The sequence below is a fragment of the Bos indicus x Bos taurus genome, chromosome 4 (genome assembly GCF_003369695.1).
Source record: "Bos indicus x Bos taurus breed Angus x Brahman F1 hybrid chromosome 4, Bos_hybrid_MaternalHap_v2.0, whole genome shotgun sequence".
Lineage (NCBI taxonomy): Eukaryota > Metazoa > Chordata > Mammalia > Artiodactyla > Bovidae > Bos > Bos indicus x Bos taurus.
This window is the reverse complement of record NC_040079.1, coordinates 25654073-25726161: the sequence shown is the minus strand read 5'-3', so window position 1 is coordinate 25726161 and position 72089 is coordinate 25654073. Positions and strand designations below refer to the sequence as shown.

The following is a 72089-nucleotide window of genomic DNA, read 5'->3' as shown; positions in this document are numbered from 1 at the left end:
CGGTGCTCAGCTTTCTTCACAGTCCAACTCTCACATCCATACATGACCACTGGGAAAACCATAGCCTTGACAAACCCAGGGATTTAGAATGTGTGCAGATAAAGAATTCGTCACATGAAGGACAGATGAAAATTTCCTTGTGTCAGTTGACACTTGCTAGGCTAATATAATGTATATGAATGGCTAAAATATAATAAAATATGATTCCTAAAAATAGAAAGGTGTATTTTCTCTGTTTGCAATGAAGAACAAAGTCAGATTTATGTAGATGTATGTTTATAGACAAGGAAAGATAACCTTTGTTTAAAAATCAGAATATATAGGACTTCCTGGTGGTCCAGTGATTAAGAATCTGCCTTGCAATGCAAGGGACATGGGTTCAATCCCTGGTTGGGGAACTAAGATCTTACATGCCCTGGAACAACTAAGCACACTACCACCACAACTAGAAAGTCCTTGCCCTGCAATGAAAGATCCTGCACGCCACAATGCAACTAAGACTCAACACAGTCAAAAAGAAAAAAAAAATCAGAATACTTGTGATGGTCTACTCTTTGTTAGAAAAAGCTCTAAAACATGGAAAGAAGTTTGGAGAGATACACACCAAATAGTTTTCTTTTGGTGGAGGAATTTTTGTTGTTCAGTCGCTAAGTCTGTGACCCCTAAGTCTTTGTGACCCCATGGACTGCAGCCTACCAGACTTCTCCGTCCATGGGATTTTCCAGGCAAGAGTACTGGAGTAGGGTGCCATTGCCTTCTCTGCCAACTCCCAGAGTTTACTCAAACTCATGCCCATTGAGTCAGTGATGCCATCCAACCATCTTATCCTCTGTCGTTCCTTTCTTCTCTTGCCCTCAATCTTTCCCAGCATCAGGGTCTTTTCCAACGAGTCGGCTGAGTCAGGTGGCCAAAGTATTAGAGTTTCAGATTCAGCAAAGTAGGAAGTCAAGGTGGAGGAATTACTGGTGATTAAATAAAACACTTTCTTTTAATCCAAACTTTTTATAACAAGCAATTTCATTGTCATAATTAGAAAGACATTTTCATTTTAGGAAAAAGCACAGAAACAGGGACATCAATTTGGTACAAATGCAGATGGATCACTTTAGAAACAGTTCAGAATTGAATATTAAATGGCCTTCTGTTTTGTTTTAATATAGAGTGAGGACTGGAATGGGCCATATCTACAGGGAGATTCAGCAGATGTGGACTAAGTGATTGCAGTGTTTCAGGGTAAACATTATAAAAATAAACAAATGAGCCAATTAATGGAATGTGATAGAAGGGATGCCTGAATAATTACTATAAATGCTGTGCCCTTTTTTTTTTTTTTGTCAGAGACCCAGAAAGGACTTGAGCCTCTAGGTCTATTAATCTGGCTTCTATTACTGGTCATAGTTAGTGGCACTTTATTTTCTAAATCATGAACGTGTGATTTGTCCTTGATATGCTCTAGTAATTTTGTTTTCTTTCCCTCAAAGATTGTTATCTCATTGTAGGAATGTAAAATGTATGGATTGGTGATATCACACGGGTGGGTGACTGCAACCTTGAGAATCTGATCTGCAGGTAGGAATTTTACCATTTGGGAACTTTACTTGAGTTCTTAGACTGCCAACAGATCAGCCTTAGCTGTGGTCTCTATAAATAAAGTTCAGGAGTAACACTTAATTTTGGATTCTTGGAAGATCTTTGACTATGAGATCGATCCTGTTTTCTGGTGCCCTTTTAGGGCATATCTACTGTTGAGAAACATCTGTAGGGTAAGTTATGCTTTCTGGTGCCTATTTGAATTTTGTTTACCTGATTGACAGAGTATCACGTTAAACTGTTGTAGAATAATGAATGTAAGTGTTCAGCATTTTTAGAGTTCTTTTAGATTTGGAGAGGGAGTAATGGAAATAATAAGAATGAATGATTAAAAAGAAAGAGATAAATGAATTTAAAGGAAAAAAAAGTGAAAACAGAACACAGGTACCCTATTTCTGTTTGTTCTTAATCATTTTCCCCTCTGATGATTGTAATGTGGTGATGACAGACATCAGTGAAAAAAAGCTGTTTGGTCGTTTATCTCAGTGTCATCTCAGTAAATGATTGGGTTACTCTTGTCCTCCTTTCTACCTCTCTGAATTTTATCTTTCAAGTCAGCTCAAGTCTGCCTCATCTTCAGATTTAGTTTCTAGGCAGTGGGAGCTCATGAAGTGGGAGGACCAGGGCTTCAAACTTCAGTCCAAATCCAACTCTCATGGCTTTGTATCCATTTTTGCTCCAAATTACGTCACTTTCAAGATTCAAATGAAGAGCTTTAGGCAGCATTTCTTGAAGAGTGTTTCAGAGAATGAATGAAATAGCCAAATAAATTTGGCCCCAAAACACAGGTGGTCAAGTAAATTTGGGAATCAGAGGCTTAAACAAATTATAGAATTTTTAGGAACTTTAACTAAATTAGTGTGCATTGTAAATCTATAAGAGGGGATCTAGGTTGCTGCAGCTATCCATTTCTCTTTGATCATCAAACTTTTCCCCACCTTTATTGTTATTTTTTATGTTGAACAACTCAAAGGGCTATTATTCCTTAGGACATGCACCAGGAAATACTGGCCCAGCATATTATTTTCCCAGTGCCTTTTCATTTTAAAGGACACCCGGGAGTCTACAGATTAGCTAGAAGGAATGAGACTCAAATGGAAGAATTTTCAGACCATCTGTGGCCAGGAGGCAGGAGAGCTTTGAAGGGCTCACATTCTGTCACTTAAGTATTCCTCTGGAGTTCATTGGAAATTGGGTGGTATTTGGTTTTAGAGAGTCTAGGTTCTAGTACCTTATTATGGCTCTTTGTACCTATCCCTTCCCCTCTGCACAAATGGGCAGGGCAGTAACTACAGAAAGAGTAGGGAAGTCAGCCTACTCAGAGAAAGGAAACACCTGTCACCAAGGAAGGGCTATAAGAATCTAGCTCTACTACTGAACTTTTTTTAGAGGGTATGTATTTGCTTGTTTTGCAACTTCTCTTTCCTGCCAGGATGTCCTTGATATCCTTCATTCCTCATTGTGTGTGTGTGTGTAGAAAGAGAGAGAAAGAGACACACATACCATGTTTTATCCAGGTCTCAACTGTCCCTAGCAATACCCCAAGTTTGGGCTGCATGAATGGGGTTTGGAGATGGAATACTGATACATTTCAGTTAACAACAAAAACACCTTAGGTCTACTCAAATGTAAATTTGATTCCTTTTTTGAGCACTTATAAGCAGCAAATTAATCATTCTACCTTTTGGAAGCTAATTTCTGAAAAACAGGAACAGACGAGATGTACAAACCAATGCTTTATGAGCAGCAGGTGTTATTTGGTAAATAATCATTAGCTAAAGAAAGGATAATTTTATTGGCAAAACTTCCTGCTAGGCATGGGTATAGCTCTTAATTATCATTTAAATAATATTTCCTTAGGGGAAGTAAAAGCCATTCTATCAACTCATTCTGAGGTTGTGGGTCAATATACTATTTATTAGTTTCTTGATTGTCAAAGAGATTATTGACTACTGCATTAACCTTTTATATGTAGAGACTTATAGGCGAAGAAAGCAACAGAAAACAGTGTCCAGGTTTTGTTTTTAAGGTCGTGTCTGTGGTTAATATTTTTTAGAGACCAAGTTCTTGAGATCATAAAAAGAATGAAAAGAAAATAAAAAATCTGGTGGAACTGGAGAATGAAGAACATTTTCAGGTCTCTGTCCTGAGGGGACTTCTGCTTTCCAGAAGTGAATAGTTCACAATTAGATGTGATGATAGAGATCTCTTATTTTGAATTTGTATATTGTTTTCTCTAATGAGAATTGTGGAGTGCTAACCCATGAAGCTGGGACCCAGAACAGCTGGGCTCTTGTCCCAACTATATGACACTGAGTCATCTACCTTCTCTGCATTTTCCCATTCAGTATGTAGTGGTGGTTTAGTTGCCAAGTGGTGTCCAACTCTTGTGACCCCATGGACTGTAGCCCCCCAGGCTTCTCTGTCCCTAGGATTTTCTAGGCAAGAATACTGGACTGGGTTGTCATTTCCTTCTCCTGGGGATCTTCCTGACCTTGGGATTGAACCTGGGTGTCCTGCACTGCAGGCAGATTCTTTACCAACTGAGCTACAGACCCTGTGTTACAGATCCCATTTGATATAATGAGGATAAATACACCATTCTTGTATCTCACAGGTGTTTTATAAGAATGAAAAGAGAGATCAAATCTGAAAGTTATTTTGAAAAATTATTGCCACCTTCAATGCATTATTTCTTCCCTAAATAATTTATAATGTTAATATTCTGTTATGAAATTAATTGGATCACTTGAATGTCAACTGTGAAAAAAAACTGCCATAGTTTAAAATAATCTCTACCTTCTGCCAGTTTTAATATCTAACCATATGGGGGGAAGAATATAATATATATGCTGATGCTTGGATATTTAAAAACCCTTATTGCAACCTCACAGTGATTTCACAATGATTCTGGTCTTGGAGGCTTGAGTTAAGATAGATATGAACTAATTTCCTGAAATCTATCCATGCTGAAATGTCCACTTCCCTAGAATGACCCAGTCATTGCCTTGACCTTTTAGCCATTTCAGCTTGTTTTCTGGAAATCATCCACCATCTTAGGAAAGACAATTCAGTTCAGTTCAGTCACTCAGTCGTGTCCGACTCTTTGCAACCCCATGAACTGCAGCACGCCAGACCTCCCTGTCAATCACCATCTCCTGGAGTTCAAACCCATGTCCATCAAGTCGGTGATGCCATCCAGCCATCTCATCCTCTGTCGTCCCCTTTTCCTCCTGCCCCCAGCCCCTCCCAGCATCAGAGTCTTTTCCAATGAGTCAACTCTTTGCATGAGGTGGCCAAAGTACTGGAGTTTCAGCTTTAGCATCATTCCTTCCAAAGAAATCCCAGGGCTGATCTCCTTCAGAATGGACTGGTTGGATCTCCTTGCAGTCCAAGGGACACTCAAGAGTCTTCTCCAACACCACAGTTCAAAAGCATCACTTCTTCGGCGCTCAGCCTTCTTCACAGTCCAACTCTCACATCCATACATGACCACTGGAAAAACCATAGCCTTGACTAGACGGACCTTTGTTGGCAAAGTAATGTCTCTGCTTTTCAATATGCTATCTAGGTTGGTCATAACTTTTCTTCCAAGGAGTAAGTGTCTTTTAATTTCATGGCTGCAGTCACCATCTGCAGTGATTTTGGAGCCCCCAAAAATAAAGTCTGACACCGTTTCCACTGTTTCCCCATCTATTTCCCATGAAGTGATGGGACCAGATGCCATGATCTTTGTTTTCTGAATGTTGAGCTTTAAGCCCACTTTTTCACTCTCCACTTTCACTTTCATCAAGAGGCTTTTGAGTTCCTCTTCACTTTTTGCCATAAGGGTGGTGTCATCTGCAAATCTGAGGTTATTGATATTTCTCCCAGCAATCTTGCTTCCAGCTTGTGCTTCTTTCAGCCCAGAGTTTCTCATGATGTACTCTGCATATAAGTTAAATAAGCAGGGTGACAATATACAGCCTTGACGAACTCCTTTTCCTATTTGGAACCAGTCTGTTGTTCCATGTCCAGTTCTAACTGTTGCTTCCTGACCTGCATACAGGTTTCTCAAGAGCCAGGTCAGGTGGTCTGGTATTCCCATCTCTTTCAGAATTTTCCACAATTTATTGTGATCCACACAGTCAAAGGCTTTGGCATAGTCAATAAAGCAGAAATAGATGCTTTTCTGGAACTCTCTTGCTTTTTTGATGATCCCAGCGGATGTTGGCAATTTGGTCTCTGGTTCCTCTGCCTTTTCTAAAACTTGAACATCTGGAAGTTCACGGTTCACGTATTGCTGAAGCCTGGCTTGGAGAATTTTGAGCATTACTTTCCTAGCGTGTGAGATGAGTGCAATTGTGCAGCAGTTTGAGCATTCTTTGGCATTGCCTTTCTTTGGGATTGGAATGAAAACTGACCTTTTCCAGTCCCATGGCCACTGCTGAGTTTTCCAAATGTGCTGGCATATTGAGTGCAGCACTTTCACAGCATCATCTTTTAGGTTTGGAATAGCTCAACTGGAATTCCATCACCTCCACTAGCTTTGTTCGTAGTGATGCTTTCTAAGGCCCACTTGACTTCACATTCCAGGATGTCTGGCTCTAGGTGAGTGATCATACCATCATGATTATCTTGGTAGTGAAGATCTTTTTTGTACAATTCTTCTGTATATTCTTGCCACCTCTTCTTAATATCTTCTGCTTCAACTTATGTCCAAATTCCCTTTGTCAGCATCCAGGCAGTCAAAGTTATTTTAGAGTCCCAGGGAACTGCTTATTCCATCATGACTGAAGATGTTCAGGTAATTATCCCACAGCCCACTCTTCCAGAGGCTTTCTGATCCATATGAACTGAGGTCCATCCTCTTTAATCTCTGGGTATCTTCTTCCACAGAAGGGATGTGTGGGTGCCACTAGGGCCTTCTGAGCTCTGAACCACCCCTGCAAAGTGGTAGGAAGTTTCTATCCCTCTGTTTTTCACATTTGATACAAGTGGTGAAGAATCCACCTGCAGTGCCAGAGACCTGGGTTCGATCCCTGGGTTTGGAAGATCCCCTGGAGGGGGACATGGCAACCCACTCCAGTATTCCTGCCTGGAGAATCCTCATGGACAGAGGAGCCTGGTGGGCTATAGTCCACGTGGTCGCAGAGTCAGACGCGACTGAGCACCTAAGCATACTGTGCAAGTGGGATACGATAATAAAAAGTGTAATGAAAAGGGCAAAAAAGAGCCTGACATGAAAAACAAAGTGCAATCTGAAGAGGGTGACTCAAAGTAGGTAAAAGTAAGATGTTACTCATTTAGTTTTATTTATTTGTGGCTGTGCTGGGTCTTTTTTGTTGCATATGGGCTTTCTCTAGTTGTAGCAAGTGGGGGCTACTCTCTAGTTGTGATGTGCAGGCCTCTCATTGCAGTGGTTTCTCTAGTTGCAGAGCACTAGCTCTATGGCCCAGTACTCTTGCCTCGAAAATCCCGTGGACAGAGGAGCCTGATAGGCTGTAGTCCACGGGGTTGCAAAGAGTCGGACACGACTGAGCGACTTCACTTTTACTTTTCACTTTCATGCATTGGAGAAGGAAATGGCAACCCACTCCAGTGTTCTTGCCTGGAGAATCCCAGGGATGGGGGAGCCTGGTGGGCTGCCATCTATGGGGTTGTACAGAGTCGGACACGACTGAAGTGACTTAGCTGCAGCAGCAGCAGCAGCAGCTCTATGGCGAGTGGGTTTCAGTAATTGCGGCACACAGGGATCAAACCAGTGTCCTCTGCACTGGCAAGCAGATTCTTAACCAATGGACCATCAGGGAGGTCCTCATTTAGTTATTTTTAAAATAATTTGATTAATTTATTTTTGGCTGTGCTGGGTCTTCGTTGGTGCACACGGGCTTTCTCTAGTTATGAGCCGGGGAGAGGGGTTATTTCTAGTGTAGCATTCGGGCTTCTCATTGCTGTGGCTTCTCTTGTTGTAGAGCAGGAGCTCTAGGGCATTCGGGCTTCAGTAGTTGTGGCAGGTGGGCTCAGCAATTGTATCTCCCGGGCTCTAGAGCACAGGCTCAACAGTTGTGGCACACTGGGCTTAGCTGCTCCACAGGATATGAAATCTTCCCAGCTCAGGATTGGCACCTGTGTCTCTTGCATTGGCAGATGGATTCTTTACCGCTGAGCCACCAGGGAAGCCCCCGCATTTAGTTTTTGAGATTATCTCAGACTCTGGGTTCCTGGAAAGGGAGAATAAGCCAAAAGACAATCACAGGACTGTCATCCTATATTTACAGCATCTGTCTGGCCACAAGACCCATTAATGTCCCAGCCCATTTTAGGGTGCTGCCAGAATATGGGAAAGACATGACCCCAACACCTATAGGACAGAAAGAATGCTTGGGACTGGATGTCACCATTTCCTTCACAATTGTAGATTCAAATGCGTTGCTATAAACCACTCATATGTGTGACTGTGATCTTATCTTAGGTTCTATTTGACACGCAGAATGAAGAAATGTTACTTAGAGAAAAGAATGGAATGGTAACTTCAACTTTGAAACTTATCATACATTGGAAAAGGTAAGTGTTTCAACATGAACATCAGAAAAACGGGCCATGCTCTACTCTGATAACAAGGCCTGTGCTTCCACTTCGTGATTTACTGGAAATTGCACTCATATTATTTTCTGCCTTCTCCAAGCTTCCCTAAGATTTTACAGCCAGTATCAGTGTCACTGCCTTAGGTCAGGCCCTGAAGCCCACCTGCCCATCCCAGCAGTCACTGCCTTATTTAGAAGCATCCAGGAGCAGCTTAAGTTAGCACAAAACAGCCTCTCATGCTTATCCTCTCCCCTCAAGGTTCCCTTGCTGAACTCTGACCTTGCTACCCACAACCCATCCAAGAGCTGTGCTTAATGGCTGCCATTGATGATAGAATCCAGGGACACCTTGATACTCTGCCTTACAGCCACCGTGGAGTCTCCCAACATGCCAAATGCTCCTAGACTGATAGCAGCCAAGTCTTGTGCCATCTCTCCTGTTTTGTTGGTATGAAGAAAGCCCCCTTCATCTGGATCACCTGGACAGTGCTGCACTTGCCTCTGTGACACAGAACTTTTCTTGGGGGGAGGGGGCGGCACGGGATCTGCACTGATCTGCACTGATTTGCGAGGTAGGTTGGGGGAGGGGATGAGAAGATAGGGGGTTGAGGCTAAAGGGGAGTGCTGAGAGAGCAGGAAAGAGCCAGGGAGGAGATATGTGGAAAGAAATGATTCCCCAAATCTGCAATTCTAAAATACAAAGAATTCTGAAAACACTTTTTCCCCCCAAATTTATTTGGTGGCACACCCTGACCTGACCTAAACTCATTTAGGGGCAAAAACCTGACCTGAACTGACTTACCACTCATTTGTTTCACTGCCAGAAATATTAACGTGTTTGAGTATGAAGCACTGCCACATGTGTTAAATACACCTTCCTACTTTTCTAAAACTGCACCCCCGTCCTCAAATTGTTAATTTGAAACCTAAGGGTTTTCAGAGTAGGAACTGTGGACCAGTACAGAGACTGAGAGAGAAAAAGAACGGAGTGTTGGAAACACGATGTGCTCTCTTCTCGGCCCGTCCTCACAAACTGATGTCTGTGTCCTGCGGAGAGCAAATGTTGGCAACAGCTGCAGCGGCCGCTTCATGCTGATCCCTATTCAGACAGGCCCAGACATGTCTCAGTCCCAGCAATGCACACAGCTTGGGTGCCCCAGCTGCACAGACTTGCAATCAGCCCTGCAAACAGGAGCTGAAGTAGCTGGTGGCAGACGTGCCTCTGAGGCAGGCACCCCGCCGCCCTGGCTTGACCCAGCCTTGCTTCGTTTTGTAGCGGTGGTTTGGTTTAGTCGCTAAGTCGTGTGGGACTCTTGGGACCCCATGGACTGTAGCCCGCCGGGCTCCTCTGTCCATGGAATTCTCCAGGCAAGAATACTGCGGTGGGTTGCCAGCGCATACCTCTAAATCCACTCATTTTTTTTTTTGGTGGTGGTGTGTGTGGAGCGGGGGGAGGTGGGAGGAGAATGTGTGTGTACCATTTCCATTATGTGCTCTTCTGCTAGTGAGGGCAAAAGGCTTTGTGGCTGGCTAAGTTCACCTCGAGCTGGGCTGAGGCAAACCATAGGCCGAGCAGTACTATCTTGCTTGAAGCACGAAACTGGAAATAGCCGGCTCTGCTGCGGCAAAATGGCTTCCCCTTTCCCATCCACTGCGGATGCCCGGTGACTCATCGTCGCTTAGCTTCGATTCCAGCGTCCCCAGCCCCACAGCATCTGCCGTGCTGCCCTCTCCATTCCCGCAGGCAGGGACTGGAAATGGAGGAGAGAGAAAAGTCACTTTATGATTATTCATTTGCAAATATCTATTTCTGCATCTTAAAACATTTCGGGTTTCCCAAGAAGTGGATAACCTCGGTTGCTGAGCACCTTAGTCTAGGGAGCAAACTGAACACTGGCTATTCTTTAAAAAAACCGGCCCATGAACACGCTTCAAGGTACACAGGTGCAGCGCTGATTTTTTTTTCCTCTCGATGCTTCTAGAATCTTGTTCCTTCCAGGCGAGCTGTCAGTCCCAGCTTCGCCTGCAGAGCTGTTTTTCTCCTCCGCCGCCACCCCAACCCCCAACCGGTCCTTGCTGGTTTTGAGTATTCACCTCCTTACTACCCCCGCCCCCCTCGCTTTTCTTTCTCTTAACTGCGCAAGCTGACGCAGGTCTGCAGGAGTGAATTAATGCTCTCCTCTTGATAGATTTGCTCTCAGGGAAACAAGGGCGTATGCGCCAATAGGAACAGAGGAAGGGGGAGGTGGCGTGGGCCCCAGGGTGAGGAGAGCTGGGAAGGTGGTGTGGGTCCCCGTGTGAGCGGGGGATGCGTGAGGTAGTGCGGAGCCCCAGGGTTAGGGAGGATGGGGGAAGGAATTCTGTAATTAATCAAGGTAGCAGTTCTGTACCTTGGGGTGTTTTGTGTGTGTGTGTGTGTGTGTGTGTGTGTGTGTTTTGGTTCCTTTTTTTCCCCTTTCAACCAGGAGTTTAAGAAAGAAGAAAGAAAAGCTCCAAGTACTTGCCCGAGCCGCATTTAAAACCAAAAGAGTTCTTCCCGTGATGCGGGACGACGGGCAACTAAACGGCAAAGGCAACTGCCCCAAAACGGAGGCATTTTTTAGGTGCGAGCCAGAAAAGGTTATGGTTTTACTCCAACCTGTAAGCGCTGGCAAGTCTCAGTGCAGATAATTTTAAGCTTTTTCACCTTGCCTTTAAAAAGTGAAAATTATTTCCTAGAAAGAGTTCGTTAAGGAAAAAAAAAAAAAATAATGTCACAACTCCCTGCTAAATTTGGAAACGTTATGGCTGAGAACCAACGGACTCACTGGGACAGATGGATATCTCCAGAGCGGTTCTCAGAAAGCAGGCCTCGGAGGAGTGCTTTGCCTACTCTATGACACCGTGACACATTTGCTCATATTTACTACCTTCTTTTCTTTCTATTTCCTTTTCCCGGTTTCTCCTACAACGGGATCAGGAAACCGCAGATTCTCTTGCCCTCTTGAACTTTCCTGGCCTTTCTTTCTCCCGGATGGTTCCTTGGTTCATGCTTGAAAATATTATTTGTTTCCCGAAGTTTCCCTTTTTTTTTTGCATTTGAACCCTTTAGAGGAAAAAGCGCAAAACATTTCCAACTAAAACTCCCAAAGCGGGTGAAAAGTTATTTTTAGCAAGGATTTGCATTTCTCATTTACCTTATCTGTGATGTTTAGAACGCTGCACGAAGACAGAAGTTGATGGTGCAAAAATAATCTTTTCCTCCCCATTTACTGATCCAATTGGCAAAGCCACAGTTCCAAATAAAACTGAGGCACTTAGATCATAAAATTTAAACTCTGGAAAGCACCTCCGGAGCTTACCATCCTGGTTTTATGAAGGACTCGAAAGCATTTTTATTACAAAAATAATACAATCATTGCAAAAAATGTAGAATAGAGAAAAAATGAAAAACATCCCTATTTTACTAATTCTACAATTATGGGATTGTTAACCATTAACATTTTGTTGTATATCTATTTCTTCCTCTCTTTTCCAGACCCCCTTTTTCTCCTGTATTTGTATGTTGTATATATACATACACATGAGCTAGCCTTTTACAAATGGCACTTACTATTTGATAATCTATTTTTAAAAATTTAAAACATATGATAAACATATTTTCATGTCATCACGTTTCCCACAATGATTTTTTACAAACATCAAAGGAAGTTCCTCTTGTTAGCCAGAATTTAAGTTTACATTAAAGGAAGGGGACCCCCAAAAAAAAAACCCACGTTAAATGAAAAGTTAATCTACAGCACCACTGTCTACACCTCCTTCTTCTCAACCACATCAAGTACAGGAAGAGGAACAGACAAGGGTTCTGCGGCAGTGAAGCCATTCCCATTTCCACGCTCCTTTTGCAGCTCAGCACGGGAGGGAGGACATACACGGGATCCAAGCCTGGATCCAAGCCCGCCAGTGAGTTACACAAGCTACTGTGCTGTGGACTGCAAATAAGGTAATTTTGCCCCCTATCCCTCGATTATTATGTCTTTCTGGGGTCAGGGCCCGCCTAACGTCAAAGCAATATCTGTGGTCCTAACAGCTAACACTGTCATCCCAACCTCTTCTCTTGTCATAAGGCAGGAAATAGACCTATTCACACCTAATTTGATATTGCCCCACCCAGCACCCTAGCATGCACCCCAGTCTTCCTCTGGCCTGCTGGCCACCGTGTGCTCTGTGAAGAAGAGATTAAGGGGGTGGGTCAGATTTCAGCCTAAGAACAGACTAGAGAAAATTGCTTTGCTGCCTGGAGTTCAGAGGGCTGTGGCACAGTGTACTAGAAATGTATATAATCCACAAAAGGAGCTCAGATAGAAAATGTAAATAGGAGCTAGAAGAGTTTACTTTGACCTGCAGATCCGAAGTGGAACTTGTTAAGGGTTTTCGGGTTGTTCTGAAAATTTTCCAAATCTGATTTAAAGTTAGGGTGTAGTGATACCTCTCTTCCACATGTTCATTGATATTGGAGTCCGGACACCGTGCTGGGTGTGACCTACTCTGGTATTTCTTAAGTAATTCAAAAATGACATGCTATAAATCAGAATGTTAATTCATGAGCAAAGGAAATCAATCCACATCAGATCATTCAAGCATGTGCAACCACGTGCATACCGGCTGATACATTTTCCCCTTCAATTAAAATTCGGTTACCTTTAGGGTATTATGAAATGGATATTTAACAGTTGAATAATAATGCCTTAGGATGGCTGAGCACAGGAAATGAATAAATTTTAATCCAGCAGAAACTTCAACTCTACTGCAATTGATCACAAGTAGAAATGTAATTCCCCAAATGGAATTTAACCGGTTCTCTGGATCTTTAGAAAAGTCTGCATATTTTAGTAATCTGATGTTGGTTGTGAGTACTTTGGGAAAGCTATAGTCTGTGTGGTGATTAAGGAAACTAGGAAACTGAAAAAATTTCTTTGGTTCACAGATCCCTATAAGTTGCATACACCATTCCCCAGCATTGCAAAATGTCTCACCAAAATTAATTGGAAGAATTCTGCTTTTAAGAGAGAATGGATAAGTGATACCTGATTTTTATTTAATATAAGTAAATTATTCTGACTGGAAGGAGAAGTATCGACTTCGGCACATTAACTGGAGATGGGCTGTAGTCCTGGAAGACTCTAATTGACCTTTAGTGATAGTTCATGTTTGGAAAAAACACATTGCCTTAATAGTCTCTTCTCTGTTCCCTGGTGAAAGGGGAGTATGAGATTGACATATATGTTGTTGTCTCTGCTCAGATTGCCTCTGATTAGGGAAATGATCCATTCATCACTTTGATTGGGTATGATGGATATCTTCCTGTTTCGGGTCACCAACCCCAATGGCTATGTGTTCTCTCAAAGTAAGCTTGACTTTTTCTCTTCAACAAGAATCTAAGGAGATGTGTAGGAACTTCAAAACAAAATAAAAGTAATCTTTCTATTTCTGATTTACCCTAAACAGAATGCCTTATCTCTTAGATGTGGCCAGAATTGAGGCATATAGTGATATTTATAATCATTTCTTTTCCCAGCACATGATATCTTTCCGTATTGCCTGAATCAGAGCCCATTTCAGCTGTTAGGCTGGGCTATTAGAGTTCAGTGTTCACTGTGAGTCACCTAGGAGATTTGTTCCAATTGTCTCTGCTTTTTTGTGGTAAGATTGATAGAAAAGAGGAGGCGGATGTTACCTGCTGACAATTAGATTGCTGTAAGGATTTACGTAGGCAGTACAATGCATCTGGCATTTTACTTAAAACCTGTAGAAATCCTCTGTAATATCACAAAAAGGAGTTTTGTAGTTTTTCTTATAAAATCTCATTATAGAACACCATTATGGCAACTGTGACCCACGTATATTAAAAATGAATCAGAGCTTCAGGTTTATTTTTGGAGAGAGCCAACTATCATAGTGTTTTTCAATGCGTGTTCAAAAGGAACTTGTACAAATACTAGTACTCATCTCATGAGAATAAAGGCTCCCACAATCAAGTTTGAGAAGTACAGTCCCCAGTATCCCTCATTGGCACTTCATTAAAAACTTTAAAGCATTAAAAAAAAAACACCTTTAGGAGTTCTGAAGTAAATTAGCCAATTTAACCCTATATTTTCCCAAAATGTTCGACCACAAAACCCTTGTTCTCTCCCCACTTTTTTTTTTTTAAATTTTTGTTTTCTGTTGCTCTTGTTTTTTGTTACTGTATTGTTAACATTTGGCCGGACTATAGTTCTGCGGAACATGGTTAGAGGCAGGTATTCATTTGAGGAGATGGAGAGATTATTTACTTCTTGCATCGGTGAGACAGCCATGGCTGAGAAGCTCCAAGCAGAACCCTGTGTGAAGACTACTGGTCTCTCTGTGGGCAAGGGAGGGCATGAGTGCAGTTCCAAAGGGGCCTTCCAGGGAGGAAACGAGAGCAATAAACAGAATTCTAAAGGAACTTTCTCATCAGACTGAACAGTCATCTTTTTTTTTTTTTTTTCTGTATTGTCTTTCCATTGGATTTTAAAGAATTGTACGTAGGGGAAGACCCAGTCGAAGGTATCTGGAAACCTCAGTGTTGGTGCTGATTCAAACCAGAACTGAGACTCGGGTTTGGAGGTTGAGCAGAGCACAGGAGCTTGCCCCCGGGGATAGTCAGATGTTGTCTGGCCAGCTAGCTATTTGCATGGCTCTGCATTGCTGTCAGCTTGCTTAGCCCATTCAGGATTGCAGCTATTTAAAAATCTATCTGAAAAAAAAAAAAAAAAATCCACTTCACTAAGTTCCGTTCACAGGCTCACAGTGCTGTCACTGAGTTTGAGGAGCATTTAATATAGTTTTGTCTCACATCTTGGTTTTCACATAAGCTGTATCCCAGCTCAGCTTCTGAGCTTCTAGAGCAAAGACTTTGTATGCTGGCAGGAAGGCTCAGGCAGCCCTGAACCAACCACTAGAGGGGGTTGGGATCTAAAAGAGGAGACGCACTACATCATCTATGGATGCTTCGAGAAGGAAAACTAAAATGAAGTACAAATCAAAATAGATTCAAAGAGAAAATACTCACTTCCTGCTCTGCCTTTGTTGACTTGTAGCTCTGATTTTTGAGAGTTTAATGCCGAAAGGCTGGTTGAAGGGGGGCTTCTTTTTGCTTTCAGGCACCAGTTAAAACCCCTTATGTTTCTCTAATCAGTTAAGCTGAGCTTGGTTTTTCCTCATTAGATGTAATAGTGCAGTTAGAAATAGTGTTCCTAACACCTGACACAGTGTCTGGCACATAGAAAGCAATCAATAAATACTTGTAAGACACATTGAATTAATGAGAATCATTGAACCAAGAAAGGATACCCTAAGGAGCTGTGACAGGATATGGACGAGTGGCAACTTCATTCATTACTTTTACCAATTTTTTCTTTTCTTTTCTTTTTTTTTTTAGTGTCGGAAAGAAAAATATCAAAGCATCAGATCCAAAATGTTGAACAATGTCTAGCAATTCAAAGTCAGACTTTTTCCTGGGATGTTGTTCTTATTAAATATTCTCAAAATGAGATGATAGGTTGCATATATACTTTGTCCATATTGTTTAGAGACCCTGGGGAGTCCCAGCCTCTACCTGTCCCCTCAGAGTTTCTCTAGCCTTGGCCAGGCCACAGTGGGCCCACTTCAGTGGTCATAAGTAACTCCCATAGCTGAGGAAATGAGGCCGAAGGTAGCCTTGTTGTCGATGGTGGCTGTGATTTCCTTACCACAGAAAGGGTTTCAGAGGTTCTTTGCATGTGTGGGTTTGTGACTTAGAAGTACAGATGCATAGAATCTTCTACTCTTGGGCTCTAAGAATTGGAAGAAATCCCAGAAAATGAGCTTGCTCAACCCCCACCCGATGCAGGAATTCCATCTATAATGTTAAATCTAGCTTTTCTTCCAACAACTCCCACAGAGGGGAGATGATTTAACTTGCTCTTTCTGCCATATAGAGGAACCATGTTTTTAAAGAGGAGAGATGTGTCCAGACTCTCCTAAGTTAGGTTTTCTGACTATGCCTTTAGGTAGTATCTCAATTTAATACCATGACAATCTTGCTCTGATTTCCAGAGGAGGAACTGAGTGATACATGGTAACTGCCTCCATACACTGTCCTCTTAAAGCTCACTGTTCTCACTTGGCTTCTTCCACATCCTGTGAGAACCTGGAGCCAGCAACAATTCTTGGCTCCGACTCATACCATGGACCCAGTGCCAACTCTGAAGTTGAAGTGAAATCCATAGTGGACTTCATCAAGAGTCATGGGAAAGTCAAGGGCTTCATTACCTTCCACAGCTATTCACAGCTGCTGATGTTCCCCTTTGAATATTTATGTGCCAAGTCACATAACTTCGATGAGCTGTTAAGTTTCTGAAACTTCATTTCAGCTTGGAAACAAACATCCATGGTGTGGACAGGTTAAGTTTCAGTCATAAAGATAGGTATTGAGATCTGGGTGGACTAGTGACAGGTTACAAAGGTGAATGAGACATAATATGTCCAACCTTGGAGAAGACTGACTCAGGCAAAGATTTAAAACGCTGGTTACGGACTTCCTGAATTAAGTTTCCTTGAGAAACAGGATTCATGAAATTATTATTGCCTTAATGTAGATGAGCAGGAACCTGATTTGACTATAAATTCCCAGGATGCATTTTCTGTTGCTTAGGAAATAACCACTTGGGTTTGGACCTGAGAGTCTTGGATCTATAGTCAGTTTCCCTATGCTCCCAACTTTGCCTCATACCTTGCTGGTGTCTTAGGCTCTGTCACCCATCATCATGCTGTACTGGTGTATGTTGGGCATAAAACACTTCTCTAAGGTATCACTTGATACCCTCCAACATCTTTCCCATTTCAGAAATGAGCAAACTGGTGGCAGCCTTAAGTCAGATGGTGATGTTTCAGGGGGCTGTTTATAATTGAGAAAGTGCTATCCCTAGCGGAAGAGAAGGTGCAAATATTTCCTATTTGGCTTTTAAGATTGGTTTTTGAAGCCCATATATTAGAGAGAAGCTCTGAGATGGGACCTTTTGGTCCGTTTCAGGTAGACTGTTGTCAGCAGCTAGCAGAAATGGAATGCTGCTGCTGCTGCTGCTAAGTCACTTCAGTCATGTCCGACTCTGTGCGACCCCATAGACAACAGCCCACCAGGCTCCCCCATCCCTGGGATTCTCCAGGCAAGAACACTGGAGTGGGTTGCCATTTCCTTCTCCAATGCATGAAAGTGAAAAGTGAAAGTGAAGTCGCTCAGTCGTGTCCGACTCTTAGTGACACCATGGACTGCAGCCCACAAGGCTCCTCAGTCCATGGGATTTTCCAGGCAAGAATACTGGAGTGGGTTGCCATTGCCTTCTGCGAGAAATGGAATAGATTATTCCAATTCAGGTGTATCTTTTATCTCATAGTTGTATTTCAGTTCTGTTATGCAATTTTCAGGGTTTGATGGTGAATGTTACCACTTAACATTGAATCAGGGCAAAAAGAATGTCAGGGTTGAAAGTCAAAGGTACTTTTAGTAGCTCTGTGCATGTGCTAAGTCACTTCAGTCATGTCCATCTCTTTGTGACCCTATGGACTGTAACGAGCCAGGCTCCTCTGTCCATGGGATTCTCCAGGCAAGAATACTGGAGTGGGTTGCCATGCCCTCCTTCAAGGGATCTTCCTGACTCAACTCAGGGATAGAACCCGAGTTTTTTATGTCTCCTGCCTTGGCAGGTGGATTCTTTACAACTAGAGTCACGTGGGAAGCCCTTTAGTAACTCTGCTTAGTCCCTTCAGTAGTGTCCAACTCTGTGCAACCCCATAGACGGCAGCCCACCAGGCTCCGCTGTCCCTGGGATTCTCCAGGCAAGAACACTGGAGTGGGTTGCCATTTCCTTCTCCAATGCATGAAAGTGAAAAGTAAAAGTGAAGTCGCTCAGTCGTGTCCGACTCTTAGCGACCCAATGGACTGCAGCCTACCAGGCTCCTCGGTCCATGGGATTTGCCAGGCGAGAGTACTGGAGTGGGCTGCCATTGCCTTCTCCTTAGTAACTCTAGATAACCTTAAATTATCCAAATCTGGTGTTTTCATCTCTACAAAATAGTCCTCCAGCCTATAATTGGATCACTCCCTGTCTCTAAGGCAGCCTATTCCATGTTGGGAAGATTAGATTGTTTGAATTCTGTCTCATAGTGAGCTCAAACCCTCTGCTTATGTTTTTCATGTACCAGCCTTGGTTTACCGTCTTGCTCCAGAGAGCAAGCTTATTTCCCGCTGAGAGACAAATTCATTAATTACTTAAAGATTAATAAACTGCTTCTGCTAGGTTTTTCCTTATCCTAACTAAGTACCCCGGTCCCTTCAAGCTCTCAGAATATGGTTCTAACTCCCCTCACCCTTCTGGTTGCTATCTCACGAATGTGCTTTGCTTTGTATTCTTCAAGGGCAGCTCCCAGAAGTGAATGTAGAACTTGTGTATGTTAACAAGCACAGAGCAGAGCATGACCATAAGTGCCCTCATCCAGCTTATGCAGTTGAGGGTCATATTCATTTTTTGGCAGTAGTGTCATACCATTGACTCATGCTGGGCTCATTGACAGCTGAAACCCCCAGGCTCTCTGAGGATTCCACCAAGCCAGGTTTCCCCCATCTGGTAATTGTACAGTTGTTTTCCTGAATCCAAGTTCAAGACCTTGAATTATCCCTAGAAGGGACAGTAAAGCCTCCATCGGCCAAAATTGGAACCCTCAAATAATGGAAAATACTTTGTTGAGCTTTACTTCTTGGAAAAAGAGACAATCATAGGGAAATAATCCAATGTGAGGATCACCAATTTAATGGACATAAACTTGGGCAAACTCTGAGATGGTGAGGGACAGGGAAGCCTGGCATGCTGCAGTTCATGGGTTTGCAGAGAGTCAGACAAGACTTGGCAACTGAACACCAACAACAGGGATTGAGTTAAAAAGAAAAAAAAACTCCCAACTTCCAGGGTACATCCTTGGGTCAGTACACATTCTCTTTAGTCCCTTACTCCCACTCTGTTTCCTCCCATACTCCTGAATGAGGAAAGCTGGTGGCAAAATAATGACCCTGGTGTATTTATTGCAAACACCTGGATGATCAAATAAACAATGAGGTCTATTGCATTTTCAGAGCCAAAAGAAGTGAACTTGTGCTCACTTCCCAGTGAAAAAGATTGAAACAAAAACAATGTTATGCTTAATTAACCAGAGTCCAGTTCATCAGACTGTCCCTTTTACATTCTGCTATTGGGCTTCTGTTTTTCCAAGAAACAAGCACTATTCATCCACCTTTTTCCTGGTTCCCTCACTCTAGAATGATGTGCCCCAATAGAGAGATGTGCCCCAAAGGCAGCGCAAACTATGGCAAGCCTGCACAGCTCCAAATACAAAGTGGGACCTATGTCCTCAGTCAAATGTAGATATCTAATGTGTCTTTGCCTACTAAGCCAGCAGGCACCATGTAATTTAGGGTAAAAGCCTTTAAATGCACTGATATGAAAGACCTTAAAAGTACATGAAACCCAGCCTTACCCAGTATTCTTCATTGAGGCTAGATCTCTTCCAGGAGATAGTTACTGTGTATTTAGAGCAAAGTTATGTGTTTCCTGCTAGTTACCCTGTATTTAGAGCAAAGTTCTGTGTTTCCTGCTGGTTACCCTGATCAATGCAAAGAAATAGAGGAAAACAATAGAATGCGAAAGACTAGAGATATCTTCAAGAAAATTAGAGATACCAAGGGAACATGTTATACAAAGATGGGCTCAATAAAGGACAGAAATGATATGGACCTAACAGAAGCAGAAGATATTAAGAAGAAGTGGCAAGAATACACAGAAGAACTGTACAAAAAAGATCTTCATGACCCAGATAATCACGATGGTGTGATCACTCACTTAGAGCCAGACATCCTAGAATGTGAAGTCAAGTGGGCCTTAGAAAGCATCACTACGAACAAAGCTAGTGGAGGTGATGAAATTCCAGTTGAGCTATTTCAAATCCTAAAAGATGATGCTGTGAAAGTGCTGCACTCAATATGCCAGCAAATTTGAAAAACTCAGCAGTGGCCACAGGACTGGAAAAGGTCAGTTTTCATTCCAATCCCAAAGAAAGGCAATGCCAAAGAATGCTCAAACTGCTGCACAATTGCACTCATCTCACACGCTAGGAAAGTAATGCTCAAAATTCTCCAAGCCAGGCTTCAGCAATACATGAACCGTGAACTTCCTGATGTTCAAGCTGGTTTTAGAAAAGGCAGAGGAACCAGAGATCAAATTGCCAACATCTGCTGGATCATCGAAAAAGCAAGAGAGTTCCAGAAAAACATCTATTTCTGCTTTATTGACTATGCCAAAGCCTTTGACTGTGTGGATCACAATAAACTGTGGAAAATTCTGAAAGAGATGGGAATACCAGACCACCTGACCTGGCTCTTGAGAAACCTGTATGCAGGTCAGGAAGCAACAGTTAGAACTGGACATGGAACAACAGACTGGTTCCAAATAGGAAAAGGAGTACAGTAAGGCTGTATATTGTCACCTTGCTTATTTAACTTATATTCAGAGTACATCATGAGAAACTCTGGGCTGGAAGAAGCACAAGCTGGAATCAAGATTACCAGGAGAAATATCAATAACCTCAGATATGCAGATGACACCACCCTTATGGCAGAAAGTGAAGAACTAAGGAGCCTCATGATGAAAGTGAAAGTGGAGAGTGAAAAAGTTGGTTTAAAGCTCAACATTCAGAAAACTAAGATCATGGCATCTGGTCCCATCACTTCATGGCAAATAGATGGGGAAACAGTGGAAACAGTGGCTGACTTTATTTTTCTGGGCTCCAAAATCACTGTAGATGGTGATTGAAGCCATGAAATTAAAAGACGCTTACTCCTTGGAAGGAAGTTATGACCATCTTAGCATATTGAAAAGCAGAGACATTAATTTGCCAACAGAAGTCCGTCTAGTTAAGACTATGGGTTTTTCCAGTGGTCATGTGTGGATGTGAGATTTGGACTATAAAGAAAGCTGAGCACAGAAGAATTGATGCTTTTGAACTGTGGTGTTGGAGAAGACTCTTGAGAGTCCCTTGGACTGCAAGGAGATCCAACCAGTCCATCCTAAAGGAGATCAGTCCTGGGTGTTAATCGAAAGGATTGATGTTGAAGCTGAAACTCCAATACTTTGGCCACCTGATGCAAAGGGCAGACTCATTTGAAAAGAGCCTGATGCTGGGAAAGATTGAGGGCAGGAGGAGAAGGGATGAGAGGATGAGATGGTTGGATGGCATCACTGACTCAATGGACATGGGTTTGGGTGGACTCCGGGAGTTGGTGATGGACGGGGAGGCCTGGCGTGCTGCGGTTCATGGGGTCACAAAGAGTCAGACGTGACTGAGCGACTGAACTAAACTGAACTGACCCTGTATTTAGAGCAAAGTTCTGGGTTTCCTGCTAGTTACCTGAATTTAGAACAAAGTTCTGGGTTTCCTGCTAGTTACTCTGTATTTAGAGAAAAGTTCTGTGTTTCCTGCTGTGTTTGTCATGATTCTTATGGCTCACTCTCATTATTTGGGATCTTCTTGCCTGAAAATGGGCATTTATCAAAACTTGGTCCTAAATGATTACTTTTTATTAATTACACATGTCTTGGCTAAAAGAGGCTCACACCCTAAATAAACCCATGGACTGTGTAGGGACGGAATGCATGCAGCTCTTTAAGAGCACATAGAGGTTTCAGTGGAAAAACTCTGTTGCAGCCATTTGTCCATGAAGAGTTAGGGGAAACAGAGGAGGACAAGTCAGGAATAATAGCAGTGGCAGGAACAGAGCTTGGGAGCTTGCTGTTAGACTTTCTGAGGCCAGTGAGGATGGAAGGGAAACATTTAGAGGGTAAAATCAAAAGGCTTTTTTCATTTATTAGGAGTGGAGAGTTTCCCACTGATGGTCACTGAATGGTGCCATTAACTGAGGGAGATAGCCAGGAAGGTGAAGGAGGGATGGATTATTGAGATTGAGATAATGGTGGTGTTTTTCAGGTGGTGATGTCCTGTAAGTGTTGGGCTATGTGGCTCTGGGATTCTGCAGAGAGACTTAGAGGTAGTTGACATAGATAGGGTAGTTGGAACAGGAAAATAAGGAGACCATTTGAAGTAGGAAAAGCCCTGGGCGGAGGATGGGAAGGAGATGTTAGGCAGTGGAAGGGGTTTGCAATGAAGAGGGCAACAGGGGGCTTCCCTGATAGCTCGGTAGGTAAAGAATCTGCCTGCGATGCAGGAGACATGGGTTTGATCCCTGGGTTCGGAAGATACCCTGGAGAAGGAAATGGCAACCCAGTCCAGAACTGAAAAAGCTGGCGTAAAACTCAGCATTCAGAAAACTAAGATCATGGCATCCGGTCCCATCAGTTCAGTTCAGTCGCTCAGTCGTGTCTGACTCTTTGTGACCCCATGAATCACAGGATGCCAGGCCTCCCTGTCCATCACCAACTCCCAGAGTTCACTCAAACTCACGTCCATCGAGTCAGTGATGCCATCCAGCCATCTCATCCTCTGTCGTCTCCTTCTCCTCCTGCCCCCAATCCCTCCCAGCATCAAAGTCTTTTCCAGTGAGTCCACTCTTCACATGAGGTGGCCAAAGTACTGGAGTTTCAGCTTTAGCATCATTCCCTCCAAAGAACACCCAGGGCTGATCTCCTTTAGAATGGACTGGTTGGATCTCCTTGCAGTCCAAGGGACTCTCAGGAGTCTTCTCCAACACCACAGTTCAAAAGCATCAATTCTTCGGTGCTCAGCTTTCTGCACAGTCCAACTCACATCCATACATGACCACTGGAAAAACCATAGCCTTGACTAGACAGAGTTCTGTTGGCAAAGTAATGTCTCTGCTTTTCAATATGCTATCTAGGTTGGTCATAACTTTTCTTCCAAGGAGTAAGCATCTTTTAATTTCATGGCTGCAGTCACCACCTGGTCCCATCACTTCATGTCAAATAGATAGGGAAACAATGGAAACAATGACAGACTTTATTTTCTTGGGCCCCAAAATCACTGCAGATGGTGACTGCAGCCATGAAATTAAAAGTTGTTTGCTCCTTAGAAGAAAGGAGTTCCCTGGTGGCTCAGACGGTAAAGCGTCTGTCTACAATGCCGGAGACTTGGGTTCAGTCCCTGGGTTGGGAAGATCCCCTGGAGAAGGAAATGGCAATCCACTCCAGTACTATTGCCTGGAAAATCCCATGGACAGAGGAGCCTGGTAGGCTACAGTCCACGGGGTCACAAAGAGTCAGACACGACTGAGCGACTTCACTTTCACTTTCACTTTCCTTAGAAGAAAAGCTATGACCAACCTAGAGAGCATATTAAAAAGCAGAGACGCTACTTTGCCAACAAAAGTTCATCTAGTCTAAGCTATGGTTTTTCCTGTAGTCATGTATGGATGTGAGAGTTGGACCATAAAGAAAGCTGAGCACCGAAGAATTGATGCTTTTTTTAAAAAATATAAATTTATTTATTTTAATTGGAGGTTAATTACTTTACAATATTGTATTGGTTTTGTCATACATCAACATGAATCTGCCACAGGTTTACATGTGTTCCCCATCCTGAACCCCCCTCTCTCCACCCTCCCCGTACCATCCCTCTGGGTTGTCCCAGTGCACCAGCCCCAAGCATCCAGTATCATGCATTGAACCTGGACTGGCGATTCGTTTCATATATGATGTTATACATGTTTCAATGCCATTCTCCCAAATCATCCCACCCTCTCCCTCCCCAACAGAGTCCAAAAGACTGTTCTATACATCTGTGTCTCTTTTGCTGTCTCGCATACAGGGTTACTGTTACCAGCTTTCTAAATTCCATATATATGTGTTAGTATATTGTATTGGTGTTTTTCTTTCTGGCTTACTTCACTCCGTATAATAGGCTCCAGTTTCATCCACCTCATTAGAACTGATTCAAATGTATTCTTTTTAATGGCTGACTAATACTCCATTGTGTATATGTACCACAACTTTCTTATCCATTCATCTGCTGATGGACATCTAGGTTGCTTCCATGTCCTGGCTATTATAAACAGTGCTGCGATGAACATTGGGGTACATGTGTCTCTTTCAATTCTGGTTTCCTTGGTGTGTATGCCCAGCAGTGGGATAGAATTGATGCTTTTGAACCGTGGTGTTGGAGAAGACTCTTGAGAGTCCCTTGGACTGCAAGGAGATCAAACCAGTCAATCCTAAAGGAAATCAATCCTGAATATTCATTGGAAGGACTGATGCTGAGCCTGAAACTCCAAAACTTTGGCCACCTGATGTGAAGAACTGACTCATTGGAAAAGACCCTGATGCTGGGAAAGGTTGAGGGCAGGAGGAGAAGGGGACAGCAGAGGATGAAATGGTTGGATGACATCACCAACTTGATGGACATGAGTTTGAGCAATCTCTGGAAGTTGGTGATGGACAGGGAAGCCTGGTGTGCTACATTCCATGGGGTTGCAAAGAGTCAGACATGACTGAGTGAATTGAAGTGAATTAGCTTCCTGATGGAGCTAATCCAGATACCTCTGATCCGTAATATGGTCCCTTGGTGGAATCTTGGTCATTTGTTGATGATTATAATCACAACTGATATTTATTGAATGCCTATTCTATGTACATGATCTCAGCTCCTTTACTTAATCTTTCTGAGATTTCCTCAGAGGAAATCAGTTTTCCTCATCTGTAAAATGGGGATAATACTAATGTCTACCTTGTGACATGGTAAGGATTAAACAAACCAATTTAGCATAATGTTTAACACATTTAATAAGCACTCAACAAGTGGTAGACTCATAACCATTATATTATCCTATTTAATTCTCACTGCCCTGCGAAATAAGTTGTATTACTATACTTTTTTGACAGAAGAAGCATTTGGAACTCAGATTGAGTGATTGCCTTAGATCACTTACGATAATCAGCTGATGACGCAGAATCAGGATTGAATCTGAAGCCAGGGTTTGGTGCACTGTGGAGCTCTTAGTGGGATTATCTGTGTCATGTGGCCACATGAAAGGGGTAAGTAATTTTGGTACCCAGGAAGATAGGTCAAATAAGCAACTATTTGGTAATTGTTAATAACCAGGTGCTACTACACCTTCTGTGGGTGAAGGCAAAGACTCAAGAAATAAGAGTTCATAGTGTTAATTCCCAGTATTAACCACTAGTTCTACTTTCCCCTGGTATAACCTGTCTGGTCTTCACCTTTGCCCAGCCTCATTCTTAGGGACTAGGTGACTTCCTCCATCTCTTCCCCAGCCATCTCCTGTTTGACCTCTACCAGCCCTCCATGGAAGGGGCCTCAGCATTGGCCCATTGCTCAGCCTTTCTGAGTCACGATTGCCAGAAGTCTTTGTAGGCTATTGCTTCCTTCCTTTATCATATGTCACATACCAGTGTCCACATATTACACAGGTGCACATTCTTGATTTTACCCACGCATATAGGTGCTGGGCACGTTATTTTATATCAGAACAAAGCCTGTTCAGTCCTTATACCGAAAGTCCCCTAAGGGTAGGGGCTAAATGTCTTCCTCTATTTTATTTTAATGTTTTATTTTGTTTTTGGTAATACCATGCAGCTTATGGAATTTTAGTTTCCTGACCAGGGATTGAACCTGCACTCTAGGCAGTGAAAACATAGTCCTGACCAGTGAACTCCCAGGGAATTCCGTCTCTTCCTTTGTGATTCCTCCTTTCCCACCAGAGGAAAAAATATTCGTACCTAGAACCCAACTAAAGAAGGAAGTAGCACAGCCTCCCTAAGATGTAGAAGATACCAATGAGGAGAGCAGGCAGGATTTCAAATGGGTGGGTAAAGCCAGAAGCTCCTAAGAACACCAAAGGAAGGCTAAGTATAGTCTCTATTTGAATAACACCTTTTTTTCTTTTCAAATTAATCTTGTTTTTTTTTCATAAGCATGGCCCTCTATAAGTTATCCCTGTTCTCAAGGTTCATGCACATAGGGGCTGGACTTATTTTTGATAATGAAGGAATTTCATATAAAGGTTGCATAGCTGTGAGAGGCCAGTGGGAATAGTATAACCAGAATTTATTCTCATTTACTCTTCAGACCAAGCCAGTGGAGAAAGTACTGACTGGTCCTATGACTCTGGCATCAAATACTCATTTGCCTTTGAACTGAAAGACAGGCAGGTTGATATGGCTTCCTCTTGCCAGCCAATCAGATCTTTAGTTCAGTTAGTCAATTCAGTCACTCAGTCGTGTTCAAATCTTTGCAACCCATGGACTGCAGCATCCCAGGCTTCCCTGTCCATCACAAACTCCTGGAGCTTGCTCAAACTCATGTCCATCGAGTCAGTGATGCCATCCAACCATATCATCGTTTGTCATCCCCTTCTCCTCCTGCCGTCAATCTTTCCCAGCTTCAGGGTCTTTTCCAGTGAGTCAGTTCTTCACATCAGGTGGTCAAAGTATGGCTCCTCTGTCCGTGGGATTCTCTAGGCAAGAATACTGGAGTGGATTGCCATGCTGTTCTCCAGGGATCTTCTCTTATCTCCTGCAATGGCAGGCAGGTTCTTTACCACTGTTCCACCTGGGAAGCCCAATCAGATCTTAGCCACAAGCAAAAGAGACCTGGCTTGGCTTGAAGACAATCATGGAGCCTGTGTGAGACTGCCCTCATTAGGACTCTGGGGACTAAATACCATTAAAACCTCTCTGATTGGAAGTAAAATTGGGTTATGATTATTCCTTTTTCTAATCCTGATATAGGAACATTATATCATTGATTTATGTTGCCCTGAAACACAGCAAACTGATATTTTAAAAACCTTTATCTTTTAAAATCCCATTTAAAGCAAATGCTACCAACATCCTTTAAAAATTAAAAGAATTTGTGGTGAAATATACATATCATAAAATGATTTTAACCATTTTGAGTGTGCAGCTCATGTGCATTCACAGTGTTGTACAATAATCACCATCATAGATCTCCAGAAATTTTCCATCATCCCAAACTGAAACTCTGTACCCATTAAGCAACAACTTCCTGTTTTTTTTTTCTCCAGCCTGTGGTAATTCTATTCTATTTCTGTCTTTATGAATTTACCTATTCTAGGTACCACATATAAATGGAATCATATGGTACTTGTCCTCTCATGACTGGCTTATTTCACTTAGCATAATGTTTTTGAGATTCACCAATGTTGTGGTATATGTCAGCTCCTTCATCTTAATAGAGTAACATTTCAGAGCTAGAAAGAGACTTCTGAGTTTATTAATTCAATAAATACTAGTTAAGCAACTAGACTGTGCCGAGTATCCTGCTAGGTGCTGCATACTCTGGGTCCATTGTTGACTTTCGCATTTCTGTTTCTGATACACTGCATGATAAAAGCTAGTGATGGCAAACCAATGACATTCCTCCCTCCAGGCTGCTCCATCAACCTGAGTCTCCGATTCCATATCATTTCTCTTTAGACATTGACTTCCTTTAGAGATTTGGATTTTCTTCATGTTAATGGCTTTCCTTGGGAGATACAGGTGGGAAGTGAATTTCACCTTGCCTGGAATTCTGAGTGCTTGATTACTTAGTTCAGATTTCTTACAGATTAAGGTCTCAGCTTCTCAGGCTGAACTCTATCTTGGTGAAGTAGAGCCCAGCTTTTTTGACAGATCAAGGTGGGCCTAGGCGTTCATTTTCAGTGTTGGAAGGACAAAAGAACCTCAATAGAGGCTCCCCAGCTCCACAACTCCTGACCAACTCTTCTTGACCAGACCATAGACAGACTTCCCTGAGCTCTCTTTTCTACTAGCTTTATCATTGGACCCTAAGTCAGTCTTAGCAAAGAATACTGATAAGTCATCCCTCAGTCCTTGATATCTGATTAGGTTCCTTATTCTCTACCATTGATGTCTAAATCTGTAGCCTGCCTTTTGCACAAATCCTGTTAGGCCAGTTAAGCAAAAATTCTCCCTATACTTTATGTCTCCTCTTAGCAATTTTCCATCCACTGACCTCCTTGCTCTGCTATATTTAATAGATTTGAAGTTGAACACAGTTAATCTGTCCTGTTGCATGACCTCTATTGCAATAACCATTTTTTTTTTTTTTCCTTTTTAGCCACACTGCACAACACGTGGGATCTTAGTTCCCCAACCAGGGCTCTAACCTGTGCGCCTTGTGTTGGAAGCATGGAGTCTTAACCACTGGACCACCAGGGAAGTCTTGTTGCAATAATCTTGAATGAAGTCTCTCTTACAGTTGTAACACATGTCAGAATAACATTTCTTTAGCACTCCCAACCGTGACCCTTGGTTGAATCCACTCCCCTTGAGAAAATACAGAAAGAATGTGGATGGGGGACAGTAGAATGGGGGAGGCTTGTGCGATCTGGGGCACCTTGGGCGGATTGAAAGGCTCCAGAGTCCTTAAGAAGTGGTGGAGATCATGAGTGTCTTCCACTTATTCTTCTGTGACTTGGTAGAAAGGACACCAGACTCGGAACCTAGTAAATGTAAGAAAGTCTTATTAATAATGCTATTAAGCCTTATCTTTTTAGATTCCAAGGAAAACTGATAATTTATTAAGACTAACACATTTCTCCTATACCGTGTACCTCATATATTTTTGCCTTTTTAGTGGAGTCAGAAAAATTAAGTGTTAGATTCAAAACAGAAGCCACAAACTTTCCATCATGATCTACTCTCACCAGAGAAGGGCTTGTCAAGTGTGTGAAGTGTGTGATCTTGGAGTTGACTTGGGGTTTCTTTGACAGTCTTTATTTTTATTCTAGAGCTAACACAATTTCAGGTTTATAATCTGGCCTCTTCTGTCAGTGTAAGTTCTATCCAGCCCTGTGGGACTTCCCTATTTACTCAAAAAACAATCCTTAAAACCAAGTGTTAAGCAATACAGAACCCTTATCACAGACTTTTCCAGCCTGAGGAGCAGATTTCTGACTTTGTAGGTCAAGAGGCTTGGCCTTTATCACTCAAAAGGAATGCAAGAGGCATCAAAGACCCACCTGATGTACTGTCAAGAGTTGCAAGGGTGCTTAGGAATCATATTAACATTTTTGAGGACATGAGTCTGCCTCAGACTCCTTATAAATACAGCTTGACTCAACCACTTTATGACTGGCATCCTTGGAACATGAAGTGGATACTGTTCTTTGGGGCCCTTATTGGGTCTGGCATCTGTGACCGAGAAACATTTTCTGGGTAAGTCCCTTTTGGACTTATTACTTAGTTCAGAGATACAGGCACCAAATAGATTTGGACATGAATGGCTGATTGTACCTCAGGTGGTATGGTGCTGAGAGGGAAGACCTGGATTCCTGTCCCAGCTCTGCTCTTGTATCTTGGACCAATTACTTCTTTCTCAGGCTCAGTTTTAGCTGTCGTGTCAAAACTAGGTGGTCTTTGGTCCCTCCCCAGCCCCATAATTCCCGCCAGTTCTTTCTTCCAGGTTCTTATTCCTAAGGTCAGTTTTAGGCATCTCCTACTTTCTTACTCCTGTGTGAACTACTAGGACTTACCAGTTGTTTCTAATTTCTGCTATGTTTTGTTGTTGTTTATTCGCTGAGTTGTGTCTAACTTTTACAACCCTATGAACTGTAGCTCACCAGGCTCCTCTGTCTGTGGGATTTCCCAGGCAAGAGTACTGGAGTGGGTTGCTATTTCCTTCTCCAGGGATCTTTCTGACCTAGGGATTGAACACGAGGCTCCTACATTGGCAGGTGGATTCTTTACCGCTGAACCACCAGGGAAGCCCAGTTTATGCCATACTTAGAGGAAAACCTGGGTCACAGGCTTCTTGGCTTCACCTTCCTGTTAACAGTTAAGTTTGGCAGACCCTTCTTGGTAGCATCTAGCATATGGAGATTTGATGGGTCTTGCTTAGCCTTAGCTGTGAAAGGCAACAGTACACCTGTTCATTCTGTATGTGCGCGTGCACAGGCACATGTGCTCCACGTGGAATGCCTTTTGGTTTACAAAGGAGAGGACATTGGGAGGTAGGAGAGATGAAAGGATGCTGTGGTACCCTACTGGAAGATTGAATTCTAATAACTCATTACTGCATAATGCTTTGCCATTTGCAAAGAGCTGTCACGTACATTATCTTTTGGATCACACAATTCTGCCAGGCAGGGGTGTTATTTTCCTCAATTTAAACATGAAAAAAATTCAGCCTTAGAAAGATTAAGAAACCTGCCCAAGGCTACTCAGCTGGTAAGCAGGGGAGTTGGAACTCTGAATGCAAAACCCAAGTGCAGTCCATGGGGTCACAAAAAGTCAGACATGACTGAGCAACTGAACAACAATCTCCAGAAAGAATCCTATATCTAACTGATTTGTCTATATCTGTTAGTTAACTCTCCATTATACTATCTGGCTAAAGGGACTTTGAGATTGTTTATTGAAGTAATTACTCATGTGTGATTGAGTAATTTTTATGGTGATGACTTCCGTTCACACCTGGTCTCTACTGCCAAATAGCTCAGAGCGCTTAGGCATAACAGGTGGTAAGGGAAGGAGATTTCTCCACAGGCAGCTCAGCAGTAAGTGTGTAATAACTACATTTGCTGCTATGTGGGCTGACGCATAAAGCTCTCAGGCTCCTGCTGCATCTATTCACGTGGCTTAAAAAAAAACTTTTATTTCTCAAGATACAGATTTCTCATATAATGCAGTGGACACCTGGGTTGATACTGCTTGGCTGGGCTCTGGAGTGCTTACCATAGGAGCTTACACAGAAAGTGCTGTGTGCCTGAGCAAATTGCAGACAGTTTTAATCAATAGTGTCATCAGTTCAGTTCAGTTCAGTCGCTCAGTCGTGTCTGACTCTTTGCGACCCCATGAACCCCAGCACGCCAGTCCTCCCTGTCCATCACCAACTCCCAGAGTTCACTCAAACTCACATCCATCGAGTCAGTGATGCCATCTAGCCATCTCATCCTCTGTCATCCCCTTTTCCTCCTGCCCCTAATCCCTTCCAGTATCAGAGTCTTTTCCAGTGAGTCAACTCTTCACATGAGGTGGCCAAAGTACTGGAGTTTCAGCTTTAGCATCATTCCTTCCAAAGAAATCCCAGGGCTGATCTCCTTCAGAATGGACTGGTTGGATCTCCTTGCAGTCCAAGGGACTCTCAAGAGTCTTCTCCAACACCACAGTTCAAAAGCATCAATTCTTCGTTACTCAGCTTTCTTCACAGTCCAACTCTCACACCCATACATGAGCACTGGAAAAACCATAGCCTTAACTAGACGGACCTTTGTTGACAAAGTAATGTCTCTGTTTTTGAATATGCTATCTAGGTTGGTCGTAACTTTCCTTCCAAGGAGTAAGCGTCTTTTCATTTCATGGCTGCAGTCACCATCTGCAGTGATTTTGGAGCCCCCCAAAATAAAGTCTGACACCGTTTCCACTGTTTTCCCATCTATTTCCCACGAAGTGATGGGACCAGATGCCATGATCTTTGTTTTCTGAATGTTGAGCTTTAAGCCACCTTTTCCCTCTCCTCTTTCACTTTCATCAAGAGGCTTTTTAGTTCCTCTTCACTTTCTGCCATAAGGGTGGTATTATCTGCATATCTGAGGTTATCGATTTTCTCCCAGCAATCTTGATTCCAGATTGTGCTTCTTCCAGCCCAGTGTTTCTCATGATGTACTACTCTGCATATAAGTTAAACAAGCAGGGTGACAGTATACAGCCTTAACGTACTCCTTTTCCTGTTTGGAACCAGTCTGTTGTTCCATGTCCAGTTCTAACTGTCGCCTCCTGACCTGCATACAGGTTTCTCAAATCTTTCTCGCCTTATAGTAGGGAAACCAGCAAAGGTGGAGGAATTCTTCCTGAGGTCCATAAACATAGCCTAGACACCCAACTTGGTGAACATCTAGAGCCAGGGGAAGTTGATTTCTGAGCATTCGAGTGATTGGATAGCCGGGAAGCAGGTTGGGTTGTAGGGGCAACAGTGCCAATGGAGATGGAGGCGATGATTTCATCCCCCCACCAGCCCCAGTCTCTGCTCCTTCCACCTAACTCACCCACCTCCCCAGTCTCTCTCATTCTGCTGGTGTCTTCTCTCCTGGGCTCCACTCATCTTAAGGATAGGATGGTGGCCAGGATGCCTAAAGGTGTACAGCAGGCAGAGAACAGGAAATAGTTGCAGAACTTGTAGCATTGGCAGTAACTGGTAGGCATTTAAGAGTTCCATGAAATCATGTCAGATGTGGTGGCTTCTAAGACTGGCTGGGGATGCAAGTAAGAAAGGCGCAAAGAACGTGCTGCTTGGCCACCCACATGGTGAAAGGGGGAGGGATAGAAGCTCAGAACCAAGGTGACTACTGACTGTCCAGCACATGGGATGAGTGTGAAAATGCTGAGAGTGGATCACTGACCATTGTGTTGGCAGCAGCTGCCAGTCCGGGTATTGGAGAGCACCAGAGTTAAGAAGAGCTGTAGGAACACTTACCTGTGTGGAGTAGGAAGGGTAAACATGGCAACCTGCAAACCCCAGCATGTCCCCTTCCCCAGGCCAATTTTCCATCTTCAGAAAGAGCTTAAATCTTTGAAAAGATTTCCAGATGGTGGAGATAGGTTATGTTCCACCACCCACACTCTCAGGGTGCATTTTCCAAATAGAGACAAAGCTAGTGAGGGCAAGAGAAAGGCTGCCCTTCACCTGGCACCCACTTACGTTTTTTCTGCTTCTAGGTATGGATGAACTTACGTTCATGAGAATAATGTTAGATCCTCCCTGCCTCCTGCCAGTTTTTAGTGCCATCTGAAGATTGTCCTTAACATTGTCTTTTCTGGTTGAGGAAAACCTTATGGGTGATGAAGGTTGATCCTAAAGCCTGGGTGAGAGATTGGCTAGGCAGATAAAGAAAAGGGCTGGATATCCAGGCAGAGGAAACAACATGTGCAAAGGCATAGGAGGGCAAAACGTATGGTGAATTTGGGATTTGAGTGAAGCTGGAGCCAAGAATGTGTAGGAGGGAGAGACGGAGGAGAGACATGTGGGGAAAGACTCTATTCTGTACCAGCTTTTCCGCCCTGCCTGTCTGCATGTTACAGATGTGTCTTTATCCTTTGGAGCAAGGCTAATTAGGATGTAATGAAATGAGCTGTGAGTTTAATCATCATCAGGGCCAATTAGATTCCCTGTACTCCCTTGTGGACTGTGCCCAGGAGTATGAAAGTTCTGCTGTGAAGTTACCACTTTGGGAGAATTAAAGCACATGTTGTGGATGAATGTGTAACATGGTTTTAATATTCTTAAGAGCCCATCCTATTCCTTCTCCTTCCTTGTTCTCTTTGTGATACTCTAGTCAATGCTGTATTTTACCAATGCCTCATTTTGCTAACAGAGATGCCAGTGCACAGGCACTTTTCAGAACACCCATTTTAAAAATTTTATTTATTTTTGATCGGAGGATAACTGCTTTACAATATTGTATTGGTTTCTGTCATACATCAACATGAATCAGCCATAGATATAATATGTCCCCTCCCTCTGAACCTCCCTCCCATTCCACCCCGCCTCCTCCCCATCCCACCCCTCTAGGTTATCACACAGTCCCGGTTGAACTCCCTGTGTCAAACAACAAACTCCCACTGGCTGTCTGTTTTCCGTTTGGTAATGTATGTTTCCATGCTGCCCTCTCCATTCATCCTACCTCCCCTTCTCCCACTGTGTCCACAAGTCTGTTCTATGTCTGTGTCTCCACTGCTGCCCTGCAAATAGGCAGAACACCCATTTTTAAGATGCCCCTTTTTCTGGAGTATTGAGGACAGGTTGTGACAGAGCATGAGTTCTACAGATAGGTCCTGGTACTCAGCTAGGAGGAAGGGTTTCCCTTTTGTCTTAAACCTGTTACTTTTGCAAGGCTGCTTGCCTGTATCAGGGAAATGGTGGTTTGATTCCCCATCTTCCCAGGGCTGCAGTCCAATATGTAGCAAGTCTGTCAGGTTCGGGCTGATACCTGCCAGCCAGTGGCTTCTCCACTGTGGGCTCAGAGACTCCCATGGGATGCATTTGGCTGCCCACCTCCCAGGACCCTGTGGAGACCAGATGAGCAGGGGGAAAGTGAGGCTTCAGCAATGGCGTTCCCTTCAAATCTGCTGCCTGCAACGGAAGCAACTCTGCAGCGGACCTTACCTCCCTAGAGGCTAGACCAGACCCTTTGGAGACCCCCCAGAAGCTCCCAGAACAAAGTTAAGCTCTGAGAGTTCATCCGGATTAGACCGGTTTTCTGATGAGGAGATGCTGATCTGCCACGTGAGGCTGCACGTTTAGCTCCCTGTGACAGAACCATTTTCTCTGTCAACAGGTCCTTCAGCCCACAGCCGTCTCCAGCAGCTCTTCCCGCATTCATTTGTGTCAAAGGGATGACGCATGTGACAGTGTTGAGTGCCGATTCATTCGGGCCGTCACCTAGCAACGGCCTAATGGCTCCCCTGGCTCTCTGAGCCGGCTGAGAGCACAAAGGCAGCTTTTCAGGCTTGGCCTTCTCCCACCCACACACAGGACTTCGGGGGCCTCTACCCCTGCTGCTGCCGCGGGAGCTAAATGATGTATAGGAAACGAGTGCAGGACGAACAACAAAGGGGGGCTTGGGACTGGCCAGCTTCCTTCTGGGCCCTGTCAGAGCCCCATTGGGGGGATGAATCCCAAATTCAGCCCCAGCACCATGCATTGGTGTAGGATTCCGGAGCTGGAAGGGCCTGGAGAGCACCCAGCCTCTCCCCTCTTTGGTAAGAGGAAAAATAACTAACCCTCCCAGGATGGAAGGTCTGTTCTCTTTCCTTGCTCTTTCCAGCGTGGACATTCAGCCAGTTTCAGTCCTAGACCTTGACAGTGAAGAAGTGCCTCTTTATGTCTTGAGTTAGCTTTGCGTGTAGCTCAGGAACATTCCTTTCTGCAAAATATATATGTTTTTCATTATAAAGTAATATGACCACATTACAGAAAACAGATACGAGGGGAAAAAAGTAAGTCATCCATAATCCCATGACCCGAACATAAGCACTGTCAGCATTTGCTATATTTCCGTTGTCTGTTTTTCTTCCAATGCATCTGCTTTTTCCATACTTACAGTCATGGCATACATACAATTTTGTGTCCTGCTCTTTCACTTAATATTTCCCTGAAAGTTATATACCATAAGCACTTTTTCATATTTGCCACGTAGCCTTATTTTTAGTGGCTATATATTATAACCAAAGACTAGACCATTTCCTTTCATTATGTCTGGGATAGTAGGCCTGGGGTTTATTTGCCAGCTGAAAGCTTTACCATTATCTTTTGCTTTTTTTCCCCCCACTTTCTCCAGGCACCAAGTTTTCAGAATTAACATCAGAAATGAAGATGAGATCAGCAAACTCAATCGGCTAGTGAATTCAGACAACCTTAAGGTACCTAGTTCTCTTTCTCTTGAGTATCAATTAACCGTGGTGGGAGAAGACTCTTGCAGCACTGGCATTGTTATTCCTGAAGAGTTTCTGTGTATAATCCTATATTAATCAACATGTCTTTATACAATGGAGAGAGTTGGTGGGGAAGTGCTCTCCAGGGAGATGGGGTCCTTAGCAGAGGGCTTCATCTTTCTGCCATTGACTTGTCACTCCTTGAGCTTTGCCATGTGTTGCCTGCTGGGCAGGCCTGACCAGATAAAACTGAAATGGCAGAAGTTTGCCCTTGTGCAGAACTCAGCTTCTCAGGGACCACCCAGGCTTTTGGCAGTTGTTCTAGAAGAATGAGTTCTTTGTGCTTTTTACCTGAACTATCCTTTAACCTGGTTTTACTTCTTTTCTCCTCAGCTCGACTTGTGGAAATCTCCCTCTACCCTCGGTCATCCTGCAGATGTCCTGGTCCCTTCTTTCAGTCTGCAGGAAGTCAAATCCTTCCTGGAGGACCATGGCTTAGAGTACTCAGTGGCTATTGAAGACCTGCAGGTGGGTAGGCCAAGGTCCCTCCACTGGTCTTGCATAGGACCAAGTAGCCAGAGTGGACTTGGAACATTTTCAAGTTCTGGCCTCATTCTTCTCCATTGAACAGATAAAGACATTGAGGTATATGGAAGTAAAGTGCAGTGACTTGTTAGAGGAACATGTTGTGCTAGAAAGGGCTTACATGGCAAACCAGTCAGATCTGGATCCAGATCCTGATTTTGCTAACTACTAGCTGTGTAATTTCAGACAAACTGCTACCCTCTTGAGACTCTGTTCCTTCATCAGTAAAATGGTAATAGTTATATCTACTTCATACGATTAATTGAGATTAAGTGCTTAAATGTACATAAAATATCTAACAGTGCATGGTATGTCATAGCTATCTCACAAGTATTAAGTCTCTTTTTTTTTATTTGAAGTCAAGAGGGAAGAATAGAATGTGTGCTGGTGGGGAGGTGCTGAAGGCCAGTCATAAAAAATATCCTTTGAGAATTATTTGCTGGTCCAGTGGCTTCACACTTACATTGCAAGGGGGAGAAGTTCAATCCCTGATCAGGGAACTAAGATCCCTCATGCCATGTGGCATGGGCAAAAATAAATAATAAGCGTGGTTGGTGAAAGGGAGAATGTTACCAGCAGCCCCTAGCAGAGTCAGCGTCACTGCCCAAGTCAGAGACCAGCCTCACGAGCTGTATTTGAACAGCAGGACAGTGTCTGGCTCACGTTCTCTCCTTCACCGAGGTGGGTTGTGGGCTAATTGGTGATTTGGCCTGGGAGTTTCCTGATGGTGTGAGCAGCTGTGAGCTTATTAATCATCCTCACATGTCACAGACATCTGCCAGGAGCCTTCAAAGTAGGAGTGGTTGTAAGAATTTCTTTGTTTCTGAATGGTTTCCCAAGCTGGGTATTTCAGAGGCACTGGATACCAGATGCAGGCTGACGTCTAGAGAATTCATAGTATAGAATAACCAAATGGCACATATGTTGCTTCCAGGGAGAAAGTGAGTTTTGAATGAGGTGTTGTACGTTGGGCTCCAAGAAGTAAGATTTTATAGATACGGGGAAGAAATCTGACCCCCTTTTATACCTTGACGTTTGTGCTGCTTGATATGTGTGCTGAGGGTGCTGCCATCTTGGCCAGCCCATATCCCAAGGAAGACTGGAAACAACATGAACCTCTGCCCCCAGAGAATCACTTTGTAATGTTGCCATGTCTGTTTCAGAACGTTTTAGATAGTGAACACCAACAGCTACAACTCAATGTACGTCAAGAACTGAGCAATAATTGCTTTAACTATGGGGCCTATCACACCCTGGAAGATGTAAGTATTTCAAAGCAGGTGAAGATCAGATCATTGGCCTTTTGGGTTTTGTAACCCCTCTCCTTACTTCCAGGAGGTGTTAGTCCCTAGTACAGTACGCCTACAATGAGGGGTTAAAATGTGTACACTTCAGTTTCTTTCTGATTCTTGGGTTGTTTATCTCCTAAGAGCAGAGTGAAATGCAAACTGAACATTTACTCCCACATGCATCCTTCTTTTCTTAAGCAACCCCTCAAAGAAAACCATGAAGTAATTGCAACCATTTTCAGTCCTCGTAATTCAACCTTGTTATATTCCACCAGAATCCCTGTACTTTATTCACCCAGATTAAAGTGTTACTTATCCCAGGCAAATAGACAAGTGATTATTTCCAAGGTTAACCAAATATTTCCACTCATTTATCATGACTACTTATAATGGGTATTTGTTCCATAATACATGTTGGTGCTGTGTTTAGTTAGAAATCACTTATATAAATGACTTTCAAGGTAAGCCAACCCTTCAAATAAGAAATTTGGAGCAGAATAATTTAATGTAATATTGGAATTTGAAGAACCAAGAAGGACTGGAATGGAACTGAATCACGTAGCCTATGGTTTTCTTAGGCCCCTAATGTTTTTTTCCTTAGTCTGGAAATTCTCTACTAACTCAGGAACAAACCCCAAATCTAAACTGGTATTTTGTTTCCTATGGCTGAATATATATCCAAAGATAGAGTTCCTGGCATGCTTTTCATGAGGCATATACTTTGAATTATTTTTCTTTCAGATGAGGTTTTTTCCCCAAGCTTTTTTCCCACTTCTTTCCCAGGATTGTCAGTAGCTTTGTTTATTGTGTACACTTGGCCACACTGCCCCTTGATCCCTCTTGTGACCACTGACATACATCTGCAAAACAGCTGGATAAAGTCAGGAGTTCAGTCCAGGGCCATGGACGAAAATGGAGCTGAGGCCCACACAGGGATCCAACCCGTGACGATAGCCTCATTAACACGGGGCACTCCCGAGCTGAGCTAACAGGTTGCAAATGTCACCCAAGATTCTGGAAACACCATCCCCTCACCTGACTGCTGCAGGATCCTCACGTTCCTATCCACTCAATTTTGTTCTCTGACTTGAGGTATCATTGTCATCTGGCTTGCAGCAGAAGGCTACTCGTATTCAGTTCTTTGTAAAAACAGCTTTTACAAGCACATATCCCACAATCACTTAAACCTTCTTAGGTCTCTAAAGGGAATTTCCTGTTTGTTTCTGCCAGGGTTTCTAATTTAAGACCCTGTGTGCGTATTGTTGTGGTGGCAGTTACTTTTGTTATTGTTGTGGGTAAGCTTTCCCCTTGTGTTGGCACTGTGAATTTGCAACCCCATGTCTGGACACAGCTTGTTGTTTTAACTTTTCCTGAGTAACTCTCCTCTCATAACTTCAGGCAGGCATCTGGCTTTTGCTCCACTTTCTAGGGTCGGTGGGTAGAGTTTCCAGGCCCTTTTCATGGCCATAATTACCACTTTCCAGCTCTCAAGTTGGAACTTGCTCCTTGCTCCAGGCAGGGTCCTTTGCCCTCTACTCCTCTTCCTGGTTGCTATAAACCCTCAGAACCTAAGACGGATATCTAGCCCTGGGGCTTCACCTTTTGTCCTGTACTCTGTTAGCTTGCTCTCTCTTCATTTCTGGCACAATTTTTCCTTTTTTTTTTTTTTGGCTTTTAAATTTGTCTGGGACTCATTTTCATAGTATTTTATCTGGCTTGCCTATATATTTGAGAGCGAGTTTCTTGCTCAGTCTGCCATAATGACTGCAAGTCTGATAAACCCTTTAAGCTTGATTTTATTCTGTATTGATTGCACACTTTCCTTCTCTGTAAAGCTCCTTCTTTCAAATTTAAGGTCTAAATATAAATTCATTTATTTCTTTATTTCAGCCCTCAAAAAGTTTGAACAACTAAGGTGGATGAATTCCATTTAAAGCAAACCCTTTTTTTTTTTATCCCTGAAAGCAAATAAAAGCATTCATAACCTTGTTTTGTTACAGCTCTTCAATTGAGAGATCAAAGTCTTTAGAAGAATCACTTCCAAAGTGGAGTGCTTGTACAGTGGGGTGTAAGCAAGATAGTCCACTGGAATGGAGGAATAAACTGTTGCAATTTCTATTTATATTTCTACATATATTTGAATTTATTATTAATGTAACAACTTTTGTTTCTATTTTTTGTTTTATAATGTACATAATATACTTGTGTGGTATTATACATATTTATAGTACATGCTGAATTTTCTTCCTAACTGATGGGAAAAGTGATGAAAAAAAAGGAGGGGAGTTCTTTCAAGAATCTTGGCTAAATGGGGCCCTAGGTGGTTATCTAGACTCACTTCAGTTCAGTTGCTAAATCCTGTCTCTTTGTGACCCCATGGACTGTAGCATGCCAGGCTTCCCTGTCCTTCACCAACTTCCGGAGCTTGCTCAAATTCATGTCCATTGAGTTCTTGATGCCATCCAACCATCTGGTCCTCTGTTGTCCCCTTCTCCTCCTGCCTTCAATCTTTCCCAGCATCAGGGTCTTTTCAAATGAGTCATCTTCTCATCATGTGGCCAAAGTATTAGGGCTTCAGCTTTAGCATCAGTCCTTCCGATGGATATTCAGGACTGATTTCCTTTAGGATTGACTGGTTTGATCTCCTTGAAGTCCAAGGGACTCTCAAGAGTCTTCTGCAATACCATAGTTCAAAAGCATCAATTCTTTGGCACTCAGCTTTCTTTGTGGTCCAACTCAATCCATACATGACTACTGGAAAAACCATAGCTTTGACAAGATGGACCTTTGTTGGCAAAGTAATGTCTCTGGGTTTTAATATGCTGTCTAGGTCGGTCATCGGAGAAGGCAATGGCACCCTACTCCAGTACTCTTGCCCGGAAAATCCTATGGATGGAGGAGCCTGGTGGGCTGCAGTCCATGGGGACGCAAAGAGTCAGACACGACTGAGCGACTTCACTTTCACTTTTCACTTTCGTGCATTGGAGAAGGAAATGGCAACCCACTCCAGTATTCTTGCCTGGAGAATCCCAGGGACGGGGGAGCCTGGTGGGCTGCCGTCTATGGGGTCGCACAGAGTCGGACACGACTGAAGTGACTTAGCAGCAGCAGCAGCAAGTCGGTCATAGCTTTTCTTCCAAGGAGCAAACATCTTTTAATTTCATGGCTGCAGTCACCTTCTGCAGTGATTTTGGAGCCCAAGAAAATAAAGTCTCTTGCTGTTTTCATTGTTTCCCTATCTGTTTGCCATGAAGTGTTGGGACTGGGTGTCTTGATCTTAGTTATTTTGAATGTTGAGTTTTAAGCCAGCTTTTTCAGTCTCCTTCACTTTCATTAAGAGGCTCTTCAGTTCCTCTTTGCTTTCTGCCATAAGGGTGGTGTAATCTGCATATTTGAGGTGATTGATATTTCTCTCAGCAATCTTGATTCCAGCTTGTGCTTCATCCAGCCCAGCGTTTCTCATGATGTACTCTGCATATAACTTAATAAGCAGGGTGACAATATACGGCCTAGACTAGTATAGTGCAAAGGGCCACACTTAGCAGTATTTGTATACATGTTTCTACTCTCATTTAACGGACTATAATTTTGTGGACAAATGTGTTTTTCTCTAGAAAATCATAGACATGGATTCTTAGGCAGTTGCTTAATATTAAGCATTTCATATTGTCAACCCCAAGGTTAGGGGACTATAAAAAAATCATTAAGATCAACAAAATAAAGTTCACAGATACCCATCTAGAGCTGAACAAATTTTTTAAATGCCCCTGTGTTTACTTTTTCACACTTCAGATTCACAAAGAGATGGACAGCATTGTCAAATCTTATCCTCACTTGGTAAGCGCAGTGAAGATTGGGCATTCATTTGAGAACCGGTTGATGTATGTCCTGAAGGTGAGGCTCCATGCACCTTGAAGAGCCCGACTGGACTCAGGCTCCTGGTTCCTTGTGTCTAGGACTCAGCCCTCACACTTTTGAAAGAGGCAGATTGTAAGGACCTCCTTGACTTCAGGGAGGAGGGTGAGGTGGGGACACCTCTGCTCGGGTTAGAAGTTGTTCTGACACAGGGTCCCCTGCTTCTGCTTGTTGTGAATGGAGTTAGAAGGAGCACATCCCTTTCCAAGTTTTGGCTGAAAGGCAGGATCAGGAAGAGGTGAGTGGAGTTCCCTGGTGGTCCAGTGGTTAAGAATCCACCTGCCAATGCAGGGGACCTGGGTTCAATCCCTGGTCCAAGAAGATTCCACAAGCTAAGGGGCAACTAAGCCCGTGCACCACAACTACCGAGCCGACGCTCTAGAGCCTGTGTGCCACAGCTACTGAGCCTGCAACTGCTGAAGCCCGTGAGCCCTAGAGCCTTGCTCTGCAGCAAGAGAAGTCACCACAGCTAGAGAAAGCCCATGCACAGCAATGAAGACCCAGGGCAGCCAAGAAAACTAATAAAACTTAAAAATGAAAGAAGTGGGAGGTGGTTAGTGTTTCAGAAAGCTTTCAGATTGGCCACAGTCTTTTCCCTCCATTCCCATCTTCTGTAAATATGAAGACAAATTGGGATGGGTCTAAAAATTCCATTCTGCTTTTTAGGGGTACTTATTGGAAAAGCAATCTAGGACGGTAATTTTGAGGTTGGTGTAATTTTAAGCCCAGTCTATGATCCTTGGCTACATCAAGCCTAATTTCCAGATATTTCTAACAGATTTTAGGTCTATATTGGCAAAAGAGGCAAAGAATTTATGGCAGTGACATAAATTACATAAATAATCCAGCCAAATGAGTAAAAAGGAATTTGGAGATATAAACCATGGAACAAGTGATGGTGCCTAGAATTTGTCAAACCCTTAGATCCATACAGGTCCTGAGGGATCCAGGCTTACAGCAATGGTGAAATTACCAGTGGGAGAAGCCCTGCCTTTGAGCTGGTTGCTGTCAAATAATCTACATAAATTTAGATTATTTGCCAACTGATGGAGACCTTTGCTTCATTAGCACCAAGCTCTGATCCAAGGGGACCCAACACTAAAAGGGAGCAGTCAGAATTCATTTCATGCAGTAAGCAATAGTGAACCCCCTTCCTCATTTTAAAACTGATTTCATTTATGGCATCAGCTAGAACAGGCTGGTTCATGCACTTTTGTGTACCTCTCTGTTGAGATACCATTTGAGGTCATTCAAGAGACATAAAGTGAAAGTGAAGTCACTCAGTCATGTCCGATTCTTTGTGACCCCATGAACTGTAGCCTACCAGGTTCCTCCATCCATGGGATTTTCCAGGCAAGAATACTGGAGTGGATTGCCATTTCCTTCTCCAGGAGATCTTCCTGACCCAGGGATTGAACCCAGGTCTCCTGCATTGTAGGCAGACGCTTTACCATCTGAGCCACCAGGAAGTCCATTTAAGAGACATAATATTATCTCTAATCACACTGAAATTATAATTCACAATAGCAGTTGTTTCCCCTTCCCATTTGCTTCCAACCTTGGAGTGGTTCAAGCTGCCTGGAACTGTGGTGCTGCAATTCGGCCCTGCCAGTCAATTAAGCTCCTCGACCTGGAGAAGCTTGATAAATGGATGGTGCCCTCAGGAACATTTGGCCTCTGAATGATCTTAAATGGTTTAAATGAATAGGGGCGAACTGGGAAGAGGAGAGGAGAGGTGAGTAGACACACAGCCAGACAGAAGGGTAATTTTCTGGCCTCTTTTTTCTTCCAGTTCAGCACTGGAAAAGGCAGGCAGCGCCCGGCCATTTGGCTGAATGCAGGCATCCATGCCCGGGAGTGGATCTCATCGGCCACAGCAATCTGGACTGCGAGAAAGGTCATGTCGCCTAGTATTAGCCCAGCATTCTGCAGGGCCAGGGGTGCCCTGTACTGTACTATGCAGCTGTACCTGGGAGGGGGTGGGATGTGGTAGGTTAGGAGGGTACTCTCACAGGAACAATAGGCTGGGGGAGTCTTTTCAAATTGGAGAAACAAAAGATCAGAGCCCCACAGTCAGCCTCATAGTTTAGCTAAATGGCAATGTCCGCTCATAGCAGTGAGCATACTAATGAGCTGTAGAGGTGGCCCTGAAACACTGACACATAGTCAGTCCTGCTCAGCAGCAAGGCTCAGATAATTTTTACCTTCAGTCCCTTTCAGGCTCTCCTGGCCCTCAGGGACCTCATGCTATCTCCATGCTCTGTCCCTCTGGAAAGTCTAGTTGAAGCCAGTTCCAGGGAGGAGGGGTGGTGCGAGTGGAGGATCCATCTTCCCCAACCCTAGCACAGGGGCTCATATTCCTAATAACTATTATGATGTGTGGTTCTCCTTTCCCCTGCTCCTACCCCCTGGAAGGAAGAATAAACCAGGCAGCCCAGGACTCATTGAAGTTGATGTCATCAGGTAGCCATGTTCCCTCAGATTTTGAAGTGCTCCGTGGGCTTTGCAGAGAGCTGCACCTACAAGGGTGGCAGGGAGACTGCCAGAGGGTAGATGCTGTTCTAGGAGCTGGGCATCTGGGGAAGATACTCTGACTTAGATCTAGCAACCCAGCCTGCAAAGACATAGCTGACAAGCATGTTGTCTTTGCTTAGATTGCATGTGATTATGGGAGAGATCTAGTCATCACCTCCATCTTGGAGAAAATGGATATATTCTTGTTGCCGGTGGCCAATCCTGATGGATATGTGTACACTCATACTCACGTGAGTAATACTGACAGATGGGCTGGGCTTGGAGTTAAGACCTGTTTGTTGATTTCCTTGCTTTGTGACTGCATAGACCTTTATCTATGACCTTAGATAAAAATTCCATAAAATGTGCACTTTAGGAGCTTCCTTGGGGGGTCTCATTTTCCAGTCATTCTCTGGGCTGAGGGTTACCAGGGTATGTTTTTTTTCTTATAAAGAATCGTCTAATGAACTTCCTATTATGGATCTTGAGCAATTATCAACACTTTACCTATCTTCTTTTCATTTCTTTCCCTCCTACATATTTTTTTTTTCTGATGTATTTTAAAGCAAATCCCAGACATCAGGTTACTTCATTCAAAACTTCTTTAGTCTTCATCTCTGCTGCTGCTGCTGCTAAGTCGCTTCAGTCGTGTCCGACTCTGTGTGACCCCATAGATGGAAGCCCATCAGGCTCCCCCGTCCCTGGGATTCTCCAGGCAAGAACACTGGAGTGGGTTGCCATCTTCATCTCTAGTTGATGATAATTAAAACACCACCACTATCAACAGTAAAAAAATTGGATGGAAGTTTTTCAATATCATCTAATATCCCTAATTATCTTTAAAATGTCTTTTGAGTCAATTTGTTGAAATTAGGATCCAGATAAGGTCTGTACCTGTATTTGGTTGTTACAACTATGCAGGCTTTTAAATTATACAGCGTCTTCCCCATCCCTACCCTACCCCCACATGTCTTTTAGAATGTCATTCATTTGTTGGAGAAACCCAAGTAAATTGTCATGTAAAATGTGTCACATTCTGAATTTGCCTGATGACTTCTTTGTTCTGTGCCATTTAATTTATTCCCTCATCCCCTGTGTTTCCTGTTCACTTGCGGTCAGATCTAGATGCTCGATTGGAGTCAGGTCAGTTTTTTAGGCAAGGGTTCAATAGTTGCTGTGCACTTGCTATCACGTCAGTTATCATTGAGGCCGATAATGTCCATTTGTTCCACTTTGACTGAAGCCCTAAATTATTCAGTGGATTCAGGTGGCATCAGGTCATTTTGGGGAAGTCCTTTTCTCCCGATCAGGAGGCTAATTCTCCCTTCTGGGGAAGGAGAGGAGACTCTGCAGTTAGAGAAGGCTGAAACCCCGATGATCCTTCAAATCTCTGAAGTTGCCTCCAGGACTCAGGCAGCTCGCCCCATCCATGGTGCCATCTCTATCATAGGCCCCCCAAAGAAAAGCTTTACCTCTTCTGTGCCCTGACCCATCTCTGAATGCTGTTTCTTCCTTGATGAATTTTTCAGAACCGATTATGGAGGAAGACACGGTCTGTAAATCCTAGAAGCACCTGCATTGGTGCTGATCCAAATAGAAATTGGGATTCTCATTTTGGAGGTAGGTGGGGGAGACAGTTGTTAAATCCTGATACCTCTGGGTAGCCTTGTCCTTAGGTCTCTGAGCTGGCAGTGAGGGAACTGGTTTGTAGGCTATCTCCATTGCTGGTTCACTGAGAAACTGGGCAAATCCCTTATTCTGTGTATCACTCTATATTATTGTTCAGTGTAATTTTGAAAGGGAATGACTGAGCAGTTTCTGTCCTCCTGAGAGAACACTATTATCTTTAAAACTATTCTATCTTATACAAATCCATGAGCTGACCTTCTACCTGGCCATCCTGGTTCCTGGGCAAGTTACTGAATGGTGGAAGGGCTCTTGGTGGTAACAGAAGAGAGCAATTAGCACTATTACCCCAACAGGCAGGATGACGTTGTGAAGATTAAACTATAGCAGTTTACCCTTAGATGTATTAATATGAACCTCTGCCCTTTGATGTTACGGAACGAAAATGAGAATTAGAAGATGTGGATTCTGAGTTCCAGCTATTTAAAAATCACCCCCACAGTAGTGCCAACTATATGCTATATAGCTTCCCATATATTATCTTATTTATTCTTCTGACCTAGAGAGTGAGTTTTCTTATTGGAAATGGGACAATGGAAGCTCAGCGACAATCTCAAGAGCATACGGTTGATAAGATTTAGGATCTAAACTCACTTTTCAATTCCAAATTCTGGTGGTTCTCTTTCACTGTTCCACAGCTGTACTGATGTTTTGCTTTTGATGTGATGTTTTAATGTAATGGTTTTAATTTTCTTACTTGTGTAGAAATACCACACAAACCATTGGGGGAAAAATAATGTGACTGTGGGAAAGGAGCTGATAAAAATGTGGCAATTGAGGGCATCAAAGCTAAGTCACAACAGGGATGCTTTCACATACATGTCAGATACCTTAGGGGGCTATATTGTGAGGTAATATAGAAGGCAATAATTTTAAATATCTGTCAAATAATCAAGAGATTTTAGCCACAACAATGGATTATTTTTGGCAGCACTTGGCCATTAAGATCTGAACCAAGAGAATTAGTTGGAGAATAAATGGAGTCATTTTCATTATTAATTAGTATTCATATTAATTATCAAGAATACATATTAATTACTCTTTGTAAAATATGACATTAATTGTTGGTGATACAGTACAAGGTCAACTCTATCCATTAAAGGAATTATCAATTTTCCTGCTCAACACTGGCAGATTCAGCACCCCACTTCCACACCCTCCCCACAATATATACACATTGAGGACTAGATTCTCAGGGCAGCCAGCAGCGGCCTGTGCATGCTTTCTGCCTCTCCTCTGGGTGGAGAATCCTGCATTTCTGTTTCCTTAGCCCATGGGTTAACGTTTCTGCTTGGGTCACTCCCCACAGGAGTGGGAACCAGTAACGACCCTTGCTCTGATACGTATCATGGACTCCATGCCCATTCAGAAGTGGAGGTGAAATCGGTGGCAGATTTCATTACAAATCATGGGGACTTCAAATGCCTCATCGACCTGCACAGCTACTCGCAGCTGGTGATGTATCCATATGGCTACACAACTAGCAGAGTCCCGGATGCTGATGAACTGGTAAGTGGTATATGTGTTTCCTCTGGGTGCTGCTACAGTGGTGGTTCTCGAGCTTTGTAGAGAAAGTCCAGAAGCTGGGCTTGTTTCCAGAAGGGCCCAGTGTTCTCTCTCTCTTCTCTGCAATGTGCCATCAGGCCTACTGGGAACAGGAAGAAGATGATCCTCCTTATTTCTGTGTTTGCTGTGAGTTCCAAGATCCACACTGGATGCTGTTTTTCCTTCTCACTTGTCTTTCTGACCAAAATGTATTGCAGATCCACTGCTTGTCAAGAACTGTGGGCAGCATTGTGGTGTCCAAGGGGGAGGTGCTCCTCACTCGGGGTGTGGTAGAATTTAAGTAGGGTGCAGGCCACAGCCCAGGGGTGCTCTATACCGCATGCAGTGATTCACCCCAGGATGTGAGCAGACACTTAGGGTGAACTCATTGGAGTGGGCCTGACACCTGCAGAGTGACTGCAGGCCTCTCTTTCTCTGCTGGTTTGCTTGAGTGTGCCCCTCTGCCAGGGGTCACAGCTACAGGGCTTATGACTAGGTGTGGTCTAGACTTTGGTCTCAAGCAGGTCCTCTGTGTAGGGCACATCCATATATGGTGGCCCTTTCTCCACCTCCACTCTGAGAACACCCAAACTCTTAAAAGGTTTTCGCTTGAACATACTTGCCCTTCCCTTGTCTTCATGAACATGACATTCCCTTCCCTCAGGTTAGGTGAACATGGTGATGCCTTTACTAGATTTCTAATGGGCTGGTGAACAGCCCTCCAGATCTGCAAAGAGCTGCAATACAGCACCCCAACTTGAGTTTACAATACACCTGTTTTCAGAGCACTTATCTGGCCTTCTTCCACCTCTCTCCTTACCCTGGCCCCAAACTGGAAATAAAGAACTGAGGATGTGATAGAAGGAGTTGGAGAAACCATTCCATTTCTCTCACTTTATAGTTAGGCCTTGGCTCTGGTCAGATGGGAAAGAAGGAGACCAGAAGGGAACTTTGGGTGGTGGGGAGGGGTTGGGGGGTGGGGGTTCGGGAATCTTCCAATCCACTGCAGTACAGAACAGCTGAGGAATGTCTGGCTTCAGAGTCCATTCTTTCTCACTTTAATGATCTCCCGCTCCTAGGATATGGTGGCACGGAATGCATCCAAAGCTATGGCTTCCTTGTCGGGCACTCAGTACCAAGTGGGTTCTGTCGGCTCCACTGTCTGTAAGTACTCCCTGAGTTTACTGGTTACTAGGGAACACTTGGAGAGGATACTTGAAGCTGGAGAAGAGCCACAAGACAGCCTTTTTTTATGTTGTAACCTGTTTTTGTTGCTAGTGATAGGCTGAATTTATGTCAAGTCCGTGTGGTGGTAGTTGTTGCAGGCAACCATCTTCATCGAACTGGGGTGGTGGTACCAGGGCGTGGAGGGGACCCCCTCACCATCCTGTCTGAAATGAACATGTGCATAGCAGGCTTGGTTTAGGAGGTCCTCTGGACAGTCATTAGCATTGAGCTGAAAAAACAAAAAAACTCTATGAAGACTGCAGACCTGACGAGGGTCTTGAGACCCATGACCTACAACTCAACCTCAGTTTCAGGAAATACTTTTGTTTTGGTTTCTCGCTGAAGTGTTTCATCTGAGCATTTCACTCTATTCCTGCTGAGATCCTTCTAGTTCCGTTATTCTGTGATCTGATCTTTAAATTTTTAGATCAGATTGAAGGATATGATTATTTTCCAAGGCCCTAGCTATAAATGGGAAATAGAAACACAAACATGGGGAGCTAAGCTCCTTTCAAACAAGTGCCCTTCTTTTCCCCCTCTGGTGCCTCCTCTGTAAATAGTTTTCCAACAGTTGGTCTGCCCTCAAAGCCCGTGAAAACTTGCCGATATTGCTTTCCTTTTCCATACTGTAACTCGCTCTCCCATCCTACTTACTTTGCCCTCAACTGCTGTTCTCCTCAGTCTTCCTCTTCTGCAAAGATTCTCCATCCCACCTCCTAGGTCCTCATCTATACTCTGACCTCAGCACTCTTGTCTGTATTTCACATGCCACCAAGCTGCATAAAGCACTTAGCAGGATGTTGATGTTTGTGTTGCTAATTGCATCAACAAGCTAGTAATTACTCATGGTTTATCATTACTAGTGTTGTTGAATGGGAGCACCTCTGAGAACAAACACATCAGGAGAGGTTCACCACCTTCTATTTAATTAGTCAGAACTGAGCCCTATGCCAAAGAGAGCTAAAGGAAGTTGGCAGGAGCCTTCTGAGGAGGTCCTCTCCAAAGATCTCTGCAGATCACCAGAGTCCTGGATTTTGGGTCTAAACGCCAGTTTAAAGAATAGAGCACTGGGACGACCCAGAGGGATGGTATGGGGAGGGAGGAGGGAGGAGGGTTCAGGATGGGGAACACATGTATACCTGTGGCGGATTCATTTTGATATTTGGCAAAACTAATACAATTATGTAAAGTTTAAAAATAAAATAAAATTAGAAAAAAAAAAAAAAAAGAATAGCCTTTTCCTCCCATATCAAAAAACATTCTTCTTCCCAGCATAAGCTGTCCCCAAAGTAAGAGATACTCATCAGATTGCTCCAACAGAGTAGGACAAAGGCTCTCCTGAGTGTTATCAAGAGACATAATATTTTCTACCTCTTTCAAGAGCCCATCTTCTGTATTTTTTACAGGCTTTGCCTGCCCTCCTTTCTTCCCCAAAATGAAATCAATTTTTGTATAAAAATACTCTCACTCTCTGGGTTAGGGTGTGTAGGACGTAAGTACTTGACATTTGTTCCTTCAAGTGCTGACCCTTTCCTTAGATTAATCCTTTTAGATGAATCATAAAATTTGTATATATTATTCAATTATACAAATTATTTGTATTTGTATGAATATAAATAATTCTAAAATGGATTTTCACACTCTCCTGCCTTCTTTGAGCATGTAGAAGAGATTTAAGTTCCTTTCTTCATGACTGAGTGGCTTTCTGAATGTCAGTTGTTGTATCTTGAAAGCCTTCTGTGCTATATTGGACTGTTCAATCCTTTTGCTAAATAGCCCAGCTTGTTTTGCTTCTTTAATTCTTGTGTCTGCTTTCTAGAATTTTCATGTCTCCTTCCTTAGGCCACCTTCCTCTAGCAACCCTTTCCCCTCCTCTTCACAGATTCTGATCTACTAAGGGCTTAGAAACAAAGTCTTTGAGCTTGTTTGGCTCATGGGTAGATTGTGAGTTTTAAGGATGTTCATGACAGCATTGTTTAGTTATAGAAGACTGGGAAGCACCTAAATGTTTATCAGTAGAGTACTGGATGAAAATGCATTTGGTGTATTCCTACAGTGAAACGGAAAAGGAAATGGCAGTCCACTCCAGTATTCTTGCTTGGAAAATCCCATGGACAGAGGAGCTTGGCAGGCTACAATCTATGGGGTCAGAAAGAGTCGGATATGATTAAGCAACTTCACCTCATTTACAGTGAAACATTATGCAGCCCTTAAGTGAATGAGGTGGATCTGTATGTGCTAATAGGAAATAATCTTCAATTGTTAATTGAAAAATAGAGTGTGCACACCAGTGTTATTAGTATGTTCCCAGTTATGTTTAAAAAAGAGTAGGTAGGTAGACTTAGCAAGGACCCAAGTAAAGTGAAGTTCTTGAATCTGATCAGTTTGTTCAGCAGAGGTCCTCCTGCCCTCTTCCTGAATTTAAAACCTGTTCTGAAATACTTGAGCTTGCTATGTAACTTGCTGGTGCCATAGTCTGTTTATTATTCAGCATTTTTCTCCAGGTAGAGAAAATCTGTAGGAATTATACAGGAATTTCAGAGAGATTAGGAGAGCCTATTCCATAACCTCAGGGAACATGTAATTGCAGCTGAAGCAGCATCTCTGCTGCTGCTGCTGCTGCTAAGTCGCTTCAGTCGTGTATGACTCTGTGCGACCCCATAGACGGCAGCCCACCAGGCTCCAGGCAAGAACACTGGAGTGGGTTGCCATTTCCTTCTCCAATGCATGAAAGAGAAAAGTGAAGTGAAGTCACTCAGTCGTGTCTGACTCCTAGTGACCCCATGGACTGCAGCCTACCAGGCTCCTCTGTCCATGGGATTTTCCAGGCAAGAGTACTGGAGTGGGGTGCCATTGCCTTCTCCGTGAAGCAGCATCTCTAGAAAATCACAAATGGTATCATAAGAAACAACATTCAGGAACAATGGAAAAATAAAGGGACCCATATTTTAACAGACATGTGTATATTATGGGCTTCCCTGGTAGCTTAGTTGGTAAAGAATTTGCCTGCAATGCAGGAGACTGCCACAACACAAGAGACACAGGTTCAATCCCTGGGTCAGGAAGGTCCCTTGGAGAAGGAAATGGCAGCCCACTCCAGTATTCTTGTCTGAGAAATCCCATGGACAGAGGAGCCTGGTGGGCTACAGTCCATGGGGCCACAAGAATTGCACACAACTGAGCAACTAAACCACCACCACCATATGTTTTATATATAAAACATTCTAACTGAACCCCAAGTAGGTTGAAGAAAGCATGGGCTTTGTCATCAGATGGATTTGAATTCCAGCCCTGCCATTTTCCATCTATGTTTTCTTAGACAAAGTATTCTATTCTGAGCCTGGATTTTTTTCTTATCTGAAAAACAAGGACAGTAATACCCATCTCACTGGTTTATTAAAGATTAAATGTAAACTTACCAGTATGATGACTGGCTCATGGTAGATGTTCAACAAATGATAACTGCTGTTGACATTGTTATTTTATTATTCAGTATCATCTACACTACACCTTTATCCAGTTTCTGCTAGAGTTTGACTGGAAGAAGCAGGAAAACAGGCTTTTGCCTCCTTGGCCTTTTGACAAAGGGAAGTCCCAAGTGCTTCCTTCCCTCTGTGTTGTTAGTTACCTCTTGAGATGCAAAAAGTTATCCTAAAATTTAGCAGCTTAAAACAATAAACATGAATTTTCTTATACAGTTTCTGTGTGTCAGGAACTCAAGAGCTGCCTAGCTGGGTGGCTCTGGCTCAGGCACTCTCGGGAGGTTGCAGTCAGGATGTCTTCCAGGGTTACAGTCGTCTAGAGGCTTAATGGGGCTGAGGGATCTGCTTCTCAGACTCACTCTGGTGCCTGCCAAGTGATTGCTAATTGTTGGCAGTGAGTTCTTCACCACATAGACCTCTTTATAAAGGTCTGCTTGAGTGTTCTTACAACATAACAGCTGGCTCTATCAGAGCCAGTAACCCAAGAGAGAGCAAGGGCAGAAGCCATGATATTTATGACCTAGCTTTGAAGGGTGCACACTTTCATTTCTGCAGTCAAACAGATCATGTTGGCCCTGCCCAGTATAGGAGGGCATTACACAAGGATGTGAATACTAGGAGATAGGATCATTGTGGCTGTGATGGAGGCTGCCTCCCACACTCTGCAGAGATTGGCTTCCAGTGACCTGAAGGAGTCCAAACAGTGAATTGGTGACAAAATGGAAATGCGGATTTAAAATCTCCTGGATTGAGACTGGTGAAGACCTTCCTGGTGCAGGACGGCCTGAGACACAGGGATCAGGTCAACATTTGTGTGTTGTAGGTTGATGACTTTCAGAAAGAACTGTAGATCACTGAGGAACCACAGGTTGGCAGCGCTCCGAGCCCCATCCCGTCTAACCCTGAAAGGAACTAGGCTTCAAAGTGTTTTCTCTTTTTGACTTAACAGATACAGCTAGTGGGAACACTATTGACTGGGCATATGATAATGGCATCAAGTATGCGTTCTCTTTTGAGTTGAGAGATACTGGTTTCTATGCCTTCGCTCTGCCAGCCGACCAGATCATCCCCACTGCACAGGAGACCTGGCTGGGGCTCAAGACCATCATGGAGCATGTGCGGAACAACATCTAGAAGAGAGCCTTGCTCTGTCTACATTTTGTATTCCCTTGTCCACACACACACAGAGGCCATTATTAAAGAGAGCTTGTTCCTTCACACATGAGTCGGAGTCTTCTGGCTTTGTAGAGAACACAGGTCAGCCCCCGGCCAGCCCCCTTCCTTGTAGTTTGTGCATTCTGGCCGTGCGCTGAGAGAAGCACTTCTGCCAGCCTGCTGTGTTTTGGTTCTGCTGTTTCAATGAGCCCTCTGTATGCCTTTCCTTCCACGTAGCTGGGTGGGCAAGCCACACTTAGGATCAACCCTTACTGGGTGGCATGTCTCTACCTCATGTTTAGATCAAAAGGTATGTGAAATGGTTCTCTAGTTTCATCCTGATCTAGCCACACCCATGGCCTTGCTCTGGTGGGGGCCCCAAGGGAAGTGCTGTGGGAGGTAATGCTGTCTTTTAGACTGGTCTCACAGATGTCACAGAACTTCCTTTAACTGATCTCACTCCTTCTTGAACATATTTTTCTTTGAAAAATAAATCCCATAGGGTCATCAGTACAGGTCATCCCCTTGTTTTGTTTTTGTTCGCTCTTAGTCTGAATATAAGACTCACGTCTCATAACTGGGTCAAAAATTCCCAGATATTACAATTCTGATCACATTCTCCCCTTTGTTATTCAGTGTAACTGGGATCCAGAAGGTGATCTGTGTCCTCAGGTACTGCTCACTTAGAAAGCCTGGATTAAGTGCTGATCTAATATAATAGCAGGATAGCTAAATTATCCCCATCTGTCCTGATGGGCTCACCTCTACTTTGCCTTTTGAACTTACTTCAGAGATCTTTCTCTCACCCCGTTGGTCCTAAATCACTCCTCTGGCTTAGGTAATCTTACTACCCTTGCACATCCCTATTTGTTCTCTGGTGTACCTTGTTTCCTTCTCCTGGTTTTCATTTTTTGGTCTCGATCTTTAAAGTTGCTTTTTCTATTTTGCATCCTGGACCTTGGGTAGCAAGGTGGAGCAAAGATTCATCAGTCAGGCTCCTCTTGTTACATTCTTCCTTAGCATGTACCATCTGCCTCTTTTATTTTCTCTCTCTCTCTTTTTTAATTTGCTCTTTTCAAACATGTCTGTAAATCTTACCCTTCTGCCTAGGATTTGTGCAGCATCTGGTATGTGCTCATAAGCCAATAAATATTCAATATGAGTCTCCTGATCATCTTCTATTCTTTGCCTTCACCTGAATGGAACCAAGCCATGGTTTTGAATATGCAGCTCTTTATAATGTCAAAAGTCAATTTTAATCCCTGTCCACATATCACATGACATATCCTTCTCCATCAGGCTAAGGGGCCTCCAGGGTACTGTTACCTTGGTGACTGCACTCTGGTCCTGGGTCTAGTTCTTAGTTTTTCAGCTCAGAGGCTTGATATTTTTTGTGTCTGTATTGATTAGACTTGGGGATGCTGACTCACGCCTACAGAGCTCAGATGAGGCACATGATAAAATCAGAATACAAATTTATTAATTTACATCATGGCATGTAACTGTTTAGTGGATTGGATCCTCACGTCGGCCTGAACAGTACATTCTCTCCCTGTAGGCAAAGATACATGGGAAGCCAAATTATAATCAGAAGGTTGTTTAGTGAGCGGGGCGTCAGAGCAAGGAAAGTTAATTACAGTCTATGATTAGAATTTTTAATGGTATCCAGCTCTAATAGCATGATACATCCAATTCTATAACCAGAGCACACCTGCCAGCCAGCTGGTCGCTTGTGCTGGCTAGTCAGGGCTGCTGCAGACCAGACAATGCCTCAGTAGATATAACATGCTTGCCTCTGTGACTTGCCTGTAACCTCTGTTTGTGGAACCCCTTGCCCACCCCCAAGATTGAAATGGTCCTTTAGACTCCTTAAGAGAAAGATTTATTAAACAAGGCATAAAAAACCATAAAAGAATACCTATGATTATAATAACATTAAGAGATATCATTAAAAGACACTATAAAATGAGAAAACAAGTTGGAAATTAGAAGATAGCCATAATATTCATAATACACTCAAAAGACAAAGGACATACAAAGAACTACAGATTAGTAAGAAAAGGACAAATAATCCAATAGAAAAGTGGATAAAAGATATGAGCAAGCACTTCACTTAAGAAGCGGTAACAGGTATTCTGATAACATAGGAAGAGATGATTGGGGCTTCCCCCATGGCTCAGTGGTAAAGAAACTGCCTGCAATGCAGGAGCTGCAGGAGAAGCAGGTTCGATCCCTGGGTGAGGAAAATCCCCTGGAGGAGGCCATGGCAACCCACTCCAGTATTCTGTCCTGGAGATTCCCATGGACAGAGGAACTTGGCAGGCTACGGTCCAGAGGGTGGACTTCCCTGGTGGCTCAGTGGTAAAAAATCTGCCTGCAGTGCGGGAGACATGGTTTCAATCCCTGGGTCAGGAAGATCTCCTGGAGAAGGAAATGGCTGCCCACTCCAGTATTCTTGCCTGGAGAATCCCATGGACAGAGGAGCTTAGTGGGCTACAGTCCTGGGATCACAGAGTTGGACACAACTGAGTGACTTGACACTTTCAGGAAGAGATGATTACTGATGGAAGACATATAAATCAAAACCAAAATGAAAAGCCATTTTATACTCATTCAGTTTATATAAGTCAGAAAGTTGGAGAACTTCCCTGGTGGACAGTGGATAGGAATCTGCCTGCCAAAGCAGAGGATACTGATTCGATCCCTGGTCTGGGAAGATTCCTTATGGCATGGAGCCACCAAGCCTGTGCACCACATTACTGAGCTTGTCTCTAGAACCTTCGCACTCCAACTACTGAGCCAGTGTGGTGCAGCTACTGAAGTCGATGTGCCTCCAGCCTGTGCTCTGCAACAAGAGAAGCCACAGTAATGAGAAGCCTGCACACGGCAACGAAGAGCAGCCCCCGTTAGCCAAGACTCTTAGAGAAAGCCCACAAGCAGCAATGAAGACCCAGTGCAGACAAAAAAAAAAAAAAAAGAAAAGTTGGAGAGGAGGTAGATAACAGGATCTCTTATACCTAGTTGGTGGGTGTGTGAATTAGCAAATTCACTTTGGAGAATAGTTTGGCATTATCTTCTAAATTTCACACTTCCATCCATCCCTTCCACCTCTTCCATCCCAAGCATTGTTGTTCAGTCACTAAGTTGTATCCGACTCTTTGCGACCTCATGGACTGCACCATGCCAGGCTCCCCTGCCCTTCACTGTCTCCCAGAGTTATAAACCCAAGAAATTCTTGCAGTATGTAACAGGAGACATATATGAGAATCTTCACAGCAACACTGTTCATAACAGCAAAAACCTAAAAACAACTTAAAAGTCCACCAGTGGGACAGTGGGTGAATAAATATGGTATTTTCACATACTGAAATATTATACTACAGTCAGAACAAAACTTAGTGTGATTTCCTTTCTAGAAAGTTCCAAGTAATTGGGAGGTAAATATATATAAAATTTATATACACACACACATTTATAAGGAAGACATACAAAATTTGGTAAAGCTATGTAAAAAAGTAAGCAATAGTAAAATAAGTCAGACAGAAAGACAGATACTATATGTTATCACTTATATGTAGAATCTGAAAAATAAAACAAATGAGTGAATATAACAAAAAGGAACAGACTCACAGATACAGAGAACAAACTAGAGTATAATAGTGGGGAGATAGGGGAGGGGGCAAGATAGGGGTAGGGGATTAAGGGGTACAAACTACTATGTATAAAATAAATGAGCTACAAGGCTATATATTGTCCAGCACAGGGAATATAGCAAACATTTTATAATAAATATAAATGGAATATAATCTTTAAAAATTATGAATCACTTTGTTGTACACCTAAAACATACAATATTGTAAATCAGCTATAACTCAATAAAAAGGATAGGAGGGAAGCAAGATACAGTAGACACACCTGGTCAAGTGCACTTATCCCTAACTACTGTGAATGTTGGCTGTCAGCATATCAGGCCCCATCCCTCTCTGGAGTATTGCCATTAGCCAATGGGGGTTGCCTTACCCAGGAAGCCATGCACCTGCTTTCTGTTTATCACTTCCCCAAATGTCAGTCCATCACTGATTGACTCTGGGTACAAACAGGTAGTCCTTGCTTCAAGGTAGAGTCAATGTTCTGGTTCACTGTATGCCTGAGAGCTCTGAATCCAGGCTCCAGCAAATTCCACATCCTTGCTTAGCTATTTTTCCCTCTCCATCCCTGCTTCCCAAACTCTCCTCCTGAGAACTCCCTCAGTAAATCATCTAAACAAGAATCCCATCTCAGGCTCTACTTGTAGGGAAATGGAGAACCTGGGATTCTGAATGATGATTACCTTAGATCGGAAGAGGTTGGGACATGCGATAAGGGTCAAAGCCCTTTGGTGAGGTAAAGGACCTGAGCTTTTGTTTTAGGTTACCTTTTATTTTTTTCAGGTAAAAAACCTAATTCAACAGCTAAATAACAAAAGAAGGCAGCCATTAACCAGGATTACAATTAATCCTTAATTACAATTAATTTGTAATTACAATTGCAATCAATTTGGATTAATTACAATTAATTACTTTGGCCACCTGATTGAAGAACTGACTCACTAGAAAAGACCTTGATGCTGGGAAAGATTGAAGGCAGGAGGAGAAGGGGACGACAGAGGATGAGATGGTTGGATGGCATCACTGACTCAACGGACATGAGTTTTAGTAAGCTTTGGCAGTTGATGATGCACAGGGAGGCCTGGCGTGCTGCAGTCCATGGGGTCGCAAAGAGTCAGACACGACCGAGCGACTGAACTGACAATTAATCTATTTCTAGGCCTTCCCAGGTGGCTCAGTGGGTAAAGAATTTGCCTGAGATGCAGGAGACACAGGAGACATGGGTTTGATCCCTGGGTTGGGAAGATCCCCTGGAGGATGGAATGGCAACCCACTCCAGTATTCTTGCTTGGAGAATCCCATGGACAGAGGAGCCTGGTAGGTTACAGTCTATAGGACTGCAAAGGGTCAGACACAACTGAGCATGCACGCATGGACCTGAAATCCAATTTTTAAAAATGTTTACAAAGATACAATTGTTTTTTTTTTTAAAGGTTTTACTATGCAACATACATGCAACGTGCATTTATTGAGAATCTAATGTATTCCAGGGACAGTTTTAGATGCTGGCAATGTGATGTTAAACAAAAAGACAAAAATCCCTTCTTGCATGGAATTTCACTGTAGTTGGAGAGACAGTAAGTTCTCAAGAGAACTGTTAAATTAAAATTTTAATTTGGGAAACTTCCCTGATGGTTCAGTGGCTAAGGCTTCTTGCTTCCAATGCAGGGGGCCTGGGTTAGTGAACTAGATCCCATGTGCTGAGACTAAGACCTGTCACAGCCAAATAAAATAAATTTTAATTTGGGTAATGCAAGATGCTATAAATAAAACCAGCTGCTGTCAGGAGAGTGATGGGTGGTGGTGGGGCCTCTAGATTGGAAATGTTAGAGAAGATGGCATCTAGCTTGTATAATATTATAAAATTATTCTTACCTCTCTTCCTTGTATTCTTTTATACTCCCCCAAACCACGTGAAAAATGCGGGCTAATGTTATCCACATTTTACAGGTGGAAAATCTGAAGAGCAATATTGCTTGTTTGTTCTTGCCCCAAACAAACAGTATCTTCTGTTCCCTAAGTGAAGACCCCACTGAAAAAGAGAAGATCTAAATGATAAGCATTCATGGACACAACTTGAATTTCTGAATCATATTTCAGTTCAAAAGGCTCTCATACCTCATCAAACCAGTCTCCATGGAATTTTTCACTATTAAGGACATTGAAGAGGATAGAAAAGGGATAATCCACTGATAATGGGAAAAAAGTATTTTAAATTCTCTCTTTTTGTAGTACTGGGAAGGGGCTTGCTGAGCCATTTTCAAGTCTTATACCCAGTCCTACTGGGGACCAAAAGAAGACCTTCTGTGAAGTAAATAATAGGTAAGGGTATGGTCCATGGCTGTGGATGGGATTAGCTACTTGAAACCAGCTGCTTATTGAACTGCAGCCATCTGGGGACTTCAAGGCAGACCACATCCACTTGTCTGTGTTACACATGGCAAGGGGCAGCCAAATAGCCCAACTCCTTCACTCAGTCATGTGACCTTGGGCCGTGCTATAACCTCTGGGAGCCCCAGTTTCCTTTTCTTTAAGATGAGGATAGTGACTGTATTTATAGTAACTTATGAAGAGGATTCAGTAAGCTAATGCGTGAAAGTCTTCAGCACTTTACCTACAGGTGGAAGTACTCCACATATGTTGCTTGAATTATTCTTCTCACCAAATGTTAAAAATTCATTTATGAATGAGGCATTGGCATTTCCCCTTATTAGAACCCTTATTTATTTATTGGCCACACCTCGTGGCATGTGAGATCTTAGTTCCCTAACCAGGGATTAAACCAGTGTGCCCTGCAGTGGAAGCACAGAGTCTTAGCCACTGGACTGCCAGGAAAGTCCCATAGTAGCCATATATATTTTTTTAGACTTATCTTAAGACTTAAAGATCTCAATAATTCACAGAAAAGCACTGGTTGGATGTTTCCATTTTGAGTATTATTTGGGTTTTGAAGTTGCAGGGTTCTTTCTCTGGGAGCTTTTCTACGTTAAACAGATATTGATGCCCTTCTCAGTAAAAGGATTAATCAAGGGAACATGGCCTGAAATTTCCATAGGTCCAGCTTCCATGCACAGCCGTGTTAAGTGTGTAGGGTTACCATTGGTTTTTACTGGTGCTGCCTGCTATAAGTCTATTTTGGGTGAAGTTGAGGATATGTTCCAGTTTTGGAATGTCTTATGTAGATTGTACTTTTTTTAATGTCACTATCCTCAGACCAACTATGAAGAATCATTTTTATTGTTATCATCATCATCCTTATCTTTCTAGTTGATGACTTCTGGAATTTTGCCAAACCAGACAGCTTGTAAAATAAATTCTCTCTACTGTTTGTGTTGAACCTTAAATCATGAGCACCAGCTGTTTCTTGTATTTGAAGTAAAGCTCCAGGTGTACTGGTGGCATCCAGAGAGCATAGGCGGTTTTTTCCTCCTTAGAATATATGGGTACCATGTGCAGCTGGCCAATTTGCTCCTTTAACGCAGAAAGTGAATCTCATAGTTTTTGTATTTCTTACAAAGCTGAGCTCAGCAGCTAGTAAATATTTGTTGATTTGATTTGCTGTAGGGCAGCAAGTTAACAATTGCATAAGCTGTACTCTCAACAAGTTCGGGCAGCAGAAAAAGAGTATTTTTTCCAACAAATATTATCAGTGGAATTCTGGAAAATAGGAATGTATATCCCTCAGTTCTAAGAGAAACAGAACATAAATTAAACCTTCAGAGATAAGGAAGGCTTGATACTAAGTTGCTTGCATTTTTGTAATGATTTATATTTAAAAAATGCTTTTATTTATACTGGATAATTAAATTATCACAACCACCTGGGGATACATGCAGGCTGGGTATTCCTGTCCCTATTTACTGATGAGGAGTCAAAGAATTAAAGAGGTGAAGAAACATGTCCAAACAAAAACAGATGGAAATGGTGAAGCAGATTCTCTAGGCCAGCTCTAGAAATTGTTGCGGAGAAAGTAATTTGAATGCTTTTAAAATGCACAGAGTTCCTCCAGCTCTTTTGGTCTCACAACCCTGTACTACCTTCCTGTCCTCTGATAGCTTTGAGTTTCTAGGTTTGCAGTGATAAGAGGGAGTTGAGGGAAGAAACAGGAGCCGCATTCTCCCTCTCTGGCTACCATTGCTGGCTGATGACACCCACAGTTGAGAGGCATTGTGTGGTTCCCATGGGTCTGCCCCCTGTGCCTTCACCTAACATTGTCATCAAGGGACAATATTTTAATTATTATAAAACATCTGGAATGGACCAAAGACACTATTTCCATACATTAGGGACTTCGTGCACTTTCACAGAGATTAGACAGCCTACGGAACCGCCTACTCCCATCTTTAACTATTAGCTTCTTGAAACCTTGGATGACAAAATGCCTACCGCTCTCAACAAACAGATATATTCTGAGTATTTAAACAACTTGACCTAACCTTAGGAAGCCATTAACTCAGATTTTGGACTCTCAAGGTCAGAGCCAAGGTTTTATTTATTTTGGGTCCATAGTACGTGAGCAAAAATTGGTGACCCCTACAGCAGTGTCATTTTCACACCTGATCCACTCGGCTAATGGGCTGAGGCAGTCTCCCTTCCTTGGCTCTGAGTACCTGGCCATGGTATTTTTCTTATCTGATGGATGGGAGAAGCCCAGAGGTCAGGGAAAGCGAAGACCTCCTGCTCTCGTTTCAGCAAATCTGTATGAGAAAACTCAGAGAAGTCAGGCTCAGTGGGAAAGGAAGGATGACCTATCTCATGGTTGTGAAGTGGTATTATTTCCTTATTTAAAATTAAAAAAATACATATGTATTTTAATATTTTATTATTTGTTTTTGGCTGTGTCAGGTCTTAGTTGAAGCACCTGGGTTCTGGAGTTGTGGTGCATGGGTTTAGTTGCCCTGCAGCATATGAGATCTTTGTTCCTAGGTGAGGGATCATACCCACATCCCCTGCGTTGGCAGGCTGATTCCTAACCACTGGACCACTAGAGAAGTCCCTAAAGTGGTATTTCTAGATACTTCTAGCTGCAGTTGGTGGTAAACAGGTATTAACTTGCTAAGGAGGCATGTTAAAGAAGGCCCCGGATCTCCTCTCTCCCTTTTGCCCCAGGGCCATCAATAGGATAAATATCTTATAGGCATGTTTCTTTATGTCCTCTAGGCTCCTTGATGCCTGGCAGGAAGTCTAGGAGCCTTCTGTCTACTCAGGAATACAAATAAGGGACTCCTGTAGGCAGAAAGATATTTGTTCAGGCTGAAAGTGGACAACTTGCTAGGCTGGGATGCGTGCATGCTAAGTCACTTCAGTTGTTTTCAACTATTTGTGACCCCATGGACTGTAACCTACCAGGATCCTCTGTCCATGGGTTTCCCCAGGCAAGAAAACTGGAGTGGGTTGCCATTCCATTCTCCAGGGGATCTTCCTGACCCAGGGATTGGACCCATGTCTCCTGAGACTCCTGCATTATAGGCAGATTGTTTACTGCTGAGGCTGGGGAAGGCCTGCTAATTAATAGCACTGGCCCTGGAAGAGGGGTTTCCCCTCCTACTCTTTGCCAGGGCTGCAGGGTGGGGGAGAGATATAAGTGCCAGCTCTGCGGGCTCAGAGGTCAATGGTATCATAACCTTTGGAAATTAAACTGAAAGATTGAGAGGAGGCAGTCCAGAGATAATTTTTCATACTCCCATAGAAGGAGAAATAATAACACATTGATCAGTGTTTCCCTGGGTTGCTCAAACCTGATGGACTGTTTGCTCTAGTAGTATCAGAATTTCTCTGGCACTTGAATCCAAATTTGTGGACCATTCCTCAGCTATTACCAACTGGACATGGAACAACAGACTGGTTCCAAATAGGAAAAGAAGTACGTCAAGGCTGTATATTGTCACCCTGTTTATTTAACTTATATTCAGAGTACATCATGAGAAACGCTGGACTGGAAGAAACACAAGCTGGAATCAAGATTGCCAGGAGAAATATCAATAACCTCAGATATGCAGATGACACCACCCTTATGGCAGAAAGTGAAGAGGAACTCAAAAGCCTCTTGATGAAAGTGAAGGTGGAGAGTGAAAAAGTTGGCTTAAAGCTCAACATTCAGAAAACGAAGATCATGGCATCCAGTCCCATCACTTCATGGCAAATAGATGGGGAAACAGTGGAAACAGTGTCAGACTTTATTTTTGTGGGCTCCAAAATCACTGCAGATGGTGACTGCAGCCATGAAATGAAAAGACGCTTACTCCTTGGAAGGAAAGTTATGACCAACCTAGATAGCATATTCAAAAGCAGAGACGTTACTTTGCCAACAAAGGTTCGTCTAGTCAAGGCTATGGTTTTTCCTGTGGTCATGTATGGATGTGAGAGTTGGACTGTGAAGAAGGCTGAGCGCCGAAGAATTGATGCTTTTGAACTGTGGTGTTGGAGAAGACTCTTGAGAGTCCCTTGGACTGCAAGGAGATCCAACCGGTCCATTCTGAAGGAGATCAGCCCTGGGATTTCTTTGGAAGGAATGATGCTAAAGCTGAAACTCCAGTACTTTGGCCACCTCATGCGAAGAGTTGACTCATTGGAGAAGACCCTGATGCTGGGAGGGATTGGGGGCAGGAGGAGAAGAGGATGACAGAGGATGAGATGGCTGGATGGCATCACCGACTCGATGGACGTGAGTCTGGGTGAACTCCGGGAGTTGGTTGGACAGGGAGGCCTGGCGTGCTGCAATTCACAGGGTCGCAAAGAGTCGGACACAGCTGAGCGACTGATCTCATCTGATCTGATATTTGAGCAATGTGAGATTCAGAGTAAAGTTGTTTAGGATTTAATGGCCATGTATTCTAAATCTCTGTGTTTTTGTTAACACCCTGAACCGTCTGTCAAATTTTTGACGATCTCAACACCCAAGGTGTTTCTGTGATCTTGGGAACCGAAAGGTCTCACTCTTACCGCAGAACCATCTTCCAGAGTCAAGCTGCCTTCTCCTTTCATATATGGTAAATTTCTGAACATGTATATATACAAAAGTTTACAGTAGACACATATTATAGCGATAAGCTTTCCGACCCAGGGATTGAACCGGGTCTCCCGCATTGCGGGCAGATGATTTACTGTCTGAGCCACCAGGGAATCCCAGTAACCTTTCTACTCAAATGACAGCATTAGGCTATATCCAGGAGCTTGTCAGAAACAGAATCCCTGGTTCCACTCCAGACCTACTGAATCAGAGTCTGCATTGAACATGATTCTCAAGTAATTCACATGCGCAGTAAACTTTGAGAAGCACTGAGCTAAAAATATATTTACTAATTATACCTCACCTCAGCATCTTTTAGACAGGTGTTCTCCACCCTGGTTGTACATTAGAATCACCCAGGGATTTTGCAAACTACTGATGGCTTGGGTTCCACCCCAGACCAATTGAAACAGAATCTGTGAGCATTGGCTTATAAAGGTCTCAGCTGATACTAATGGACAACCAAGGCTGAGAGCACTTTAAAATTTTAGCTGCACCATTCAACTTGCAGGAGTCTTAGTTCCCTGACCAGAGATCGAACCCCGAACCACAGTAATGAAAGCACCAAGTCCTCACCATTGGGCCACCAGGGAATTCTCCCTGAGGACATTGTTTTGAACACAATTTCCAGTGCAATTTTCACAATGTTTTATCCGTGGATAAATTCTCCATGGATATCTTATCTTTCTGCACATCCAGATGATCTTTTCAAGGATGTTAGAACAGTAAATAGCTTTGGAGGATGGAGGTAATGTTCCCTCTGGAGTGAAGGAAACAGTTGTTTACTGTTCAGTGTAGTAGAATAATCATCATATTCAAACTGCATAAAAATAAAGACAAAGAAAAAATCTTGAAAGCAAGAATGGGGAAAATTACCTTACTACTTACAGAGCAACAAGCATAAGAATTACAGTGAAATTGTCAGAAACTATGAAAGCAAGAAGAGTGTGGAGTGAGATATTTAAAGTTTTAAAGAAAATAAGACAAACTTAGGATTCCTACCCAGTGAGATTATCCTTCAGGACTGAAAGAGACTCAAAAAGGCTATACAGTCTTGAGAAAAGAACACAGCTGGAGATATCCTGCTCCCTGATGTCAAACTATACTACAAAGATCTAATAATAAAACAATGTGGTACTGGCAAACACAGACACACAGACCAATGGAACAGAAGTGAGAGCTCAGAAATAAACCTATATGTGTAAGGACAATTTATGACAAACGAACAAAGAACATACAAAGGAAAAAGGATAGTCTCTTCAATAAGTAGTGTTGGGAAAACTAGATAGTCACATGAAAAAGAATGAAAGAATGAAACAGTGGTCTCGCTGTCTTACACTGTACACAAAAGTTGACTCAAAATGGATTAAAATGTAATGTAAGACCTAAAACCACAAAATTGCTAGAAGAAAACATAGGTAATCTCTGGTGGCTCTGATGGTAAAGAATCTGCCTGCAATGCCAGAGACCCGATTTCGATTCCTGAGTCCGGAAGTTCCCCTGGAGAAGGGAATGGCAACCCACTCCAGTATTCTTGCTGGTAGAATCCCATGGACAGAGGAGCCTGACTGGCTACAGTTCATGGGGTCACAGAGTTTGAAATGACTGAGCGAGTAACGCTTAACACTCAACCTTGAAGACATGTAGTGATATCTCAGTAACGTTGTACGGATCTGACTCTAAAGGCAAGGGAAACAAAAGCAAAAATAGACACATGGAACCATATCAAGCTAAAAAGCTTCTGTGTAGTGAAGGAAACTGTCTTACATTGAAAAGGCAACATATTGACTGGAGAAGGTATGTGCAAATCATATATCTGATAAGGGGCTGATACCCAAAATATTCGGCTGGCCAAAAAGTTCATTCAAGGTTTTTGTAACATCTTAAAGGAAAACCTGAATGAACTTTTAGGCCAACCCAATATATATATATATAAAGAACTCATATAATTCAACAAAAAACAAGCAACTTTGATTAAAAAATTGGCACAGGACCTGAATAGATATTTTTTTGAAGAAGGCACACAGATGGGCAACATGCATGAGTAGATGTTCAACATCACTAATTATTAGGGAAATGCAAATCAAAACCACAATGAGAGATCATCTCCCATCTATTAGAATGGCTATGATTGAAAAGACAGGAAATACCAGATGTTGCAGAAGGTGTGGAGAAAAGGGAATCCTCATACACTGTTGGTGGGACCATAAATTGGTACAACCACCATGAAAAGCCATATGGAGGTTTCTCAAAAAAATTAAGACTGGACTTACCATTTGACCCAGCTATTTCACTTCTGTGTATTTATTCAGAGAACATAAAAACATTAACTCAAAAAGATACATGCACCTCTGTATTCATTACAGCGTTATTTACAATAGCCGAGATAAGGAAACAACCTAAGTGTCCATTGATGGATGCATGTATAAAGAAGATGTGTGCATACAAAATGGAATATACTCAGACATAAAAAAGAGAAATCTTTCCATTTGCAACAACATAGATAGATATTAAAGGTATTATGAAATAAGTGAACTAGGCCAGAGAAAGATAGATACCAATGATTTCACTCATATATTGTATCTGAAAAATAAAACAAATGAACAAATAAAACAAAAATAAACTCATAGAAACAGAGATCAGATTAGGGGCTGCCAGAGGGGAAGGAAGTTGAGAGGTGGGTGAAATAGAGGGAATGGGGTCAACTGTATGGTGATGAATGGTAACTAGATTTGTGATACTTATTTTATGGTATATACAGATGTTGAATTATAATGCTGTACACCTGAAACTTATATAATAATTAAATGGTTTAGTCACTAAGTTGTGTCCGACTCTTGCCTACCTATGGACTGTAGCCCGCTAGGCTCCTCTGTCCATGGGATTCTCCAGGCAAGAATACTGGAGTGGGTTGCAATTTCCTTCTTCAGGATAATAATTAAATATCAATGTTAAAAAAAAGAGTGAGGGGGTGGCAAGCAGAGAGGCAAAAAAAAAAAGAGGAAGGGGACTTCCCTTTAGGTCCAGTGGTTAAGACTCTGGGCTCCCAGAGTGCAGGGGGCACTGGTTCAGTCCCTAGTTGAAGAACTAAGATCCCGCATGCCGTGCACAGCCTGGCCTAAGACATCAAATAAATAGACAAAGATGAAAGTTTCTTTAAAAAAAAAGAGTGAAGAAGAAATACTTTTTCAGACAAACAAAATCTGAGGCAATTCATTGCAGCAGGCCGGCTCTGCAAGAAATATTTTTTAAAGTTTTTCAGGGAGTAGGAAAATGACATAGGTCAAAACTTTGTATCTATATAAAGAAAGTGGCAGGAATAAAAGAAGGTAAAATAAAATATTTTATTTTTCTTCCTCTTAAGTGATCTAAAAGATAACTTTAAAAATAGTAACAATTAGATTACAGTTTATGGATATGTGAAACAAACTATATTTCACCAATGTTATAAGGGGCAAGAGGAAGAAACTGAAAATATGCTAAAGTACCCACACCACATGTGAAGCCATGTTGTTTGAAGGCAGACATAGAATAGTTAAAAGTGTACATTGCAAATTCTAGGGCAATTACTAAAATAATTTTTAAAAGCAGCATTCTTGATACGCCAAGGGAGAGGATAAAGTGGAATTCTTTGAAGAAAGAAAGTCGCTCAGTTGTGTTTGACTCTTTGCGACCCCATGGACCTGGTTCCTCCATCCATGGGATTTTCCAGGCAAGAATACTGGAATGGGTTGCCATTTCCTTCTCCTGGAGATCTTCCCAAACCAGGGTTTGAACCCAGGTGAGAGTTGGACTATAAAGAAAGCTGAGTGCCAAAGAATTGATGCTTTTGAACTGTGGTGTTGGAGAAGACTCTAGAGAGTCCCTTGGACTGCAAGGAGATCCAACCAGTCCATCCTAAAGGAGATTAGTCCTGGGTGTTCATTGGAAGGACTGATGTTGAAGCTGAAACTCCAATACTTCGGCTACCTGATGTGAAGAGCTGACTCATTTGAAAAGACCCTGATGCTGGGAAAGATTGAGGGCAGGAGGAGAAGGGGACGACAGAGGATGAGATGGTTGGAGGCATCACTGACTCAATGGACATGGGTTTGGGTGGACTCCGGGAGTTGGTGATGGACAGGGAGGCCTGGTGTGCTGTGGTTCATGGGGTCGCAAAGAGTCGGACACGACCGAGCGACTGAACTGAACTGAACTCCTGCGTTGTAGGCAAACACTTTACCATCTGAGCCACCAGGGTAGTTCTTTGAAAGGCTCAATTAAAACAAGAGAAGGTGAGACTTCTCTGGTGGTTCAGTGGTGGGTGATCCCAATACAGGAGGTCCTGTATGATCCCTGGTCAGGGAGTTAGATCCCATGTGCCACAATGAAGAGTGTACATGCCACAACTAAAGATCTTGCAGGAAGCAACTAAGACCCAGCACAGCCAAATACATAAATAAATATATTTTTTTAAAAAACAGAGAAGGCAGGTAAAGAGGGGAGCAAAAGAAACGAAAACAAGTATAACAAATAGAAAACGGTTACAATCATGGTAGATATCACTGCAGCTATGTTGTTGTTGTTCAGCTGCTCAGTCGTGTCCTACTCGTTGTGACCCCATGGACTGCAGCAAGCCAGGCTTCCTTGTCCTTCACTGTCTCCCGGAGTTTGCTCAAACTCACGTCCATTGAGTCGATGATGCTATCCAACCATCTCACTCATCCTCTGTTACCCCTTTCTCTTCCTGCCCTCAGTCTTTCCCAGCATCAGGGTCTTTGCGATTTAGTCAGCTCTTCCCATCAGGTGGCCAAAGTATTGGAGCTTCAGCTTCAGCATCAGTCCTTCAGAGGAATATTCAGGGTTGATTTCCTTTAGGATTGCATGGTTTGATCTCCTTGCTGCCCAAGGGACTCTCAGGAGCCTTTTCCAACATCGCAGTTCAAAGCATCAATTCTTCGGCAGTCAGCCTTCATTATGGTCCAACTCTCACATCGGTACATGACTACAGGAAAAATCATAGCTTTGACTATATGGACCTTTGTTGGAAAAGTGATGTGTTTGCTTTTTAATATGTTGTCTGGATTTGTGATAGCTTTTCTTCCAAGGAGTGACTGTCTTTTAATTTCATGGCTGCAGTCACTGCAGTGACTTTGGAGCCCAAGAAAACAAAGTCTGTCACTGTTTCCATTGTTTCCCCATCTCTTTGCCATGAAGTGATGGGACCAGATGCCATAATCTTAGTTTTTTTAATGTTGAGTTTTAAGCCAGCTTTTTCACTCCCCTTTTTCACCTTTATCAAGAGGCTCTTTAGTTCCTCTTCACTTTCTGCCATAAGGGTGGTTGTCATCTGCGTATCTGAGGTCATTGATATTTATGCTGGCAATCTTGATTGCAGCTTGTGATTCATCCAGCTATATCAGTAATAGTTCACTCCAATGATAGTTCAAGTAATATTGACTCCAACTATATCAGTAATAAATTTAAATGTGAGGCAATGGCACCCCACTCCAGTACTTTTGGCTAGAAAATCCCATGGACGGAGGAGCCTGGTAGGCTGCAGACCATGGGGTCACTAGAGTCAGACACGACTGAGCGACTTCACTTTCATGCACTGGAGAAGGAAATGGCAACCCACTCCAGTGTTCTTGCCTGGAGAATCCCAGGGATGGGGGAGCCTGGTGGGCTGCCGTCTATGGGGTCGCACAGAGTCGGACACGACTAAAGCGACGCAGCAGCAGCAGTCTAATACATCAATTGAAAGACCAAAATTATCAACTGGATAAATAAGATCCAACTTTTAAGTTACCTGCAAGAAACCCTCTTTAAATATAAAGGTTCAGATATGTTAAAAGTGTAGTGATGGAGAAAGCTGTTCCATGTTAACACTAGTTAAAAGAAAGTTGTAGTAGCTGTCTTAATTACAGACAAAGTGGACTTCAGAAAAAGCAAACTTATCAGGATTAAAGAGGGGCATTTTATAACAATAAATAATTTAACTTTCCAAGACTATATAATAGTTCTTAGCATGTTTGCATTTAACAGTGTTATAATTAATGAGACAAAAACTATAAAACTGCAAGGAGAAATAGACAAATCTGCTATCTGGTTGGGAATTTCAAAAGTCTTCTTTCAGTAATTTTTAGGTTAATCAGGCAGAGAATCAAAAAGAATATGGTTGACCTAAACAGCACCATCAGTTGACTTGGTCTAACTGACATTTATGGAACACTTCATCCAACAGCAGATAAGCCACATTCTGGGTCATATACATGCAAAAATCTCGTGAATTACCTGGTGGTCCTGTGGTTAGGACTCCATGTTCTCACTGCCAAGGACAGAGGTTCAATCCTGGATCAGGGAACTAAGATCCTGCAAACCATAGTATGGCCAGAAAATTTTAAAAAAACTTAAAAAATTAAACTAGAATTCAGGATTCCTCTCCTATAATTTGATGTATTACCTGGGCAGATGTCACTTGACTCTCTTTGTATAAAACAGGGCTCAGGGAATTGGCACTAGAGCTGATATTACCCTGAGTAATAAAATCCTTTGTGACCCAGGGTTTTGTGTCTTTTGCTGGCGCCCATGAAACAGTGGCAAGCCAACTTAATTTGAAGTTGGGGTAAAATTTTGGCCTTTCAGTGTCCTTGACAACATCTTTTATAGTTTTAATCTTGTCCTGTCCAAATCAATACCTAGCTACCCGGGTTATGCAATAAGTGTCCAAGTGAGGCTATTTGTTTCCAGAATGTTTATTTCCATTCATGTTTGTCTCAGTTGCATCACGTCTATCTCCACTGTTTAATCATTGGCACTACAATTTTCAGTTTGTTATTTTCCATTTTTACAAAATGTGGGCAAAATGTACAAATGATGCCATTTGGATGAAATCAGGTAAGGTGAGGAGATAAATTGCAGGCACCACCCCCCCCCCGCCCACCCACAACCCCAGCAATTCCTTCTGTTGCAAAAGAGGCTGAATTCAGCACATACAGGAAGTGTTACTATGCAATTGGTGTAAGTCAAGGAGAGCATGATCCTTGACCACAGTCCTTCAAGGTTCATGAAGTAAACATGGACCCAGAAGTAGTCTTAAAAGTCTTGATCCTAAGGCCTTCCATAGGGGAAGATGGTTCTAATGCTACACGACAAAAAGGAGCAGTGAAGATTCAATATCTTGACCACACATTGGATTTCAAAGGCAGAACCTTGTTGCTGTATGCTGTGCTATGCTAAGTTGCTTCGGTCATGTTTAACTCTTTGTGACCCCATGGACTGTAGTCTGCCACGTTCCTCTGTCCATGGAAGTTTCCAGGCAAGAATATTGGAGTGGGTTGCCATACCCTTCCCCAAGGAATCTTCCCAACTCAGGGATCAAACTCGTGTCCAGCTTTGGCAGGCGAGTTCTTTACCACTAGTGCCACCTGGGAAGCCCGAAGCTTGCTCATAGCAGTGCTCAAATAGCTTCCCCCCCACCCCGCTCATAATATGTTGATTTCAAAACAGGGAAATCCTCTAGTATCTGTCAACAGTGATTTAAATAAATTTTAATTAAAAAAAAAAAACTCAACACTATGTTAGAAAAGAGGTACTCATAGAAATAAAGGCATGACAGTGTGAGATTTTTCAAAATCAATTAGTGCCAGATCATTAGGCCAGCATTCTTCAGATTTTTTTTTACCCTGCACTCCTACAATTAAAAAGTTTTTAGTACATCACACCCAATATATGTAATTACATATCTATAAATTCTGTATATATACCATTGTATTATCATGTATTTTATAAAATACAAAAATTGAAATAAAAAGTATGAGATAAAAATATACACTGCTGCTGCTGCTAAGTCACTTCAGTCATGTCCAACTCTGTGCAACCCCATAGAGAGCAGCCCACCAGGCTCCACCGTCCCTGGGATTATACACTAGAAGTCATTAATTTCTTCCTTTCTCCCCAGTAGGAGTGAACGCCTAGCTTTGGAAATCATTGGCTTTGATTGAAGAAGGCTTCTATAGCTTTGGAAATCATTGGCTTTGATTGAAGAAGGCTTCTATAGCTTTGGAAATCATTGGCTTTGATTGAAGAAGGGTTCTAACGCACGTCTCTGATTTCCCTTGAGCTTTCTAATAGCTTCTAATAGTCTTGTAAATGAATTCTTGCCTCTTCAGCCACACCAGGGGGTGGGCAAACTACGCCTGCAGGCCAAATCTAGTTCCACTTAGTTTTGTACAGCTCCAAAACTTTTTTATAGTTTTAAATATAAGAAAGACTGTTGGGTGAGAATACTTACTCTGTCTTGCCTCATGCCCTCCCCCACCCCTCCCCGCCCTGCCAAAGACTGAAATATTTACTGTTTGGTCCTGCTGGCCCACAGATAGGGAAGGTGTCTGGTCACCTTGCCTTTCTTCCACACAGTAGGGTCTTCACCCG

General features: G+C 42.9%; 1 protein-coding gene and 1 long non-coding RNA gene across 6 annotated transcripts; both read left to right on the top strand.

Annotated features, from left to right (window-relative positions):
• Positions 1–11609: 11609 nt before the first annotated feature.
• Positions 11610–28350, top strand: LOC113891218. Its single transcript, XR_003510699.1, has 3 exons — positions 11610–12138; positions 25091–25243; positions 28311–28350. It is a non-coding gene; the product is annotated as an uncharacterized LOC113891218 (long non-coding RNA).
• Positions 28351–28398: 48 nt separating this feature from the next.
• On the top strand, positions 28399–53084 carry LOC113891217 (carboxypeptidase A4-like). 5 transcript variants are annotated; one of them, XM_027538991.1, is made up of 11 exons: positions 28402–29410; positions 35530–35611; positions 36017–36151; positions 37372–37470; positions 41290–41334; positions 43205–43309; positions 44067–44177; positions 45456–45546; positions 46922–47121; positions 48237–48321; positions 52816–53084. In XM_027538991.1, the coding sequence occupies exons 1-11, from the start codon at positions 29274–29276 to the stop codon at positions 52998–53000; spliced, it is 1275 nt and encodes a 424-aa protein (XP_027394792.1). In that variant the 5' UTR covers positions 28402–29273; the 3' UTR covers positions 53001–53084. The 5 variants fall into 5 exon arrangements, with proteins under 5 accessions (XP_027394796.1, XP_027394793.1, XP_027394792.1 ...); XM_027538990.1 differs by having other exon boundaries at positions 28403–29410; positions 41290–41391; XM_027538995.1 differs by lacking the exon at positions 37372–37470 and having other exon boundaries at positions 28399–29410.
• The last annotated feature ends 19005 nt before the right edge of the window (positions 53085–72089 follow it).

Coding starts and splice junctions, on each gene's coding strand:
- LOC113891217 (XM_027538990.1), top strand. CDS start 29,274: ATGAGTCTGCCTCAGACTCCTTATAAATACAGCTTGACTCAACCACTT. Junction 37,471..41,289: donor CCTATCACACCCTGGAAGAT/GTAAGTATTTCA, acceptor TTCACACTTCAG/ATTCACAAAGAGATGGACAG. Junction 45,547..46,921: donor TTGGGATTCTCATTTTGGAG/GTAGGTGGGGGA, acceptor CACTCCCCACAG/GAGTGGGAACCAGTAACGAC.